General features: G+C 44.7%; 1 protein-coding gene across 1 annotated transcript; it reads left to right on the forward strand.

Moving 5' to 3' along the window:
• The first annotated feature begins 20396 nt into the window (after nucleotides 1–20396).
• On the forward strand, nucleotides 20397–51964 carry SLAMF1 (signaling lymphocytic activation molecule family member 1). The gene is given in 7 exon segments (NM_001003084.1): nucleotides 20397–20491; nucleotides 28046–28384; nucleotides 30404–30688; nucleotides 38363–38461; nucleotides 42858–42931; nucleotides 50200–50304; nucleotides 51882–51964. Coding segments are annotated over 7 exon segments (1029 nt in total). The 5' UTR covers nucleotides 20397–20415; the 3' UTR covers nucleotides 51933–51964.
• Nucleotides 51965–63995: the final 12031 nt, after the last annotated feature.

A 63995-nucleotide genomic window follows, 5' to 3' on the forward strand; every position in this document is an offset into this window, starting at 1 on the left:
CACAGGGCCAAGCTCCTCCAGTGCGGGCGGGCTACGTTCAAGTGGTTCAAGTGCACTTGTTAAAGTGGCGGCCCCTCCTCCCAGAGAGGCGGTTGTGTCCCTCCCCAGGGTTGTTGTGTCCCCACCCCTCAGAAGGCTGTCCCCTCTGAGGGGACAGATGCAGCCCGGAGCCACGTGCACCAGCTGCAAAGTGGAACCACAGGCCCTCACTCTCCTCCACCAGCTGCACTGCGTCTCCCCCTTCGCTCCAGCTGCGCCAGCTGTGGCCCAATCTCTTTCCTTGCGCAATCTCCTCCCCTGACCCAGCCTCTAGTCTCCCCTCCTCTCCTCCACCATCTTCTCTTTTTCCAAAATTTTGTCACCTCATTTTCGGTTCCCATCATCTTCCCATCTCTTATTCTTTCACTCCTCTGGGCCATCGCATCCTGTGGGGCGTTTCTTTCCTTACTTCTGCTCTTCACCCAGCCATTCCGGCCTCTGACCTCCCATCTGCCCCCGAGGGGCTGCACAGCCCCTGATAGGTGACGCCTTGGTCGGTTTCTTTCCTCCTTTTGTGAAATAGGAAGTGTGATCCCCTCAGCAAAGGAGGCCTTGGTCCTTCCAGCGCCGTGGCCTCCGGGCCTGGGGGTGCAGGCAGAGCTCCGTTGGTAGCACAGCAGACACACTGGCTCATTCTCTCAACAGATATTTTAATAGGAGTCCAATGGGACTTTTCCGAATGCCTCAAATTTTAGAGGCCTTTAGGACAAAAAGACTTCACTTTCCAGAGAGAGCTACAAATAAGTCTGGGATATTACCGCCTCCGGGTGACAACTGATTTTGCCACCCAGGCAATCACCCAGCACGTCTCATTGCCACTCCACCTAAATAGAAGGCTGGAAAAGGAACCATCAAGGTCAAAATTGCTGCAGTTGGGAGACACTTGTGGCTTTTCTACCCGCCCCCCATGAATGAGGTGCCCTTCCCATAATGCCCACTGACCAGGACCTCCACAAGCACCACTTGAGCCATCCAAAGTATGCAAAAGAAGTGGATGCTAATGTGTCACTTCCTGGTCAGGCAACGGATCTGTTGATCTTCCCGAGGGTAGAAGCACGACATTGAGCAGCCTGTGGTTTCCCCAGACCGTGCTGCAGACAGTCACCAGGCTTCACAAGGTAGGCAGATCCTCGTGGCAAAAGGTTGCTGCATCATCAGAGGGAGCTGAGGGGGAGGAGAGAGGGCCAGAAGAGGCCAAGTCAGAGAACCTCTCCCACATCAGCAGTCTTCAGTGGAGGGCTCCCCACCCCCATAAACCTTGCCTGGGCCCCTAAAGCACTTGCACTGTGCTTCACCAAAAAGTCAACGTTCAGGCATCTGTTAGAGACGCACCGCAGTGGGTCGGTATCAGCCAGAGAAACAGAGATGATCAACAGCAACCAGGTGAGGAAGAAACAGTTTAGCTCTCTCCTCCCAACCCTGAGCCACTTGAGAAGCTGGAACTAAATGAGGTAAAACTGGAGGGTGGGGACTTTAGACCATACCTTCCCCCCTATTACAGAGTTTCTGGACCATGAGATAAGCCGGTGCTGGAGTGACAGGAAGAGGTTAAAAGGGAGTTTTACATCGAACTGTACTATTAAATTACTAGAAGTGATAAAAATGAAACTGAGGGATTTCCCAAAACATCCTTAAGTGACAGAAGGCAGATTTGACATAGGCCCGATGTGAGGGAGGCAAAGATCATTCTTTGAGGTTAGCTCCCAACGGAGTTCAGAATATCAAAAAAAAAGTGATTATATGTATTCATGAAACAGCGGCTACCAATCAAACACCATCCTACGTTTAGCACTCAGACACAGACACCATTCTTGCCTTCGTGCTGATGATGTTCTAGTCCGGGAGACAGCCCTAAGGAAAATTAGTAATTTAATTTTGGTTATGACAGCGCTATAGGTATCAGACATGACAACTTCTAGACAGAAGAGCTGGTGAGAACTGAGATGAAAATGCAAAGCAGGATGGCCTCTAGTTTTGAGGGTCAGAGAGAAATTCCCTTTGGAATCAGAGACTGCAAAAATGAGCAGGAGTTCGGTTGGTCAGGGGAGTGGGTGTGGAGGAAGAGGCCTCGAGATGGGAGAAGGGAGCACGAGGCAGGGGTGCTCTGGAGGAAGAAAACAACCTGGATGCTGGAGAGATTTGAATAAAAAATCATCTAAGAAACACTACTGTCATATTTCTAGATGGCAAATAGAGAGCCATTGTGGGTGGTGGGCCTTGAAAAATAAACCTGTTCTCGGGATGCCTGGGTAGCTCAGTGGTTAAGCATCTGCCTTTCACTCAGGTCATGATCCCAGAATCCCAGGATCGAGTCCCACGTCGGGTTCCCTGCATGGAGCCTGCTTACCCCCCTGCCTCTCTCTCTCCATGTGTCTCTCATGAATAAATAAATAAGATCTTAAACAAAAAAAAAGAAAAATAAACCCATTCTCAAAGAATTGGATGTTCCTTTGAATAATAATTCTGGGGCTTTAACTTCACGAGTCAGGATCATATCAAAGAAACATTTCATTTTCCTGATAGGACTGAGTCTGTTTATTTCCTAAGAAGACTAGCGAGAAAATTAGCTGCATAATTTCACTGGTGTGGAGGCTTGAAATGGAGAGGATCTATTCTCTTCCTCATCCTTTAGACTACAGTTTACCTTTCCCCACTCCAAAACCAACTCTGATTGAGCAAAAAGGGGGATTTCAATCGCATCAGGCCAAAGCCAGAACATTTGTACTCACAAAAGACAACAAAGGGTTGCAAAGGCAGAAACTGCGCCTCCTTTATCAGCTGGTTGTATGCCAGATACTCAAACAAAAGAGGTGGGGGAGTTTTCCTGAAGGGTTTGGGGGTAAGTAAGAGAACCAAGGGAAAGCTAAACTCTGATGTTGAGGTAGCAAGATTGAATGGGCAAGTTTTTAGGGTTCCCCATCAAGATGAATCAGTCCTAATTATTTTCCAGACTTGTGACACTGCTTTGCGGGCAAATTCCTGTAAGTAACCACTGTTTCTTCTAAAGTTCCCTGGGCTTTTGAGATCCATTGGGCAATTCAATACAGAACTTTATTTTCATCCATGGTACGGTGGGGTGTTATTTTTCTGAGAAAAACAGGAAATATAGGAGTCACTCTGGAAAAGGCCAGTAATCCCTTTCCGTTTCTTGTGAGGGAACTTAGGGAGGTAAGTTTGGAGGAGAATCAGCTCCGCCCTCTTGTGACTCTCCAAGTAGTCAACAAAGATTGTTATTGGTAGCATCGGGCAGATCCACGAACCTACAGAGATGCCCTAATTCTCTCCTCCAGCCTCTCCTGCTTTGCGCCAGCACCAAAGATACAAAACTGAATTCAGGAAAGCCTAACTCAGGAAAAGGAGGAAAGCTTTGCCATTCCCGAGATACAGGCTGAGATCAGTGGGTCTGGGAAGGCCGGAGAAAGCAAGGCAGGAGATGAGACTGCTGGGGTACAGGGCCCATTTCCTTTTTCCTTTTTTTTTTTTTTTAGGGCCCATTTCCTATAGGGTCTTGGGAATTTTGTCCTAAGAACATTGGCCAATGATAGGCTTTCAGCAGGGAGGGTGCATGGCCAGATTTGTGTTTTGAAGATGGCTTTCACTGATGCAGGGAATCTTTCAAGAATGTTACAGATTCTATTGATTCTTTAACCAATTCTAAGTGATTCTATATGAACTTTCTGCAAGATGAGGAGGTAAATCAGCAAATTTGAAATATCTCATTGAAAAACTCCAGATATCACTTTGGTTTTATGTGCTTATGTATTTATTTATTTATTTATTTATTTATTTATTTTAGAGAGAGCACGCATGGGGTGGGGAGGGGCAGAGGAAGAGGGAGGGGGGAATCTGAAGCAGGCTCCATGCTGAGTGTGGACCCTCTTACATGATCAAACCATTCTCTGGGTGGCAGAGACTCCTAATTGCTCATTAAACAAATATTTATCTCCTCTTTTTTCTCAAATCAACAAACCTGATATCTAGTTGGACATGTTGCCATTCATCTAAAGATTCCATTTCTCAATTCTTTTACATGTAGATACATTTTAGCCATTACTCCATAAGCAAAAATTTTGTGGGATTTCTGGGAATGGATAGGTAGATATTTTCCATTTCTTCTTTCATCTTGCTATCCGGGACAAAAATGCACGGACCGAGTTTCAATAGCCATTTTGAACCATGAGGATAAAGCCATGATAGAACCACCTGGAGATCTCCCAGATATCTAGAAATATCCAAAAAATCATTATGCCAAACTAAACTGCCGACCTCTTTTTTTTAGTTGAGAGAATAATAAACGTGTACCTTGTTTAAAGCACTCTTTTTTTCAGTTTTCTTAAACTCATCTCATCTTAATCCTAACTGATTTTTAGTATATGTGCTGCCGAAGCGAGCACCTAACTGATTTTTGTGTGTAGCTTCGAATAGATTTATCTAGTCCCCAATAGGAAACAACTAAAAGTTATAGCTAACTCTTGCACTTAGAAGTCATGCCATAGATACAGTCTTCTCTGAGTTCAGTCAACTAAATAATGGCTATTTTTCCTTTAGTCCTCTTTATTACAGGCCGCTCTTACTTGTGAATAGAAATTCTAAATAAAATATTACCAAATTGAATTCATCAACATAATAAGATATGCTGTAGGACTTATCCCAGGAAAGCTAAGATGGTTTAACTTCCAAAAACCTATTTATGTAATTAGGCACCTTGACTAACTGAAGGGAGGAAAGCATAAATCACTTCAAAAAAATGAAGAAAAATGTAAAATATTTCTGACAATTAAAAAAATCAACATAGTAGCTGAAAATTATATTAATCTGATAGATTTTTCAGACATGCACACATACACACACATGCGCACAAAGTACACGTTAGCAAAAATGGCAGAGTAAGGGCCTCCAAAAACTCATCTATAAAAGCAATGAGAAAATGGGAGGAAAAATCAGAATCAACTTCTTCATAATTCTAGAAATGAACCAAAGGCAAGTGAGAGGGTGTTTATTCAAGAAGAATGGCTGAATCCCAGTAAGAGTAGTGAGTTTCGTGGTATTTTTAACTTGCCCTAAACGCATCCTCCTCTGTCTAGCTTCTCTCTTGCCTTTAAAACCAACAGTCCACAATCATGGTGAAAGCCAACAATCTGGCAGCCACGGGCAGGACAGAAAAGTATTGGAACTCCTTTGAAAAACTTCACTCTCAAGAGGATTCTCATTATTTGATCTACTGGTGGTTCCTTCCCACTTGCAAGGCTGTCTATATTGGACCTGACTGGGAAATCACAGTGTGAAAGCCTTTATCCTGGGGGTATTTGTCAAAAACAGTTAAAGCCAATTGATTAACTTAGCAGCTCTCTGGGGTGTTAGGTAACAGTTCTCTTATTCTTACTTTCCTGTTGAATCCAAAAGAAGAGAAGAAAACTTCCATGAATGACAGATAGGTAGGGGTCATAGATTGGTGGTAGTTCAGCAGGGCTCTGCTTCACAAATGTCTTTTCATTTCATTTCCCAGGCAATGAGAGCAGCTACTTTCTCTGTTGGGCTGCTCACCGGCAGAGAGTATGAATACAGAGTAGAGGGTTTTTTTTTAAAACACAAGTTTGTGATATTTCCACGCTTAAAATCTTCAAGGATATGTGCTTTAGAGGGCCCAAAGGTGACTACTAATCCCTACATGACTTGGCTTCTGTGTATTTCTTCTGTCTAATTTCTAGCCTGACCCCTCCCTTGCATCAATGCTGCAACCTTCCCGAACTACTTGTAGTTCCCCAAATTCACCCAGCCTTTGCTCAAGCTTTTGTATTTCCTGGAATCTCTCCTGCCCTCGCCTTGCTTGCTCAAACACCCCTACTCATTTTTTCAAGATTCAAACCAATTGTTACTTCTCCAAAGCCTCAAAAGGATGAGACTTCTTAAGGATGAGACTCTCTCCCTCCCTCATACATTACTTGTTTATATTCCCTGTAAGATGGAGATGACAATTACAAAGAAGACTCAGAAATACAAAATTTGTATTTCCCCATGTTTTCTTCAGTCTTGGAAGACCAAGAGAGAGAAGTGGCATGCCCAAGGCCATGTAACACTTTACCAGCAGAGTTGAAGCTGGAAGCCAAGGATGCTTTCTCTTTCCTTTGGGATTTGCTGATGCCCACTGGGAGCTCTTTGGAACTTGATCTATTTTCTCTCCTATGTTCATAAAGGTCTCCTGGATTCTTTCAAACCCCAGACTACTGAATTTTGCAAGGCTTGCTAAGATGGCAGCATTGGAAGACTTGCTGGTACTTCAAGAAAGCCCTGGAATGAGTTCCACTTCTAGGCTTATACCTAACATCTAGAACCCACAATGGAAGCCTCAGGAAGGCTCCACGGTGTAAGCGAAAGAGGATAAACTCTGGAGTCAGACATCTTAGGTTTGAATTCCAACACCCACCAATTAACAGTTTTAGAACCCCAGGAAAAGTAAACTTTCTAGTCTCACTCTCTTCATGTGAAAAATTGGATGTTCTTTTCATCATGGTTAAACGAGTTAACCTTAGTAGATCATTCAGCACAAGGTCTGGCTTACAGTAAGTACTCAGTAAGTATTAGTTGCCTTCTTTTGCCTCATACTGCTCTCTCCTCTTTCCCAGGTTCAGGACTTTAATTTTAATTTTTAATCAAGACAAGATCTCTTGGCCTAAATTTTTCCAAGTATAAAATAAGAAGGAATTGATTATGTTATCTCTGTAGTCAAAATTATACCTTCTTTCTACTTTTTTTTTTCTACTTTTATCAATCTTCCATTCAGGTCTGTGGACCCAGCATAAAGACTGCACATGGGTGTGACTTGCACAACAGAGGTTTTGCTCACAGAGGAAGTAGAGGGGAGTTGGGAGGTACCTGGGGAAATGCAAATTTGTGGCTAAGTAGGACTTCCCTGGGTCTGATGATTTCCAAGATGCTGCTGAGATATAATTCCAGTGATGACGTGGAGAGGAGAGGCCAGTCCTACCTCAAAGAATGGTTGTAATTAACATGTCTATTCCACAAACATTTTTAACACCTACTGTATGTCAGGTATTGTTAGATTGGGGGAAATATGAATATAAATAGAGTAAGATGAAACTCAATGAGGGGGTGGGTACATTGACCTAGACTGAAGAGATCTGGATTCTGGTCATTGCTTTATAAAAAAACTGGCCATAATGCCTCTGGCAATTCCCTCAGAAGTAAGTGTTAATCTCTAAATCTTAGCTTTCTGTTGGTGAGATGAGGGACATAGAGAAGTAGCTTCTAAGGTTTTGTGTGTGTGTGTGTGTGTGTGTGTGTGTGTGTGTGTTTTCCCCGGATTTTTCTTTCCTCTGATATTGAGCTCTGTATATTCAAGTACTCTCTAGAAATCTCTCTGGATGAGCTATAAACACTTGAACTGAACGTATCCCAAGCCAACAAATTAATTTTATACCCCTGCTCCCAATTTTGATCCAAAGTTGTCTTCACCTCCTATTTTTCATATATCAGAGACTGGCATGCTATATGCCTGAAGACTACACCATAAATCTAAAGGCCATTGTATACGGGTTCTTCTCTATCACACCCCACATCCAATTAGTCACCAAAATCTACCAAATTCACCTATGATATGAATTTCCGATGGACCTCCTTCTCTCCTACCTCATTGCCATTTCCTTAGTGGAGACCATTATTTCTTTTAATCATCTCCTGGTCTCTAAATCTCTCCCATATTGTGCCTAAAGTCATCTTTCTGAAGCAGAAATACGGTCACTCACCTGCTTAAAACTTTTGGTGGTTCCTATCAAGAGGATGAACAACTTTTCAAGAATGTGTTTAATTATTTATGTGTAAAAGAGTTTTGATCAGGTGAAATGAGGGACATTGCCTCTTGTTGGAAGGCTTCAGATCACTAGGTAGAGTATCCTTAGGAATAAATGAAAGAGGAAGGAGGGGTACCTGGGTGGCTCAATGGCTGAGCATCTGCCTTTGGCTCAGGGTGTGACCCCAGGGTCCTGGGATTGAGTCCTGTATCGGCTCCCCAGAGGGAGCCTGCTTCTCCTTCTGCCTATGTCTCTGCCTCTTTCTGTGTGTCTCTCATGAATAAATAAGTAAAAAAATCTTTAAAAAAAAGTAGCCATGAATGCACTGGAAACACAAAAAGTGAAAACACTAGAAAGTGTTGGCAAAAGAATAGAAGATATAAAGAACCAAAGGGAAGTTTAGAAATGAATAATGCAATAACTGAAATTTAAAACTCACTTGATGGGCTTAATAGCAAAACAGAGATGATAAAAGAATCAGTGTACTTGAAGATAGAAAATAAAGGCCTGTCCCTCCCACATCCTGATTTTCCATAGACTTAGCTTCTAACATCCTTATGTTCGATGCCTGACAGAAGTTGTGTGAGAGGCAAGTGAAAGTTGCAGACCCAGAAGTCTTATGTCTCCATGTTCAATACAGCGATTTTCTAGGAACATCCTCATTTGCCTTCATTCATTAGCTTCACTAGAATGAAGCTAGACACCAACTCGAACTAATGCCCGAACTATAATAGAGAGAAAATAGACTGAAAAAAAAAAAAAAAAAGAACAAAGGCTCAGAGCTCTATGGTGCAATAACAAAAAATCTAACACTCCCAGAAGGAGAGGAGAAAAAATAAGAATGTGGAGCTAAAAAATGGTATTTAGAGAAGTATTGAGATTTCCCCAAACTTGGCAAAAGGCATAAATCTACACATTCAAGAAACTGGCTGAGTTCCAAACAAGAGCAATTCAAAGAAATACACACCAAGACACATTGCAATCAATCAGCTGAAGACTAACCAAAAAATCTTGAAAACAGCTAGAGAAAAACAGAACACTACCTACAGGGGAAAACAATTGGAATTACTGCAGATTTCTCTTCAGAAACCATTGAGGACAGGAAGAGAGGTATAACATTTTTCAAGTGTTAGAGAAAAGAACTGCTAACCTAGAATTCAGCCAGGAAAGGAAGGTGAAATCAAGACATTCTCAGGTGAAGGAGAACTAACAGTATTTGTCACTGGCAGACCCATCCTAAAAGAATGATTAAAGAAGTATCTTGTAATAGAAAGAGATAATAAAAGATGGAAACTTGGAACATTAGGAATGAAGAAAGAAAATGTAAAGAGTAAAAATATGGATAAATATAATGGACTATCCTTCTCCTCTTGAGTTTTCTAAATTGTATTTGATAATTGAAGCATAAACTATAACATTACCTCACATGGGTCTCAATGTATATAGAAGATATATTTAAGATAAATTATTAAGAAAGGATAGTAAAGGAATCCAGTATAGGTAAGGTTTTATATTTCACTTGAACTGGTAAAATGTCAACACCAGTAGACCATAATTTATGTATACATAATATAATGCATAAAGCAACCACTTAAAAATCTGTTCAAAGAGGGGCACCTGGGTAGCTCAGTTGATTAAGCATCCAACTCTTGATTTCAGCTCAGGTCATGATCCCAGGGTTGTGGGATCAAGCCCCATGTTGGGCTCCATACTGAGAGTGGAGCCTGCTTGGTTGTGGTTGGGATTCTCTCTCCCTCTCTCTTTGCCCTACTCCTGCCTACTCTCCCTTTCTTTCTCAAACAAACAAACAAACAAACAAACAAAAAACAACAACACATCTGTTCAAACAGATAGACTCAAGATACACTATAGATAAATCAAAATGGAATCATAAAAAATATTCAAGCAACCCACAGAGTGGCCAGAAAAATAAAACAGAAGAACAACACAACAATAACAAAGAAGAAGAAACAAAGAAATAATGAAAGGGCAGACTTAAGCCCAAATATATGAGTAATTACATTATGTAAATGAATGGAACAGAATAGATAACTCCAGAATATACCCAGGCAAGTATAGCCAAATAATTTTTGGGGAAATTGCAAAATCAGTTAAATACAGGAAGGATAATCTTTTCAACAAATGGTGTTGGAGCAACTGGAAATCTGCAGGCAAAAAAATGAACCTCAACCTAAACTTCACACATCATACAAAAATTAACTCAATATAGATCAGATTTATTTATTTATTTATTTATTTATTTATTTATTTATTTATTTATTTATTTATTTATATCAGAGATTTAAACATAAAATATAAAACCATTAGGGGCACCTAATGGTTTAGGTGGCACCTAATGTGGCTCAGTGGTGCCTTTGGGTCCGGTCATGATCCCAGGTTCCTGGGATCGAGTCCCACATTGGGCACCCTGTAAGGAGCCTGCTTCTCCCTCTGCCTATGTCTCTGCCTCTGTCTTTGTCTCTCATGAATAAAGAAAAATCTTTAAAAAAAAAAAGGCAGAAAGAAGAAAAAATGTTCATCATTACCTTTTAGGAAAATGCAAATTAAAACCACAATAAGATATTACTACACATCTATTAAACCTGCTAAAATAAAATATAGTAATGGAGTACCTGCGTGGCTCAGTGCTTGAATATCTCCCTTTGGCTCAGGTCGTGATCCCAGGGTCCTGGGATCGAATCTCCTATCAGGGCTCCCCACAGAGAGCTTGCTTCTCCCTCTGCCTGTGTCTCTGCCTCTCTGTCTCTCATGAATAAATAAGTAAAATCTTTAAAAAAAAAAAAAAGAGGAAGACAATGAGGAAGAGAAGGGAACTAGCACACATCAAGCGTCCGTACTATATCAAATACCATATTTTATATACACTATGCTGTTTTGCCACTTGGAAAATATGTGAGACATTTAAGTCAAGATCCCCCCCAGGGTAAACTCTGAGATGGAGGTACGTGAGCAGCAAGTGCACCGAGGAATACGTGTGAAGTCAACACCTGTGGGAAATGAAGGACAAAGGACCGAGCAGAGGGAGAAGTTGAACTCTGGAAGCACTTAGAACAAAGGCCTCAGCTGACTATCCGAGGAGCCTGGGAGCTGGGATGCCCCTAAGGGCTGCTCCAAACTGAGGCAAGGAGACTAGACCTTTATTCCCTTTCAGTGACCAGCTGAGCAGTTGTTGGATGTGGGTGGTTCTCGGGGAAGCAACTGGCTGAAGGCGGCTCCCAAGGTGAGACTGGACTGCAAGCTGTCAGGCACTGACGCTTCTAGTAACTGGGGAATGGTTGCTTTGGTCCGCAGGCCCGAGCAGTACATCATAGCACCCATTTCATGAGGAAACTTGCAGTGTGCTATTTTATAGATGAGGAAGCTGAGTTTCCCCAACAGTGTGATTTATCCCGGGCCCCGCTAGTGGTGAATGAAATCCCTGTAGTTACAATTCGTACTTTTCTGACTCCATGCTCCTTTGACTACAAATACTTCTGCAATTAGAAAAACATCCATTGGCGTTAGGTCAAACCTGAACCCTCAGGGACTTTGGGTGGCCCCACAAGCTATCACACTCATTAATCATTAGAGGAAAAATTATACCTAATCCATAGTGGGGCCGAGTAGGTCTTAGAGATTTTTGAGAACAGATAGTTAAGTTTGGAGATCTGTGGGACCTCCAGGTGAAAGCCAGGACAAGCAAAGCAGGACCATGTTTATGGCAGGCCCAGCATAAGTCTTTGTAGAAGACTGGTAGCTGGACAAGCCAGCAAGGCGGCAATCACAGACCTGGGGGCCAGTGGCCAGAAGTGGCTGGCGAGCTAGAGAGCTCAGTGGCTGATGGGAGTGGGACTGAGGGAAGGGGGAACGAGAGGGCCTTAGGGGCAAATGGAGGCAGTTCCTAAGAAAAGGACAGGAAATACAAAGAAGTCAAGGGTCATGGGTACTTACTGATAAAGACATTAGGATATGGTGTGCAGAACCCAGGATATGGTGTGTAGAACCCAGAAAGAATGATCAAGGCTTGGCCAGACAGCATGTCTTCCAGGCCTGGGTGGCAGGAAGTGGTGGACCTCATGTTCAAGTGCTGTCCCTGTTACTGGTTTACCGTGTGACCTAAAAGTTATCAGCTCTGTAAGACTCTGTTTCCTCATCTGTGGATTGGGGGTGGTAGTAGGAAGGTCTAGACCCGATGCAGAGCCCGTGGGAAGCGGAGCTGTTTCTGCTGTGGGATTCTCTTATATGTTTCCGCGCCCTGCCCGTGCCCTAGCATGCCTGTGTGAGCACATTTAGAACCCAGGCGGGTCCTTGTACCTTGAGCAGTCCAGTAAGCGACATAGGAAGCACCACGATTGCCCCTTTTTCTCAGCCTTCCAGCTCAGCGGGGAATGGTGGACACTGTGACGCGGGAACACGTCTCCAGAAGGCCCCGTGGAAGGTGTCAGTTGGGGGGAAAGCTGAGGAGGACAGCAGGGTCTCAGGGTGGCTTCTGAGCACGCAGGGTTTACTAGCTCAGCCACTTGGGGTCCAGGTAAGACCAGAGTGTAGCGGTTTAATAGCCTTTACCTCGGTCTAGCCTGAGAACAGGATGCTGGGAGGCATCTTCCCCAAAGGCCGCACGGCCCAGAGAGGAGCCTGCCCTTCCTGACGCGGGGACCCCCAGAGAAATCCCCCAGGACGGAGCCGCCGCGCATTGTGCTAACCCTGTTATCTTGCTTAACGAAGCAAACAGTTAAAATAAGGAAGGAATCTTCTGAGTATACCTTGACCCCATGGAATATCTTCTGCAGCTTAGCATTTTAAATAATCCTGTGACCTTCTTTTGGTTTTATTGGTTTTATGGCAAGATAACTAATAATTAATACAACATTCTTTAAGAAATCCCGTTCATAGAGCTAAGCAGCAGCATATAATAATACATCTTTATACGTGACGTTAAATAAAAAAAAAAAACACAAAAGTGTGTGCAGAGCCATCATTTTAGTCACAAATGTGCTCATGGAAGGAGTAGCCCTACTGAGGCAAGAAGAAACTTCCGTGCTGGGCCCCAGTGTCTTGACTGCATTTGTCATTTAGAATTAGCCCAACTATCAAGTGTTTATTGATGATGACACCCAGAGACATTTTTTTTTCACTTGAAACGTCATAATAATACAGTAAAAGAATAAATTGAGGTGACCAGACTCATCTTACGGAGCGGGGACTCTACAAGTATTTTTACAGTCAGTTAAATTAATTAAAGAATAACTAATTACTATGCTGTGTGATCTCGATCTCAGCTTCAAATCCCTCCACAGGTGGATTTTGCGAAACTGAATCGAGTGAGGCTAAGGGCTCATTTCACATTTCATTCTGTTTCACATTTTCTGTTCTGATTTATATCTAATTGTATGGCTCTTCCTATGTTTTATACGCTGATGGTCTTTATGAAATGTGATTTTCTACCCTGAGATGTTCGATTACTTTATAACAGAGCTTTTAAATACTTGTTGCAGAAAATTCGCCTCGCTGTCTTAAATTGCTGAAAGTTCTGAATGGCCCATAACATGCTTCATCTCTAATTTATGCTGCAGAGTTCCTGTTGCCTGTCATGGGGAAACCCAGGAACGACATTCATTGCCAGAGCGCCGACAGCGTTCTAGGCCAGATCCCTGATGGTCGTCCCTGATCTTGACCACAAGGTAGTACTTTCTGAGCATCAACCACTGCATGTGGTTCATCATCTAATCACTCATGCCCACGTTCAGGAAACAGTGAAACCAAGAGATAGCAAGTGCAACATGGTTGCCACATGCCAGGCTCTTGCCCGAGCACCTTACGTGAATTGACATCGTTTAGTCCCCTACAACCCCGTGAGGTGTTTCCTTATCTCTGTGTTACTGATGAGGAAAGAAGGGTTCAGAGAGATGATGCAACTTGCCCGAAGCCACATGATTTATAACTAACAGACTGGGGACTTAAACCCAAGCCCCTCTGGGTCACAGAGCCAGAGCTCTGAGCCAGTCTACTCTAGTGCCAGATACTCTAGTGCCTCCTAAACAAAGAGCTGGAGATCTGCAAACCTGAGAGCAGTTGTGACAACGTTAGAAGACTATGGAAGATTTTATGGTGGTTCTTCTTCTTCTTCTTCTTCTTCTTCTTCTTCTTCTTCTTCTTCTTCTTCTTCTTCTTCTTCTTCTCCTCCTCCTCCTCCTCCTCCTCCTCCTCCTCCTCCACCTCCTCCTCCTTCTTCTTCTTCTTCCTCTTAAGATTTATTTATTTGTTTTAGATAAGTAGAGAGAGAGAGAGAGGAGGGGGCAGAGAGAGTGAGAGAGAGAGAGAGAATCTCCAGCAGACTCTTCATTGAGCACAGATCCCAACCTGGGGCTGCATCCCAGGACCCTGAGATTGTGACCTGAGCTGAAATCAAGAGTCAGACTCTTAGCTGGCTGAGCCACCCAGGTGTACCTCTTTCTTCACTTAAAATGTTCTTCAATACTGTATGACATTTGACATTTGAAAAAGAGGAGAACAGAACCCTAATATTTTAAAATCCCGTGTCCTACATATCCTGCTCTTAACTAGAAATGTTATTTGATAAAGTCATTCAAGTGGTTGATAATTAAATATGCAAGTCCTTGCATGATTATATCGTTAAGGGATGTTGAGAGTCATTATATTTAAATCTGATAGAATGTTTTCCTCATGGTGAGCGTGGGAGCAGGCAAGTGTGTGGAGAAGAGGAAGCTACTGGACCTCCCTGCTGTGCTCCATGTGAGGGTATCCCCACGCTTTGTCACTCTCTCCAGCGATCCCAGCTAGAGTTCTTCACTGAAGTCCCCTAGTCCATAGCTCCATTTTTTAAAAATTTTTATTTATTTATGATAGTCACAGAGAGAGAGAGAGAGAGAGGCACAGAGACATAGGCAGAGGGAGAAGCAGGCTCCATGCACCGGGAGCCTGATGTGGGATTTGATCCCGGGTCTCCAGGATCGCGCCCTGGGCCAAAGGCAGGCGCCAAACCGCTGCGCCACCCAGGGATCCCTCCATAGCTCCATTTTTAAGCTGCTCAGGTGTCCTAGATTTTCCTTCTTTCCTGGACTCATGTCAGGTCCGTCCACATCACTGGCATGTCAGTGCAGGAATCCCACCACATACGTGGCCTGTGAGCACTTCAGAAGGTCATTCAGTGGCCTCACGGAGCATGCAGTTCCCTCCTCCCCAGCTGTCTCTATCTCCCAGGAAAGTGATCACTGCTTAGGGACTGGGACTATTCAGAAAGGAATAAATCCTGCTTCTTGCCAAGCTTTGCAGGAAGAGTGCTTGGTGGACTTGCCAAAGAGCCTTCTAGAACTGCTGAAGAGGAGGCCTTAGTTTGAGCTTTGTATGTAGAGAAGAACAAGGCTGACCACGGTCATCCAGGGTTTGTAGCGTACTTTGCAAATATCGTTATGTTTATCACTCTATCTAAGAAGGTAGATCGGAGCTCTGGGAGCAGCTTTTGTGCACAGAAAAAGTCTGAGGTTGGTGACTCAACAGCAGTGTCATTGGTTCCTAAACTCGGTTCCTTCCTAGAAGGAGTGGAATGGCGTGGGCATTTCCCTCTTTCTAGCAGTTTATTCCAGTAGAAAGCAAGCCGGCAAACTACATGGCTGCCACGTAGGGTAATTTGGGGGATGCTAGGAAGCACCCTCAGCCCTACCAAGAATACTTCTCAAAGAGCTGTAGAGACCACAGGGTGAAGAGAAATTTAGAGTCAGTCCAAGGAAGGCTCAGAAGGGACAGATCCCCACATACTGGCTCTAGGGTCTGGAAAGAGGGCAGGAGCGTCAGTGTAAGGGACAAGAGTTTGGGGAGATAATGCTCGGATTACAGATGCCCATGGATATCTCTCCTCAACCTCAGGATTTTAGTGTTCTGACCCAGACCTGAGCCCTGGAGAAGGCGCTGATTGGGGAAACCTGCGGAAGACCTTGGTGTGAGCAATCTCAGCATCACAGGCCAGGTAAAGGCCAGAAATCACTGCCAGGGGCATCTTCACAGGCCACACTGGGCCACATCCTCAGCTCCCCTTTCTGAACCTGGGTCACTCAGCACATCTATTTGCTCAGGAGGTGGCTACCGGTGTGAACCCCGAAGCTAAAGATGGTGGGTAACACCTCGGCTTCGGTCTGGGCCTCGGTCTGGGACAGAGACACCTCATGGCCTGGTTTCTTCCCCCTTGCCCCGCAGCTCCTACAGCCCCAACCCACTGAAGGGCTGTCTGCTCGACTGGTCTGCTCAGTCTCTGTATCAGACACCTGTCCTGTGTGTGGGTTCCTCATCTCACCCAGCACGGCTGAGCCAGGGTGTTTTTTCCAGTGATTTCCCCGGGCTGATTTTAGACTCTGCAATGAGGTCTCCTAGGAGATGTTTCAGACTTTGGGGAAATTTTGTATTTTCATTCTGTTTTTGTGGGGTTTTTGTTGTTTTTTTTTTGTTTGTTTGTTTTGTTGTTGTTGTTGTTGTCTTGTTTTGTTATTTTACTTATTCCCATGGATGTGCTTATTGGGTTCCAAGCAGCCACGTCATCTGGTCTGTCCCTAAGTGATCCTTCCCTGTGGTGCTGGCTCATTTTATACAGACCTCTCTTGTTCGAGACCGTGATGAGCCACAGTCTTCAGCTGGGAAGCCAGGATGCTCAGGGCACCCAGCCGCAGGCACCTTCAGGCAGATCATTTTGCCACGGTAGCCATAAAGTGTCAGGAGAGAGAGTAGGGGGATGTTACAACCCCCTGTTTAGGAGTAGGAGACAACCTCATTGTGCAGCCCATCTGAGACTGTTTGGGGAGGCCTCCTTTCCATAGACATTCGGTCCTCCCCAATCTCAGAGTGGGTTCCATGCAGCCAAAGGGAAGGAAGTGCTGCTTTGTCACAAATGAGGGAAGTAAGGGGCAGGAAATGCTGCTCGCTCAGGATTCTCCTGTTGCCCATACCTTCACCTGTGCCGGAGGGAATGTCCCATGGATGACAGGCAATTGACCAATGATTGGTTAAGTTTCTCGCCCAGGGTAATGGAAGTGGTATGGTGAGTGGATAGAGCCCAGACCCGGGAGTTGGGTATTACAGGACTTGAATCCAATTCTTCCATTTTGGAGACTCCGAGCCATTAGACAAGTTATTTAGCAGCTCTGTACCCCAAGCTGTAAAATAGTGATAATTATACTTGCTTTCTCCTGTTAACAAAAAATTAATGAAATGATCCATGTGGAAGCCCCAGGTATCCAGGGAGTTCAATCAGCAGGATTTCCTTCATCCTTACCTTCTTGCGTGTTCATGGGGATAATGAGTACACTCCAGGGAAAGAGAAAGAGGTTTTGACTAGGAGTCAGGGTTTCCAAGTTTGGTCTAGTTCCTGTCTTCCATCACCACCAGCTCTGCCTCCTTCATAACGCATGTGTTTTGTTTTTTCTTTTTCTTTTTTTTTTTTTTTACAAGTGTATTGTTTAATTTCCACATGTTTTTGGGATTTTCTTGTTGTTGTTTTTTTTGTCTTTGTTGTTATGGATTTCTAGTTTAAGCCCTCTGTGGTCTGAGAGCAGACAACGTATGATTTCTATTCTTCTAAATTTGTTAAGGTGTGTGTTATGGCCCAGAAGGTGGGTTATCTTGGTGAACATTCCATGTGAGCTTGAGAAGAAAGTGTATTCCGCTGTTACTGGGTGATGTAGTCTGTAGGTGTCAGTTATATCTGATTATTTGGTGGTGGTGTTGAATTCAATGGTGTTCTTACTGATTTTTTGCCTAATGGGTCTATTTCTGATGAGGGGTTTTGAAGTCTCCAGTTATGATAGTGGATTCATCTATTTGTCCTGCTGTCCACCAGAAGCCAATCTGGTCTCACTTTTTTTGAGCCACTCTGACAATCTCTTTTAATGGGTTCATTGAGACCATTGACATTCAAAATGATTCTTGATATTGTTGGAATAATATTTGCCATATTTGTTACTGTTTTCTATTTGTTGCCCTTGTTCTTTGTTCCTATTATTGCCTTTCACTCATTTTCTGCCTTTTGTGGTTAATTGAGCATTTTATTTTCTTTCTTATTGTGTACATTATATATTTTTAGTGGTTGCTCTAGGTTTCGCAATATACATTTATAACTAATCCAAGCACATTTTCAAATAACACTATACTGCTTCGTGGGTAGTGTGAGTACCTCGTATAACAAAATAATCCTAAGTCCTCTCTCTTATCCCTTGTATCATTGTCTATTCATTTCACTTATATGTAAGCATTCAGCAACATGTATATACATATATACACATAAGCATCTATATATATATGAACTATACATAAGCACACATAATTGAATACGTTGTTGCTATTATTATTTTGAACAATGCGTTATTTGGTAAATCAATTAAGAATTTAAAAAAGTTAAGTTTTCATTTTATCTTTGCTTATTCCTTTTCTGATTCTTTTCCTTTCCTTACGTAGATCTGAGTTTCTGACCTATATTATTATTATTTTTTTACTAAAGACCTTTTTGAACATTTCTTGGAAGCCAGAACTACTGGCAACACATTCCCTCAACTTTTGTTTGTCCAAGAAAGTTTTTATATCCCTTTCACTTTTGAAAGATAATTTCTCAATTTCTCAGGATTCAGAATTCTAGGTTAGTGGAGTGTTTCCTTTTTCCTTTCTCTCAACTCCTTACATATTTCACTCTATTCTTATTTATAGCCAGTGTTTTTTTTTTTTTTTTAAGTTAAAGAAGTGTACAATGTCAAAGAATCATATTGCAACCTCATTTGCTCATCAGTGACAATGACTTTTCACTGAATACTGGAATACTACTTCCTCATATTTTGTATGCTATTCATATCAAGGTTACAGTCATGACTGTAACTGTACACTTTTAAGTTTAATCATTCCCTTTTCTTTATCACTTTGTTACATTCAGAAAATCCACAAAACATTAAGCCAAAGCTCTGATTCCATCACTTACCAATTTCCAAGGTATATATGTTCCCACCCTGGCTGAGTTCAAGCTACCAACGTGGTGTCATTGAATGCAGGGTTGGAAGAGCAGTGCCGCAGCCCATATGATATCTAGTATATCATTTCCACCACAGAGATACAATAGATGGAAATGTCCTCAAGAGCATAGATAATAGTAAAATGTTGTGAACTAATTAGGAAGTAATGAATTTCGAGTTTTTATTCCCTTAGTTTTAATATAATTTAATTGTAAGTTCTTATAATTTGAATTTTTAATAAAAGTAATGTTTATCAACCGTCAAGCTTGCAAGATTCCTGAAAACTTTTAACACTTGGTTCTCACAAGTTGGTACACGCTGGCTCCCCGCACACTTACCAGGTAGTATTGTGGGGAAGATGCTTGGGTGTCACATGAGAGAGGGAGAAAAACAGTGAGGATAAAGAGCAAATTCACACCAATCATGAGCTCTTGTTACGCTAATTTTCTCAGGGCGGCCCATTGGAGAATGCCTCTGATCTGTTAAAATGGCACTGAGGGGGGCACTCGACAAGGGATGAGCACTGGGTGTTATGCTATATGTTGGCAAATTGAACTCCAATAAAAAAATTAAATTAAAAAAATAAAATAAAATGGACTTTAAAAACAAGAGATGAGGGATGCCTGGGTGGCTCAGTGGCTGAGCGTCGCCTTCAGCTCAGGGCATGATCCTGGGTCCTGGGATCGAGTGTCGCATTGGGCTCCCTGATTAGGATCTTTGAAAAATCTTAAAAAATAAAAGTGAAAACAAGAGACTGGCCTTTCAAAGTCTCTTCCTGAACACAGGTAAGAGCATCTTTCCAGTGTTTTGTGTTTTGTTTAGTTTTTAAATTTTATTTGCCATGAGAGCACAGGGAGAGAGGCAGAGACACAGGCAGAGGGAGAAGCAGACTCCCTGCGGGGAGCCCAATGCGGGACTCGATCCGGGGACCGCGGGGTCACGCCCTGGGCCCAAGGCAGACGCTCCACCGCTGAGCCCCCCCTGGGCACCCCTCCAGTGTTTCATTTTGTCAGCTTAACTCATGGAAAAGTGCAGGTTTTTCTTCCCAGTTCTAGCCCCTTCCTCCCACAAATAGAGGCGCCCTCTTGGTGCACAGCTCAGAGCTCACGGAATCCTAGGGTGAGGGGCCCAGCTGGGAAACTGGGCTTCTGCCCCCCCCCCTCTTGTTTCTGTGGCTTGGGCATCAGGGCCCAACCGCATGTGGAGGTGTCTCCCGAGTTACGGGACAGATCAGACACGAGACAGAAGAAGTCTTTAGAGCTCGGTCATCCAAGTCGGCCCGAGTGGGGGGAGTGGGGGAAGCGGGGGGGGGGGGGCCCCAGCCTGCGAGGAGGCGCCTGCTGCTCACTCCTTTCCTGGCCTTAGCAGGCTGAACATTTGACTCGGACTTCTCGGGAACAGCCAAGCGATTTAAAGGCTGAGAGCCGATGAGCAATCCGTGAGACTCAGGCAGAAAAAGTCCCAGCGACACAGGAAGCCATCTGGTTCCTGCTGCACAGCAGGCGACAAGCGCCCTTGCGCGACCCGGGTCTCGCCCTCCGCCGGCCCCTTCCCTGTCTCCCTGGCCGATGGATTCCAGGGGCTTCCTCTCCCTGCGCTGCCTGCTGGTCCTCGCCCTGGCGTCCAAGCTGAGCTGTGGGACAGGTAGGTGCTCATCTGCTTGAGGAGGCGGGCGCTGCCGTCCGGCCAGGAGCCAGGGGCGCCCACGGGTGCAGACAAGCTGCAGGGCTGGGGTGCGCTGCCTCGCCTCGGGGCTTGGCGCTGCCTTCCTCCTGGCTCTTTCAGAGACGAGGGATCAGAGCCGGGTCCTGAGCTCCAGGGCTCAGCCCCACCAGCCCTGGTTTCCGAGGAACCCGGGCACCTCAAGTCACAGGGACCGTCACATCCCAGACCAGCCTCCAGGCAGGAGGTCCTGGCCAAGGCTCCGGGTGATCGGTGGGGTTTGCATCTGCAAAGACCCGGCTAAGGTGCTGGAGCCTGGGCCGGAGCCTGGGGAGAAGGTGATTCCCCCATCCCTGCCCTTGACGGGGATGCTCTCATGCGCGGACAAAGCAGAGCCACCGTCCAATGCAAGGAAGGACTGTAGTGGGAAGAGAGCGTAGAAGTGAAAACCTTAGGCATCAGCTGAGAACAGCCGGCGGCCACTATGTGGTCAACTGGTGGCTGCTTTCCTGGAAGAGAACCTCTCCAGGCAGCAAGAGGGGGAGGGCCGGGGTTTCGGGTGTCCAGGGCTGGTTACAGTAAGTGGGAAATGCAAATTGGGAACTGTCAGTGGTCAAGGCAGCTCCAGTGGGGCACCAGACACGCCACACAGCATTTGGGGCTGCGCTCGGCTCTTGTCCTTCTGGCTTGTGCTCCTCCAAAGATGAGCTGCAGTTCTCCGTGAATAGTATCAGGGCTGTGGGAAAAGGTGTTCAAGACAGAAAAAGCCGTGCAAGAGGTGAATGGCTTCTCCATCCACTCAAGTGGGCTCGCTGAGGAGTGTTGCAGTGCCCGGAGGCTGCGTAGACTAGGGGAGGCAGCCTGGGGTGGAAGCGGCCTTAGGGAAGGGGGGAAATCCTGAGGCTCTGGGTGTTTTGCACTTGGGGTTTTCAAGACCGCAGATCCATTAAAGACTTTTCCAGGAAAAGCCCAGAGACGCACTAGGGATGCTGGAGAGGCTGCACACAGGATCTATCTTCTGCTAGACTCCCAGATAAAGACGCCCTTCCTTGACTGGCGTTTCCCTCGGAACCAGGCAGACCCATAGCTCTTGTTTTCTGAGGTCTCCGGGAAGGGATGATTGAGCTCGGGGCTCAGAAAGCCGAATGGGGGCAGCCCTGGGGGCCCAGTGGTTTAGCGCCACCTGCAGCCCAGGACGTGACCCTGGAGACCCTGGATCGAGTCCCGCGTCAGGCTCCCTGCATGGAGCCTGCTTCTCCCTCTGCCTGTGTCTCTGCCTCTCTCTCTCTCTTTCTCTCTCTCTTTCTCTCTCTCTCTCTGTGTCTCTCATGAATATATAAAATCTTAAAAAAAAAAAAAAAAAAGAAAGCCAAATAGAACCTCTTGAAGCCACCCCAGAGAGAGCCAAGCCTTGCCAGGTGCACCCCACTTGTGACTTTACCATTCGGGCATAGTTCTTAGTGACTATCGGGAGTGATGGGGTTGGACAGTGGGCTGGACGTTTTAAATCTGTGTGCTTGCTTGTCCGCTGGGCAGCCTGGCCCAGGGTGTCTCCATGGCCCCGGTAGGGGCAACCGCTCCATGTAGGCTTGGGGTCCCCAATTAGTGAAAAGCAGCCCAGCCCCGTGGGCGTGTCTACCCAACCATCAGTGGCCGGCTTCCTTGCCTTCTGTTTTCTTTGAAACATGTGCAAAATTTTTAGTGTTTTTATTTTTAAATATACACCCATTTGTGAAATTCCGATTAAACACAGAGGGAAATGCTTTGCTAGGGGGACAGGTCAACCATGACAGTTACTCAGCCAAGAAGCTCTATTCATGTCAAATCAGGACCCACTCTCCTTCCCATCTGTATCAGCTTGCCTTCCAATTAATTCTGTCAGAATTTTAAGATCAAAAGTCCACATGTCCCTCTCCCCAATAAGGTGAATTTTCCATTCCCTCAATGGTATTTATTTTTAAAAATAATCTTTATTTTGGGGGCAATTTTGGGTTCACAACAAGAGTGAGCAGAAGGTACCAAGATTTCCCCCTACTCCCACACTTGCATAGCATCCTCCACGAGGGGGGACGCATCTGTTAAAACTGGTGATTTGCCCCAAGGGGATTTTGTTTTCCTTCTGCTGGTCCACCTCACCTCCTTGACACACAAGAAGGACAAGTGTGTGGGTTCCAGACTTGGCCCCTTTGTTCATTGGCCCATTCTACCTCAAGACATAGGTCTAAGCATTTCTATTGCTCAAAAGCTTTAAGACTGGGTTGTAATGCCATCACCATCACATCTCCAGTTCCAGACTGGAAATCAGAACATCAGGGCTGGTTGATTTTATCCATAGATTGACTTTGGACAACCCCACTGAGCAACTCTCTATTAAAGACACGTGATGTGACAGGCATTGTGCAAGGTGTGGGGGAAGCAAAATTAACAACCACAGCCCCTGCCCAGCACCTGGCACAGTATCTGGTACCTGAGAGCCCCTCCACAAATGATTATTGAGTGAATAAGAACAGTATGTACAGCCTGCTTGCTATGCAGCAGGAGCTGCTCTAAGTGCTGTGTGTATTATTCATTTAATTCTCACACCAACTCTATGAGCTACGTATTATTATTATTACCATGTGATGAGAGGAGGAATGAGAAGCACAGAGTAGTTTTTCTCTGTAGTCACACAGCCTGACTTCAGAGGCCCCAATAAATGAAACTGGATAAACTTATGTTTGGTGGGGGTGGAGGTATGTTAAAATTTGTATTCAGGTCCCATGGTAAAAATTAGACTATGCTATCTGTAATTGGAGCATGTAAGTTTATTTTAATCGAATTGAAATGAAGTATAGGGATATCCAAAAGGGGAAATAAGTTGATAAAATTATAGAAGGAAGCAGAGGGTATATGGAAGTATTCGATCTGGAATTTGGAAAGTGGGTAGGAAGTTTCATTCCATGAGTTTTCATTTAATTTTTTTGTTAACTATTTTTTTCAAAGAATATCATACATATGTCTATAAAACTCCAACAGTACAAAAGGGCATACGCAATGGAGACAAATCCCCTTACTGTGCCTCCTGCTGGAGGCAACTGCTACCATCAGTTCCTTGTGTGTCTTCCCAAATATATACATTAGATTTTTATAGGGCCTGAAGGGAGTATTCCAGATGAAGGCATCAACGCAGAGGTGAGCTGTTGCGAGTGTTCAGGGGGTTGGCAAGTGGCCTGCTGAAGCTTGAAGCCTAGGGTCCATAGCCAACCCTTTTCCATCTCCTCACCTGGCAAGCGGGGAGCAGGATCCCCATCATTTTCCCCCACACTGTACTTCTTAGGGAAGTTATAAAGATGAAACAGAGTACATTCTGATTTTGGAGAGAAGGGATCTTAGACTCTGTGCTGTCCATTGCTCACTCATTCTATTTTTCATTCTCTCAAGCAGCAAGGGTCTACTGAGTTTCTACTATGTCCCAGGTAGGTGTTAGGACTATACGTGGGCAAAAGAGAGCCACTACTCTCAGAAGCTTATTCTTGAGTGAGGATGACAGGCATAGAATCAGAGGTAAAAGCGTGATGAGTGATATGAAGGGGACATATAAAGGCGCTAGAGGCACTGGCAGGGAGGCCCAGACAAAGCTAGGGGTCAGAGGCAGAGATCCAACGGAGAGGAGTCAGGGAAACAGGGCGGTAACAGGCGTTCAGAACATGGAAATGCAAGTATTCTGAGTCAGAAAGACCCAACAGCATCAAGGAATGGGAGGAAAGAGGATGGTTCATGGGACTGCAGGTTAAAAAGCAAATTTTCTTCCTGGGCCTAGATATTCTGAAAGAAGTGTGAGGCCTATTGAGTCTTGTCCCCGCCCCACTCCCTGAAAGCAATGCTGTGACAAGATGCCACAAGCACAACAAGGGGGGGTGGAGGTTATTGTTATGTAGAATCCCATCTTGTGAAGGGTTGGCCAAATGCGGTCAAGTTCAGGAAAATATCCATGGGTCCATGTGAATCACTCTACTTTCTAAGTAGAATTACCCTTGAAGAAAGTGAGTTGGTGTGAATAGCTGCAAATGTTTCCTCCAGACTTTTGAGTAAACAGGGGGGACTGAATCACAGGCTCACTGGAAAACTCGCATCAGGCAGTAGGATGTTTCAGGAGTGGGGATTCCACTTGAAGTCTTCTGTGAACCACTTTAAAGTCCCCACTTGTTTTTCCATTTGCGCTTAGGTGGAGCTGGTTTCTAGTACCCCCGCCTCAGACCCAGCTACTCACACACACTCAGTTGTGAGATCACCATTCTTCACATGGGTTGCAGGGCGTGAGGGTCTCTTCCTGACCGAGTTTTGATTCCACTCCCTGTGTGGCCACTCCACTCAGCCTGCCCTCTCATCTGCTCCTTCTTTTTCTAGTTTCTTTCCCTTCCTATTTTCTTTCTTTGATTTCTTTGGTTTGGGGGTAGGGAGGGCTTCTCCCTATCCCATCTTATATACTTCCTTCCCCTCACTTTTCCTTTATCATTTTGAGTCTCCACCAATCTCACCCTAATTTCAGCCCAGGTGGACTGCCTATTGTTTTCTCCCAATCTCTGGATGTCTAGCCTGATACTACCTGGCCACTTTAAGGGACAGTGTTGGGATTTCAGGGCATTTTGTTACCAAGAACATCTGGACCAGTTTGTCCAATTCTCTATCAACCCGTCTGAGCCACAAGTCAATTGTGTCCTAATTAGATGGCTGCTTTACCTAAGCAGGCAGTTTTGTTTTACTTCTCTGGCTTCCTTATCAACTAAGCCAATCTATGCTCTCTGAGTCATGGGCTCCTTCTTTTATGAGAACTAGCTTAAGGTTAAGTTCAATTACATATTGGGCAAAGCTGAATAAAAGAGGTTTTAGTCAGGTGATGTAGCTTTCAGCACTCATATTTTGAACAGATATTTATTAAAAGCCTACCGTATACCAACTATTGTCATAGGACTTAGAGACAAAACAATGAACAAAATGAAATTCTTCCTCTTGAAGAGTTTGCATGCCAGCCAGGGACACATAAATAAAATAAAATAAAAGCATGTATCACAGACAGTGGGAAGTGTTCAATCAGAAGGGGCGCTATTCTATATAGGATGGTCAGGGTAGGTTTCTCAGAAGAGATGATTTTTTTTGAGCAGAAACCTAAAATAAAGTGAGGGAGTAAGCTATCCAGATATACAAAGAAAGATATATCCAGAGAACAGCAAAAGTAAAATCTCTGAGGTGGGAATGTTCTTGACGAGGTGTGTGAGCCAGTGCCACCACCATAGTGCAGTGAGTGGAGAGAGGGCAGGAGAGGGGTCAGAGTCTTTGAAGCCATAACAAAGCCTATGGATATTTTTTCTATGAGTGCTAGAAAGCCCTGGAAGTTTCAAAGCAGGAGACAGACAAAATCTGACATGGGTTTAAAACATGACTCTGTCTACTGTATGGGATGCTGGGAGATTAGTTGGAAGCCAATGGCCGTGCCAGGCTGTGACAATGGTGGCAGAAATGAGGGAGGTTGAAATGCTAGGATTGCAGACATATTATTCTGAAGGTAGAGCCAACAGGATTTGCTGATAGACTCCTTATGGAGGATGAGAGAAGGAAAGGAGTCAAGGATAATTCCAAATGTTTTGGTCTTAGAATCTGGGGGAGTTGTGATGCTTGTTGGTGGAAGGCATTATGGAACCAAGAGTTCATTTGCCAAGTTTGCAATGCCCCTCAGACCTCCAAATGCTGATCCATGTAGGCAGTTTGGGTGGGAGACGTATCTCTGCAAGCAGTCCAGAAGTATGGCAACCCATGCAACTGGATGAGCGTGGCTGGGAGAGAGATCTGAGCGCTGTGTCCTGGGATGCTCCAAAATTTAGAGGTCTTTAAGAACAGCAGGTTCCAGTCAAGGAGACTGAGAAGGAGCAGCCAAATAAATAGGAAGGAAACAAGGAGAGTGTGGTATTCCAGGGGTTGAATGAACGCAGCGTTTCAAAGAGGGACTGATAAACCATGCCAAGTGCTCCTGAGAAAGCAAGACGAGGATGGAGAATGGACTCGGCAACATGGCGTATACAGTGACCTTGATAAGAGTGGTTCCAGGGCATAGTAAGGAAGAGTGTCTGCTAAGAGTGAGTACAGGAAAACGAGTCATAAAATGTAAACAGGAAATATAAACACACATTAAAGGACTTTGCAATAAAGGAAAAGAGAGAAATGAGGCAGGGTCTAGGGGTGAAGGGGGTCAGGGAAGGGGTTTGTAAGATAAAGGAAGTCACAAGTTGGTACGTTGTATGTTGATGGAAATAACCCACAGCATTCTATACCAGTAATAAAGCTGCTGGTGCAAGGGATGGGGGCAACTGCAAGAGCGAAGGCTTGAGGTGGGTGAGTTTTCCGTGATGGAAGATGTTAACCTTAACGCAAGCAGAGATCATCCATCCAGGTAGATAGGTTTCTCGGAGGTAGTTTCAAATGGAAGTTCTCTTCTTGTTTCTTCTACTTTTTCAGTGTGATGAGAAGCAGAGTCACCAGCAGAGGTCACGGGTTTGAAAAAAGAGGAGGTGTTAAATAGTCAGCAGTAGGATCCTCTACAGTGATACAGTGATTTGAAAAGTTTGGTTTTGGGTTTCTTTCTTTCTTTCTTTCTTTCTTTCTTTCTTTTTTTTTTTTTTTTTTTTTTTTTTTGGTTGTTGTTGTTGGCTCAGCTCTTTTGAAAAAGAGACATAAAATAATTTCTCATCCTCAATACTAGGAACTATCTTATGGTATTTTTTTTAATATATTTTTTTGTTTATTTGACAGAGAGAGATCATGCACAAGCAGAGGGAGCAGCAGGCAGAGGGAGAGGGAGAAGCAGGCTCTGAGCAGGAAGCCTGATGTGGGGCTCAATCCCAGGACCCTGAGATCATGACCTGAGCTGAGGGCAGATGCTGAACCGATGGAGCCGCCCAGGGGCCCCCCTTATGGTCCTCTTGAGAGCAAGAATTCCACAGTTTGAGCACTGGGCTCCCGACCTCCCTAGCTCCACATCCCTCAGACTTTTCTCTTTCTTCATTATCTGAAATGATGCTCTCTGGCCTCGGTTTCCTGGGCTCACAAGCTCAGAGTCAGCTTCAGTTGCTCTCTGCCCCTCATACTGCGTACCCGGTGGTGGTGAGAAGTCTGGCAAAGGAATGAGCAGACCTGGCTTCTAGTCCAGTTACTAGTTACATGACTTTCGGGATGTCACGTAACTTCTCCATGTCTTAACTTCTCTGTGCCTTAACTATAAATCTGAGTTGATGCAATTCTCTCCCAGATCAAAGAAACTCGGTGTCCTAATTAGTCTGTACATCTCTGTTGTAAGCAATTTTAAGATTTCCATTGGGATTTTTAAAATTTTGAGAATATGGTGGGACAGTCATGACCGTTCTTATAGGCTGCTAAGGATCTGGCAACTCCAGGGATAGCCCAAGAGGAGGAGGGAGCACCTCAATCTGTCATTCCTGATCCACAGACAGGATGTGATTCTCAAAGGCCTCTACAGTAAGGGGCTTCTTCTGGTTCCTCCCACAGGTGAGAGCTTGATGAATTGCCCAGAAGTCCCTGGGAAGTTGGGAAGCAGTTTGCAGCTGTCCTTGGCATCCGAAGGGATAAGCAAGAGGATGAACAAGAGCATCCACATCCTTGTCACAAGGGCGGAATCACCGGGAAACAGTATCAAGAAGAAAATAGTGTCTCTGGATCTGCCAGAAGGGGGGTCTCCACGCTACCTGGAAAATGGCTATAAATTTCATCTGGAAAACCTGACCCTGAGGATCCTGGAAAGCAGGAGGGAAAATGAAGGCTGGTACTTCATGACCCTGGAGGAGAACTTTTCAGTTCAACACTTTTGTCTGCAGCTGAAGCTCTATGGTAATAATGGGGCTTCCCCAGTCTGCACTGGGGGGCTGAGATCGTCCCTTACCTAAGGATTTAGCTGAGTCTCAGAAGCAAGGGTATTTAGGATTGGGACTGGCTCGAAAGAGCATCTAGTCCAGGGTGTTTGTGCTTCGGGAAGAAGTTTTAGAGAGTCACAAATCTTTTGTGTCCAAATTGCTCTTCGACGGTAGCTGACTAACACTAGTTACCCTTACCCCCATTTCCCAAAGAGAAGGAGACCAGCTGCCTATGGACTACAGGGCCTGGCGCCCCAAGAGTCTCAATTTGCAAATAAGACTTGGTTTGAAAAAAGGGCTTTCCTCTCTCTATTTTTAAAATGTTTGAATACCATCGATGGAGCTCAACCTCTTTTCCATAGACCAGGATCCTGAAATCCAGGGCGTGGTTGGCTGTGCTTACACACATCCTCATGGGTGGTTCCCTGCACTCGGGGCCCAGGAGAAGGAGAGCAGAAGCTCGGCCCGTCCGCCACTTGCACGCCCTGTGCTCTGGCGTAGGACCTCATCTACCTGGTGGAAGAGCGCTTGTTTCTCATTGAAACAGAGGCTCTGGTTATGAAGTCGCTTAGCTGCAGAACCTAATCTAGGCCCTTGGTCCATCTGAATCCAAGGCCAGTGCTTTCTTGAGCGACTTGAGCCCCTCTTGAACGCACCCAGAGTTTGTGTCTCTTAGGCCTAAACGGTCCTTTGAATTTCCAGGAATCCTGACAACAGCTACGTGGGTTGTCCTGCTTTCTCATAGAGAGACTTCCTTATCTCTGAGATGGGACAGACAGCTCCACCTCCCCAGCATTTCTTTGAAATCCTCAGGTGTCTACAGGAAGATGGCAACACCTTCCCCGCCCTTCCCGTAGCTCCAGCATCCCCCCTTCTTCCACATAGTGTATGCAGGCTCCTCTCAGCCCTCTGCCGGGTACCCGAGAGCTCTGACTGCTCCAATAGTGGCCCTATGGCACATCATGCATTTTCTAGAGCAGTCCACTGCCTTTGTCACATCTTGTCACATAAACTCTTGAAAAATACAGTCTCTGCAACCATGATACTCTCTCAAGTCCAAGAAAGAGGCTAGATTTCAGAGTCAGACAGACTTAGATTCTGATCTCAACTTGAGTAATGTATGAGACACTCCACCCCCCTGGGTTTCAGTTTCCTCATCTGTAAAATGGGAATACTTATACTTAAGGTTATAATTGTTGGAAAAGTTGTTGAGAAGATTAAAGAATATGATAAATGTAAGATTCCAGAATTGTGCCCATCCTACAGTAGTCGCTAAATAAATACAACTTACCCCCTTTCCTTAGCTATTTCATAGCATTAGAGTGAGATTCCCCCCTCACAAACACACACAAATACAGACGTAGAGACACACTCTACCACTGTGTCCCACCACTATGTCATTCTTTCAGATCCAAAGATAATACTTTAGCCAATGACAATTAAACCATGTAGGATTAAGTTGGCAGAAAATGTCACAGGTAGAAAACAGAAGAGCAACTCAGATTGGGACCATTAGCAAGGGCAAGTGGATTCTTTTTTTTTTTTTTTTTTAAGATTTTATTTATTTATTCATAGGAGACAGAGAGAGAGAGAGAAAGACAGAGACACAGGCAGAGGGAGAAGCAGGTTCCCCAGAGGGAGCCTGATGCAGGACTCGATCCCAGGACCCCAGGATCACAGCCTGAGCCAAAGGCAGACACTTAAACCCCTGGGCCACCCAGGTGCCTAAGCAAGTGGATTCTTAACAGTAGTGGTAGGAGGAGACTAAAAGACAAACACTTTTCCCTTATTTTGTCCTGAAATCATACTGGAAAGGAATATATTGGAGAGAGAGGGATTTGGGGAACTAGTAGGTCCCCACCAGCAATAAAACACACTGCAGACCCACAGGGAGGGAAAAATACCATGAGGCTCCATTTTCTTTTAACAAAAACATCAAGTTAGAATACCAGGGGGTTCACTTGAGTGATGGCTTCCTTCCTCCCCCTCCTGACAGAGCAGGTCTCCACTCCAGAAATTAAGGTGTTGAACTGGACCCAGGAGAATGGGAACTGCAGCATGATGCTGGCCTGCGAAGTGGAAAAGGGGGACAATGTGGTTTACAGCTGGAGTGAGAAACTGGGGATTGACCCACTGATCCCAGCCAACAGTTCTCACCTCTTGCACCTCAGCCTCGGCCCTCAGCATGTCAACAACGTCTATGTCTGCACCGTGAGCAACCCCGTCAGCAACCGCTCATGGTCCTTCAACCCATGGTCCAAGTGCAGGCCAGAGTCTTCGGGTGAGTGCCCTGATGGGGGCTAGTGTGGTACATTGATGATATGGGCTCAGTCCCCACTGTACTAAATGCTCTGTTTCCATAGCCATGGCCTCCACCCTGGTCATAATACTTTTCATTTTCCCTATAGTTGAGAAAAGCCTCCTCGTGTGTGTTCAGTGAATGCCCTCTGCTCATAATCACCAGGTTGGCATATGCTCAGTTCACACTTGTCAATGATAAGAAATGATGGAGCCAGACTCAGAGTGCAGGCCTTCCAGTGGTGATTCTTCCTCTCCCCTCCTGTCTTGGCTCCAAGCTGCAAGGGTAGCTGGGTGAGAGAGTGCAGGTGGCAGGCCCTGACTCCCCAGTCCATACTCCACTAATGGTGGGACTGGTCTGTACCATCAATAAGTACTTGTTGACCACTTATGCACAGAAAATTGGGCATGAATACGATACACGATCTCTGCTCTCCAGCAACATGTTGTAAAGATAGAGACATGGAAGGTTTGCTCAATAATGAGATGCAGGATATAATGGAGGGCCATATTGTATGGAATGGACTGTAAATCTCATAGCAAGTCAGAAGGCCAGGGAAGTCAGCAATCTGACTGAGACCTAGAATGTGAGGTTTAGGAATAATAATAAATCATATAGTACTTTGTTATTGGAAGGGTACTTTCAATGATGTAATCTCTCTTGAGCCTCACAACAAACTTACCAGATCCGTGTTAGTATCATCCTCATTGTACAGATGAGGAACTTGAAGGTCATAGCATTTAAGTACCCTCCCGAAGTTTCTTCAAATTATAAACAGTAAAATTAGTACCTGAACCTAGACCTTCTGACTGCTCATTCTCCAGGAACAAAAGCATCATTATTCTGGTAAAAAAGGAAGGGAGGGCTGATTAAGTAACCATCTGAGGTTGGAATATTGTGCTTAGTTTGACGAAACCTTTTTTGAGGTTCTACTAGGTTCCAGAATTGTGGTGTCTGTTGAATATACAAAGATAAAATAAGACATGATCCTTGCTCTCAAGGAAGGAAGGAAGGAGAATGTTCTGTAAATAACTGATCCTACATTGTGTAGTGTGATGGGCAGAACAGAAATAACAGAGAGGGAACAATGATTAACAGTATCTGAGGGAATCAGAGAGAGCATCACAGAAGGTGTGACATAAACTGGATTTTGAAGAATAAACAAATTATCTAAGCAGATAAAAGAAAGACATTCCAGGCAGGGGGAAATGTAGAGGCATCTAGGTCTTGTCCTAGATCATCCTATAGGGGATGGGAAGTAATAAAGCACTTTGGGTAGAGGAGTAACATGATCAGTTTTGCATTTTGGGGAGAAAATTCAGTGGTATGGGGAATAGGTGGGAGCAGGGAAGAGGCAGCAGAAAGAGAAACCTGCTGTGGGGAAGAGCCCCTGTTGCAGTGATCCATCAAGAGATGACAGGCCTAGGCCAAAGCAGGGACCATTAGTTTAATGAAGACTTCGTACAAGGGACATTTCAGCCTTGGGATGAAGTGGTGGGGTCTGAGGGTTTATTAGGGATCTCTTCGTCATGCCATTTTTCTAATGACATTTGTCCAGGATCTGAGTCATATATTCATCCTTCTTCCGATGGCCACTTCATTATTTTCCAGTAAGAAACATCTAAATGTCTCTTGCTAAGAAGCATCTTTATCGCAAAGTCCAAGTCTTAGGGTGCTACAGAGTACTCTGGGGAGGTCATGCAGAGCATGTTGATGGGTCAGCAGTGTGTGACTTGCTGCTGTCCTTCGCGAACACCTTCTGAAATAGTTATATCTACGCTAGAATGAATATTAGAACATCTTAAGTAATTCAACTAAAAGGGAATGCCCCTGGAAGCTCATCTTGAAAAGAGGACCCTTTTCAGTAGATTAGCAGAAAGTTGGCTCAGCAAGTCTGGGTTTGCTCAGAGGAAGAGACAAGTGACACTACCAGTGAGCCCTGGGGGCTCCCCCTTTCTAACAAGGCCATTTCTTCAAACGGGAGCACCCATTGCTACAGAGTCATCTAGATGTTCCACGCACAGAGGCAGGTCCCTCTTTCACGTACTCCCAGTCCAGTCAGCCTGACAATAGCGGTGGGAGGATGGAACCTGGTACGTCCCACGGGCCTTGTCAAATGGCCACAAGGGCAGGGGAAGCCGAGGTGTGTAGTGCTTAGCTGGACAGCCATGTGACTGGGCAAGATGCGTGCTGCCACGGAAGAAGGTGGACAACCGTGGGCGCAACCAGTAGCCTCTGCCTCGCATTGCTGTGACCTCTGTAGAAATGTTTACTTGGACGGTCTTGGATCTTAAATTAGTGCTTGGTTTGTGAACATCCTTCCCCCACCCCCAATTCTGAGTGGAAGCCACCAAACACCGAGGTATTTTTTGAAGATGGCTGGCTGCTTCAAGTCGCTGTGTGCCTTGCAGACTGCCTTGCTGAGAGAACCACATGAAAGGCAGGAAAGAGGTCTGGCATTCTCAGACCGTTATGGCAGAAGCATCTCAGATCTCCTGGGGGCAAGCTATATTTGTGTCTCAGAGTCTTTTTCGTTTTCTTCTGTGTCTCCTTAAAGAATAAGTTTTGGGGACTTGAGGAGAGAGAGAAGCTTTGTGTTTCTGTGGCAGCAGACTTTCAGAGATAAGAAAAAGAAAAGGCCTCTAGCATTGTCCTTGGAGGCAGGGCTACTTGCCAAGAAGGTTTTATATTTAAACCACAGCCAATAGGGTAGAGGACCAAAGGGTGGGGACTCTTCATAAATGGTGTCGGAGTCCTCAGTCAGTCTCCTCGGCTGCTTCTCAGAGGCTCCAGGGGGGGAAGGGCCCCAACCTCCTCTTTAGGAATTTTCATATTGGATTTCCTCATGAATGAACAGTAGGGCCTATGGGCCCCAGAACAACATTGCTCTCCCTGACTGCTGAGTGCCATTCTGAGAGGCCTCACTACATGACCGAGGAAGAAGAGGGAGAGCTGGAGTTTTCTGTCACAGGAAACAGTGGTTTGAAAATGGGAACACAGGTGGTGCTGTGGGCGCAGAACACCCTCTCTGCCTGGTTCCATTTCATTTTATGAAGCATACACTAAGTAGGTCATCGCTCATTCCCTTCGAATCCTGCTTTGAGTCACTCAAAAGTGACCCTGCATTCCTTCTGAAACCTTCTTATATTCAGCACCCTGATCATTCTTAACCAAAGGATACATGACAGTCCTCCTCCCAGCTTTGTTCTATGGCTTCCGATTTAATTTATCTCCCTTCATCATGTACTTATTATTGCCCGTAACCCTACATTGTATCAGGTAGGGCGTGGTGCAAATAAAGCATAAGGAACAAGGTCTACCTTCAAGAATTTATGATCTAGGTGGGATTTCTATACCTTACTAGGTAGAAAAATATTATCATCTTAAGAAACCTCTACTAGAATTCTTCTTTGGAAAGGAACAGGATATACACTTAATTTAAATGTTAGAGAGCAGAAGGGGAGACCCTCCCCCAAGGAATCCAGCTGTGGTTTAGATGTTTCTGTATGAGAAAGAGGACAGATCTGGCTTGGATAGATATAGGGAGGGAAAAAGAGGGTCTGAGCCCATCAGATAGTGGAAAGCCACCAGGTTCACAATGGAATCTGTTCCCTGCAACGTTTCAACCGTTCAGTCGCAGATTTACACCCACAGAATTCTTGGTGTAGGTTTTTACCTTTTTGTGTGTGGAAAACCGATCAAGGCACTGCACCTTGCACCGAGGATAGCCCAGACTACAGCAAGCAGAGCCACACGAGCAAAGACTTGGAGGACCATGAGGAAGTCATTACCAGAAATTGCAGGAGTCATGGGCAGTCTGATCCCAACAAGCCATTAAAGTAGCATTTTGTCCATATTTACCCAAATTGTCAAGGGCACAGAGTTCCTGACATTTAGTTTCCATATAAACATCTATATCATTAGATAATAGTACCAAATAGATGAGCACCAAGTGCAAGACCTCTTGGACCTGCTAGTTAGGGAAACTGAGTCATAAGCAAACAAGATGGGGCTGGAGTGTTTCTGAACACCAGCGAAAGGTCTTCTCTGGATGTGAGATCAAATCTATCTTCTCTCCTTCCAGTCAATCAACAGGAATTTACCAAGGACTTATTGTATACCAAGTCCCAAGATAGCCACAGAAGAGGTAAAGAAGTGGCCTCTGGCCTCTGAGAGGCTAGCAGCTATGTGGGGCAGTTGAGGCTAGTGGAAAGAGATGGCATTTACGTACCACATTTATGCCCCAGGCATCTCTCTGGACACTTTCCATAATTATTTCCTTGACTCTTGAGAAAGACTCTGTGAACTGAATATTGTTGTGCTCAATTTTCAGTCAAGGAGACCAAGGACCCAGAAGTTAGGAGCAGTCTATCTGAGGTTGCAGATCTATCAAGTAGTAAGTCCAGAATCTGAATCCGCTTATCTGATTCCAAATGACCTCCCTGAAAATGGTCCTTACAGCAACAGTAATACCGCAGCTCAGGTTCTAAGATGCATGGCATAAACCAAGGTGCGGCAAAGTCCCAGGGAGAAGAAAAAAGAATGGGAGCTAGAATGGTCAGGGAAACTGATACAGAGGTAGTAAGATTGGTCAAAGGGTCAACACTGGGCGGGCCTGGTGGGTAGCTGAAGGTGAAGCAGGAGGAAAGGGGCGCACAGCAAGAATGGGCAGATGTGGGAGAGAGGGCACTGGGGGCACGGGCACCTCTCAGGGCTTTCCCTGTGGGAATCCCATCATCATAGGCCAAAACACAAAATGTGTCTATAGTTCCCATCCCGCCCAGCTCTGCCATCCACTTCTCTGTGACTCTGGGTACACCTCCAAATAAAATTAGCGGGTTGGATAAGACAGCGCCATAGCTCCTTTAGCAATTGAAAACCTCCCTCTATGGACCTATCACTTAAATCCTCCAAGAGATCCATATTGCTTTGTATCCAAAGAGTAGGAGAAAAATTAGGGATTTTGAAATATCTCTCAGGACAAAGGCCAGCTTGACTCTCAGGTCTGACCAGAGTAGCAGAAGCTGGACATTTATGTTATAGGACAAGGGTAGCAGATGGCTTTCATCCTCCTGACAACCTGGAAAAGAAGGAGACAGCTGGGGCATTGGTCTGAGCTCTGGCTCAGTCATCCTCAGTTCATGTGAGTAGTTGGGCAGCAGAGCTGTTGGCAGCAGGAGCCAGGAAATGGGACAAAGGCTCACTTTGGGGTTGATACCAGTCCAGTTTTGTCATCTCCTACTCTAGTTTAGAGGCATCCCCTTGTGTGTTGGTTTTTTACTTTATTTGTATCTCCAGTGACATTTGAGAGAACTATTACCTTTTAAAACGGTTTAAATGGTTGGAGTATTTGTCCTTAAATTAACTGTTGTTTTTGAAGATCCCAATGTAGGTTAGGGAAGAAGAAAGAGGAAATAATCTCAAAATAGTCAGAGCGACTATAACAATTTGCTGGGTCAGTTCCATGAGCTGATGGAATATGGTGGTGTTTGGCTACCGTCTCTGCTTCTTGTCTTCAGATTTGGGATTTTTCTCCATGGATCCCTGGCGTTGGCAGCATAAGCCCTGAGTGAGTCTCTAAACACAGATCTTACTCTTGTGCTGTCCCAGACACATGTGCACGCACACACACATGCCCCAGCTGCAAGGAGGATTCTCAGGGGCCGCGAGCTGCTCAGAGGAGGACGGCATGGAGGACAGCTCCAGAGCAGTGGTGTCTCCATGCTGGAAATCTTAGACTTGATATAAATTCAGGAGTCTTACTAAAACTCTCTGCTGGCCCCTTGGCTTTTTGATCGGGTCATATGGCATGACAGTCTGCCGACGTTGGTCTCTGGCAGGGTTAAAGCATGTTTATTTGGGGCAGGAAGTCTATAATCAAGATGTTCACAGGCTGGTTCACTGAGATTCCCTGGGATGACTTGATGTATTAAGAGGCCGAAAAAGAAAAAGGAAGAAGCTTTTCAAATCCCGGAGGCAAGCTCTGGTTAGCTATGAGGGCTGAAGGTCCACTTGGAATTTGGTGGGATGCCTTTGATCAATTCACTGACTTTAGTCTGTAGCTTTGTTCAACTATGTGAACATCTGAATTGTGTCTGCAAGGACTCTGTTCCTCTGTAGCCTGCCTATTCCTTTCAGTTTCTCCCAAAAAAATCCACCCCAGGTTCATCAACAAGCAGACTAATTCCACAATCATCCTAATAAACTATCCTGACACATTAATGTTAACACCTGCTGTTATACTACAGCTGACCCTTGAACACATGGGTTTGAACTGGGCAGGTCCATTTATATGTAGGTTTTTTCTTTTTTCTTTTCTTTCTTTCTTTTTACAAACACAGTACAGTAAAGGAAATGTATTTCCTCTTTCTGTGGCTTTCTTAACATTTTCTTTTCTCTAGCTTACTTTATTGTCAGAATACTGTACGTAAAACATATAACATGGAAATATGTGTTAATCACCTGTTTATGTTATCAGGAAGGTTTCGGCTAACAGTAGGTTATCAGAAGCTAAGTTCTGGGAGAATCAAAAATTATACATGGATTTTCAACTGTGTTGGGGGGGTCAGTACTCCCAACTCCCACGTTGTTCAAGGGTCAACTGTATTTAGAGCCTTAATGTTATGATTTTACTTAGAATCCTGGTGCTTCAGATTGATCCCACTGTTCATTACCTTGGGGTAACTCACCCCAAGCCCATAAGTCTCTCTGACTCTCCAAGAAGTCCGTCTTTAGCAATCAGCCACTTTTCTACCCCAAGACCAAGCTCTAGTATTTGAAGGTCTCCATGCCTGCTTCCTTATGCACAAAAATGGGATTAATGAGAATAACTACCTTGTAGGATTAATTCCATTCACACATACAATGCACTAAAAATGGCCCATCGACGATCCTCCTTAATTGTCTATTAGTATCTTAGTAAGCCAAATGTGTTGTTTGCTGGGTCATTAGGTCTCACTGACTGTTTTCCAAGGTACTACTCCCAGCTTAGAAGGATTTGGCGAAGTGGGTAAAGGAGAGAAAGAAAAAAAAAAAAGGTGGCTCCGCCACTTTGCTACTTCTCTAGCACTCGTATTAAGCATTGGAATCCCTGAGAGGAAAACATACATGCTTTTCTTTCAGTTCAGGTCCAGTGGGTTCCATATAGTTATTTGCATGGAGGACAATAATAGCACTATTATGTTTATTTTTAAACAACAAAAGTCGGCCATTCTTCCTCCCAGTGTCACATGAGACTGGTGTGGGAGTGTGGGGACAGCAGGTGGAACCAGAACGTTCTTTGTACCAAAATGGATACAGGACTCATCGGCGATTTAAAACTAGGGAAACGGGCAAGAGACATTGACTTGGGACAAATAAAGATGAGTCTGATTTTAGATATGTGATCATTGAGGTACAAATTAAGCATTTGGATAGAAAAATCTTTATGGAACTTGGGAAATTTCCATAGGAAATGAGGAAAGTCAAGTATGGTGAGAGAAATTAGGATAAGAGAACAGGTAGGAAATCTTCAGTTGTCTGAAGCTGCTGTCTGAAACCATCAGAATGGATGTGTCCCCTGAGAGAGAACACGAGACTTGGTCTCCCCACTTCCATGAAGGATGTTTTTAAACTCACAGTACTGTTGAGATCGCCCTTTAATTTTTTTTTTTTCAGTGCCAAGACAATGGAGACTGTATGCTGGGCTCTTCTTAGGGGGTATCGTTGGTGTCATCTTGATTTTCGAAGTGGTATTACTGCTGTTGAGAAGAAGAGGTAGGTGTCTGACAATAAAGAGATTCATATCAGACTTTGTGGTAAGTAGGGAACCTCTCCGCACAAGCAAAGACTTGCTTGCACAGCTTTGGCTTTCTGCATGAAGCACTTTTGCAATAACACTAAGTACACATACCCTGGGACCTTCCACAATTCAGTCTAATTCAATATGTCTTGATCCCTACTAGGCCATGGGGGTGGAAAGAGGGCTGAGCCATAGGTGTTGAATGTGGGAGACACTACACAGATCATTCACGCTCGATATAACTAGCCCTGTGGGAGGGGTGGGTGGGGGATGCTGCAGGGGGCCAGACAAGAGGCTTGACTATGCTCCTAGATGCCCAATCCAGGGGGCTCTTGGATCTCATTCAAGAAAAGTTACAATTACAGATGAATAAAAGGGCGTTATAATAAGATATTGTCATCCAAAGGTTGAAACCTTTCTACAATTTCTTTTTATTCTTGCGATATCCCTCTGAGAACAGTGAGTGAGTTGTTTCTTCGTGACTTAGCAGCGGGGTAATGGAGGCATAGAGAAGCCATGTGACTCGTGCAAGGTCACCCAGCCAGCTAATGAGAGAACCAGAACTGTAACTATGTCTCCCAACAACCAGGCCACGTGCCACTGGGAAGGCCCGCGTGTCGTTGGGAAGACCCACAGGGAATGCTCTTTACTAAGATTTTTGTACAAATTCTGACTCATCTTAGGAAACTGTGCAATTTATGAGGTTGCTTAAGGCCAAACTAAACAGTGTGGAAGATCACCCAGGGTACCTGGTAAGGCCCAGTTACCCCTTTGCAGTTTAAGTGCCTAGAGGATGTGTCTCCTGACCACCCCTCCAAGGGGTCCCCTGAGTCCACATCACAGGGCAGGGCGCCTGGCCACACTTTTGTCACCTACCCACACCAAAGTCAGAAGGTCCTGCCCCCAGACCAGGACAGGTCCCTGGGCTGGCCTTCCCACGGTGGGACAGGATTTGATCCTCACACACCAAGGTGATAGCTGATCTTATTCTCAAGTAGATCAGCATTCTCACGTGTAACCTTCTTGAAAAAGCCCTTACCACAGCACTCTGTGCTGGCTTTGCTGGTATCAGAAAGTCTAGATCACAGCACAGCCACCTACTTTTATCTCATTTCCTCCAACTGAGAGTTAGTTGGGGAGGGTGGGGGTAGGGTGATTCAGACAGAAACTGTGATGAGAGCCTAAGGGGATGGGTAAGGCACCCACATTTGGCTTAGATAATAGGGAAAGAGTGAGATACCAGGGTTAAGAAAATGGAGATTAACGCAGCCATGCTAACCTAGCCAGAGGGGGTGCCAGGATCCTAACTCACATGCTTTCCTCAACTACATTTTGCTCATCGCGTGGTTGTGCTCTGAAGGGAATAATGCCCCTCATCTCCCTCTGAAGGGAACAAGTCCCTGTCACCCCCCCAGCCGATATCCATCCTCATCTCCAGCCACCCTGTATTACTTGTAAGCCAAGAACTTGAAAGCCTTGCCTCAAATCTGTGGGAAAACCTATATTAATTGTTACACCCTCTGCAAGACTTTGCTCAAGAGATTCTTTTGGCACCTTGTGATGCTGTCACCTCCAAGAAGCTGCCTGGCTCTGAAGGTTTTCAAATGGTTTCTCTGGCAATTTCATATTCAGAAAACACTGGTTAAAAATATGGGATTTGGCCTCAGACACACTTACATTCAAATGCAGACTTTGCCACTGACAAGCTCTGTGACTAAGTGAGCTAGCTCTCCTCTGCAAGACCGGATGATATTATGTACTGCACGGTATTGTTGTGGGGATCCGTGAGTCATACACAGCGACTACCAAGTCCAGTGGCGTCCATGGATAGACGATGGATCATGGACCGATGCATGATGGATGGATGGATGGATGGATGGATGGATGGATACATATGTACACACATAGACAAACCTTTTTTTAAATTTTTTTTTATTTATTCATGAGAGACAGAGAGAGGCAGAGACACAGGCAGAGGGAGGAGGCTCCATGCAGGGATCCCGATGTGGGACTCAATCTCGAGACCCTAGGCCGAAGGCAGGTGCTAAACCACTGAGCCACCCAGGGATTCCCATAGACAAATCTTTTAATGGAGTAAATTAAAACCTCAATGTTTAAGTCCTATGGCCAACAGGGGAAGGCACTAGAAGCATCTGGGAATAGTCCTCAGAGCAGATTTAAGTACATGAAGTCCTGATAACAAAGGACAACTTTGTGCTTCAGGAAACAGTTGGAAAGGATGTTACACAGTCCACAACTTCATTTTACAGCTACGGTAAAAGAGGCCCATTTGGATGACAGGTTTTGTCCAACACCACTGAGGGCAGGATACAGACCCCCTACTGCGAAGGCCACGACCTTTCTCATTCAGCCCTAGGTCCTCACGACTTTGAGCCTATTTGAGCTAACTCCTGAAACCTGCTCTGGCACCGGGAAGGAAAATACATGACTGGACAACCTTGATCCAGTGGTTTTCTAGGCAGCAATATTCAGCCTCACTCCTCCTGTCTGAGCATTTACGACTGTCCAGCCTGAGCTGACCTGAAAGTCGCAGTCCCTGAGGACTGCTCTGTTCTCCACTCATTTCCTTACGGCCTGAGGACAGTGCAGGGCGGGCATGCCTAACTTTGCAAACACCCTTGGATTTGAACTGAGAGGCTATATTTCACAGACCTAAGCTGCACCCTCCCTGTTATTTCCCCCGTCACCCTGACCTCTATCCTCTGTTCTACACGTGCACGTATACGCACACACGCACACATGCACACTTTGTAGCCAGTGTCAATCCTGGCCAAAAAAAAAAAAAAAAAAAAAGTAAATCCTGGGCCCACCAGGCCCTCCATGCCCACCCCCACACAGGAACATCATACATGGACATTCTTTAATTCTTTGAGTTTCCCCAATGGCTGCCTATCATTTCCCCCTCCAAGGATCATACCCTCATGCAGAACATCCTAGCATCTTCACCACACATATACATAGTTGGTCTTTCTCTTCCAAATAAAAACATATTTCTCCTAGGTGCTTTTCCCTCAGAAACATGCTCCTAGTTTTTTTTAAGAGGATAAATTTATTGGTGTTAAAATAAGTCCACCCTGAAGACTTATGTGTGGTTTCCTCTGGGCCAAGCATCCACTGCCTCTACCTGGACTTTGCAGTAGTCCCCAAATTAGCTCCATGTTTTAGTCAGGCACTCTCACTCCATCCTTCTCACTGTTGCGTGATGCGTGTAAAGAATAGCAGGAAACATTAGAAAGAGTGAGATAGGTCTACTGCACCAGCGTGGAATATGTGCTCAACACACATAAGTGAAAAGATGAAGTTACGCAGAAGGGTGTATAGAATGGCCCTATTGCATTAAAAAAAAAAAATCTGTATAGCAAATGTCCCGAACTGCACTGTCTCATGTGATAGTCACTCATCATGTGTGGCTGCTTCAGCTTAAATTAGTTGGAATTAAATACAATTTAAAATTCAGTTCCTCAGTTGCATTAGCCATAGTTCAAGTAAGTGCTCAAGAGCCCCCCGCGGCTTGTGGCTAACACATCAGACTGCAGAGAGAACTGCACAGAGCTGGTCTGGATGGATATTCATCAAACTTAAAAGTGATTGCTTCTGGGAATGAAATTGCGTTGGCTAATGGGGGAGGAGGGACACACTTTTTTTTTTTTTTACCTTATATAATTTTAATTTTTGTAACGAGAATGGATTAGTTCTATAATTCAAAAAGAAAAAGATTAAAAACTGGTTACACATTAAAAAGTTCTGCAACATGTTAAATTCCAGAGACCCTGGGCTCTGAGCAAAGTTTCCGGATGGTGGGTGTCAGAATGACACTGTTACTTTATTTTCCAATCAGTCCCCGGGGGCCTTCCATCTTACATCTCTTCCCCTATGCACACGTAAAGTGCCCCAGAAACACAGTGAAGCACCGTGCAACAAGCGGGAGAGTACAAAAGGGTAATGAGCTCTGTCCTCGGAGAACTTACAATCCTATTAGGAGACCAGATATGCACATTAAACAATAGAGATTAAAATAATTGAACGGCATTCCAGTTACATGTAACACATCCTGGGAATTTAGGCTGCCAGGCATTGTTCTAAACATTTTACAAATAGTATCTCATATGATCATCACAACGGCCCTGTGAGGCAGATACTTCAGTCCCATTTCACAGAGAAATAGAGAGATCAAGTAACCAACCTAAGGCCATGTGACACATGTGTGGGGTGGGGGTTGGGACTTGGTGTTTGTTCCTTTGGGACCCCTGGGGAAGATGGCTATGCAGTGGGGGGTAAAGACCCGACAAATCCTAGCAGAGTTTGTGCATGGGCCGGAGAGAGATAACCACTGTGATTTCTTTTCCCCAGGTAAAACAAATCATTACAAGCCAACAAAGGAAGAAAAAAGCCTTACCATCTATGCCCAAGTCCAGAAATCAGGTGTAAGTTCTATACTTTCTTTGTCTAGGGTGGACCTGTCATGTTTCCTGAGGGATTCCTGGCCAGTCCACCTTGTGTGTCTGACACTCATGGTTCTACATGGGTTCTGGAGCAGAGGAAATTAGGGAGGCGGAAGTCAAGAACAACTTCAGTGTCAGATGGGACTATTTATTATTTGAAATAATGGAAAACATGGGAAGCCTGGGTGGCTCAGCGGTTGAGCATCTGCCTTCGGCTCAGGTCATGATCCCTGGGTCCTGGGATCGAGTCCCACATTGGGCTCCCTGCATGGAGCCTGCTTCTCCCTCTGTCTGTGTTTTTGCCTTCTTTCTGTGTCTCTCATGAATAGATGAATGAAATCTTTTAAAAATCTTAAAAAAAAAAAAAAGAAAAGAAAGAATGGAAAACACTGGATGATCTTCTGGTCATCTGTGTCTTCATAAGGGAAAAATGAGGAAGTGAGAAACACAAGACCCATGACTCCTCCAGCCCTGGCATTCCAGGTGTCTATGGTTCCATTACCAAACTCTCCCCTCTCTGGGGACAAGGGCACAGGCTTGCAGACAGAGGGAGGGTTCAGAAGGGCTGTTGTATGGCGTGTTGAGCTGATCCAAGTGTAGGAGTGTGCAAAGTGCCGTGGAGACAGGGAAGGGGGATCTTGAGGATTTTGGTTGGAGAGATGGGAGGTGATATGGAGGCTGGAGATGAAAGAAAGTGAAACTTGATGGAGGGAGGGTGGTTGGACTGAGCCAGAAGAGAGGAATGAAGAACTAGTCATGACGAAGTCGAGGAGCAGATATGTTAGGAGTAAGAGGGAGGCTAAAGGAATACGGTTAGATGGGAAGATAGTCTAGTTCTGCGGACTTGAAGGCAGCTCTAGGTGATGCACAGGCCAGAATCTGGCTGGCCAGAGGAAGCAAACTCTAGAGTAAAGAACATGAGGGTAAAGGTAGCTTTGATTAGCACCTTGGAAAATTGCATCAGATGACAATAAAGGCCTTTCTGGTCACCAGAGATGAACCCTAGGACAAAGCTCATCTTTCTGCTGCCGCCTACTGGCCTGGGGCCTTTAATACACAGATCATCACCACGGCTGAGGACCACCCTTCATTTATTTAAATGTAGGAGAGTCCCAAGACTAACGTCCACCCCTGCATTTACACATTTAGTAACCAGTTTCAACTTTAGCAGAGTGCCTTCCCTATCTGGTGCTGCTAGCATCCCTCTTTTTACTGTAAAGTATGACATATATACCAGAAGGGCACAGAGTATAAATGTCAGCTCAGTGAGTTACCCCATCGTGTTATCTAGTAAAGCAAATCTTCCCGCCTTGTTTTTCTCCAACGGGTTTCCCTATTCTTGTCCCTCTGTACTTTTGTATACATTTCAGAATCAGTTTCTCAAGTACCAGAAAAGGGGAAAAGTCCTATTAGGATTGCATTGAATCTACAGACCTGTTTGAGGAGAAATTACATCTTTCAGTATCGAATGCTCTAATACAGCATAACCACCACCCAGATCAAGGAACAGAATATTGCCAGCAACCCCCACAAGCCAGCCTTGTGCCCGCCCCTTCATCTCTATTCTCTCTCTCCTCACCAAAGATATCACCACCCTAACATCTAAAAATATACTTTAGCTCTCTCTTTCTTTATCTTTATAAAAATGGAATTTTACAGTATTTTCCCCCTTGGGTCTGTTTTTTTCCTCAATATTACTTTCATGAGATTCATATGTCTTTGATGATATGATATGATATGCTTGATATAATGCATTCACTTTCATTGCTTTATAGAATATCAGTGTATGAATGTACTAGAGTTTTTTAAAAGATTTTATTTATTTATTCATGAGAGATATATAGAGAGAGGCAGAGGCATAGGCAGAGAGAGAAGCAGGCCCCATGCCGAGAGCCTGATGCAGGACTTGATCCCAGGACCCCGGGATCACGCCCTGGGCTGAAGGCAGATGCTCAACTGCTGAGCCACCCAGGCGTCCCTGAATATACTGGAGTTTATCTGGTTGACTATTGAGGGACATTTGGGTTATTTCCAGTTTGAGACTCTTATAAAAATTCCAACTGTGAACATTCACATGTGTGTCTCTTGGTAGATACATGCACACATTTTTGTTGGGTATGTACCTAGAAGTAGAATTGCTGAATCATACGGTATGCATATCCTCAAATTGGCTAGATGAAGCAAACTGCTTTTCGAAGTAAGCGCACCAATTAACTTTTAGGCCAGCTACAAATTCTAATCCACACTAGGTGTTAACAGCCTTTTTAATTTTAGTTATTCTATTGGATGTTTCTTTTTATAGTTTTATTTTGTATTCCCTTAATTATTAAGGAGGTTGGACAATGCTAATATTTATTGGTGATAGTAATACCCTTTCTTAAAGTGCCTGTTCCATCTCTTGCCCATTTTCCTTTGAATTTCAGGATTTTTAAAATGATTAGTACAAGTTCTTTAAATATTTTGAGCTTTTTTTACAGTTACATTTTATTTTATTGTTTAATTAAAACTTTTTAAAATTATTATTTGGCAGTTACATTTTAGCAAATACGCTCACCCATTCTGTGGTTTGTCTTCGCAATTTCTCGGTGACACCTTCTGCTAAAGAAAGGTCCTTAACTGCAGTGTAGAGCAATTCAACAATCTCTTCCTTTATAGATAATGCTTTTTGTGTCCTGTTTGAGAAATCTTTCTTTACTCCTGGGCAATGATGATATTCTATCATTTTCTAAAAGCTGTGTGGTTCATCTTTCACATTTATATCTGTTATGTATCTGAAAATGATTTTTGGAGCATGGTATGAGACGGAACAGGTTTTGTTTTTCTCCAGAGTGGGTTCTATCGACCACATACTGGAAAGATGGCCCTTGTCCCTGGTAGTTCCACCTTCACAAGCCAAGGGTCCATGTGCGTCAGGACCCATTTTTTGGTTCTCTATTCTGCTCCCTTTGCCTGTTTGTTTATGCTTGTGCCAGCACCATAGTCTTTACGAATTCATTATAGATTACAGATTCATAATAAATTTGATATCTGGTAAAATGTCTTCTCACTTGTTCTCATTCTTCAAGAGGTCTTGGCCATTTTTAGTCATTTGCATTTTCACATATATTTTGGATTTAGTTTGTCAAGTTCTACCTAAAAATCCTGCTGGGATTTTAATCAGAACTGCACAGACCACTTTGAGAAGACCATACGTACTAATAGTATTGGGTCTTTCCATTCACAAAATAATACATCCTTTCCTTCATGTGGGTCTTCTTTGGTTTTTCTAAATGATGTTTTACAGTTTTTCGCATAAAAGGACTTGCCCGTCATAATTTATGACTTGGCATTTGAGCATTTGAGGTTTTGGAATACTATCATCAACATTATCTTTTAAAAAATTTTTTTGGTTTCTAATATACTATTGATACATAGAAATATAATTATAATATAATTACTTTTGTATTTGCAACATTGCTAAACTCAGTTGTAAATTTTAGTCATTTATCTATATATGACTTGGAATTTCTCTGCCCATAATTGTATTATCTGTAAAAAATTGCAGTATATTTCTTCATTTTCAAATCACATCATTTCTCTTCCCTGTTTTACTGGCTGAGACACTCTTTCCAGTGTTGAATGGAAGTGTTAGAAGAGGCATCCTTGGATGGTTCCAAACTCAAAAGGGAAACTGTCAACATCTGACCATTAAATATGATTTTTGTTGAAGGTTTTTGGAGCTGCCTTTTCATCTGATTGAGAACATTCTCTTCTATTCCTGATTTGCTAAGGAATTGACATTGAATTTTATCAACACTCTCTCTGCATCTATTGATATGATCTTATGGATTTTTTATATTATTTTTTAAATTCTTATTTATCTGCTGAACCACACTGATCTGCAAAAACTACATTGCATTTGCATTCCTGGAATAGAAGCAATGAAGTCTGGCCCTTTTTAAATATTGCCTGGTTTTATTTTATTAATATTTTATTGAGAGGACGCTGTTCTGTTTAGGTTTTCGAGTGGAATTAGCCTACAATTTTCCTTTCTTGTAATGTTTGGGTGAGGTTTTGATACCAAGATTATGCTAACCTCACAAAATCAGTAGGAGTGCAAATTTGTTTCCTGGGGCCACCATAACAAATGTCTGCCGACCTGGAGATTTAAAACTTCAAAGTTATTCTCTAGCAGTTGTGGAGGCCAGAAGTCCAAGATGAAGGTATAGGTAGGGCCATGATCCCTTTGAAAATATTGCTTTACCTCTTCCAGCTTCTGGTGGCTCTGGACACTCTTTGGCATTAATTGGCTTGTAGCTACAGAAGTCCAATTTCTGCCTCCACCTCCACATACATTTCTTCTCTCTGCGTCTCTGGGCCTCCTTTCCCATCTCTTAAAAGGACACTCATCACTGGATTTAATCCAGCTTGACCCGAGTTTGAAATCCTTACCTTAATTATATCTGCAAAGACCCTCTTCCAAAGAAGGTCACGTTTAGAGATTCTGGATGGATCTATCTTTTGGGGATCACAGTTCAATCCACTATAGGGTATATTTCCTTTGGGCAGTATTAATGTTATTTCTCCCTTAAATATTTGGTAGGATTCATGGGTGAAGCTACCTGAGTCAGGGGTTCCTCTGAGGAAGGAGTGTTTTAAATTATATATTTATTATCCCATTCTCCTCCCTTTTCATAATTAAGCAACCTTTACCCCCTTTTTTTAGTTGCTAACCTCGAAATTATAAAATGCCTCCTTGACTCACCAAAGTCTAATATTTATTCTCTTCCTACACAACACTTCATCTTCCCTTTAACTTCACCTTCTGATTTACGTGTCTTTTTTGGCCTTTATTGTAATTTCATGTATGTTTAAACATAGGAGACATAATTATTTTTGTTTTACACATCAATACACATTTGCACTTACATTTTTATAATTTTCTTTGTTCATATTTGCAATGTTATATGAGATCATATAAAGGCTAACAATGTGGACAATGATTAAATGTTAACATTTCCTTTATTCTTATTTGTAACAGTCATATGATAGTGTTATAAAGATTAGAGTAACAGGGAAAATTATGCAACACACACTTGCTATCTGCGAGGGAATCCTTGTAGGTCTTATCAGGAGTGCTCCCTTGTATAACTCTGGGGAACACCACTCCCAAAGAATATGTGAGAATAATACCCCTGGAGTTTCTTGTAAATCATGTTCCCTGGACTCATGCCCTAACTGAAGACACCAAGATACAATAATGCACTAAGTTATTACAACTATATTTAAAAGAATTATCTAAATCCAGGTTAAAGTCCTGATGGGAAATCTAACAACACGCTAACTATGTTATGCTGAAGTGGTAAGACTACAGGTGGTTTCCTTTATCTCTTCTTCTCCTTTCCAAAACTTAACTAAACATTAAAAGCATGAGTTACTGACTTCTCTCCTGTACTTCTAAGTCAGGGCCTATCAAAGTCCTCTCAGATGGGAAGACAGGCAGGGGTGGATAAAGGTCTCTTAATTAAATTATTTCACAATCTCTTCATCTATCTCATTACTGCAAGTAATCCTTCCTTAAAGTCATTTTTTCTCCAACATATAGTATCTATGAGTTGTATGGGATCTTGAAAGTCATCTCTTTGAATCACCCAATTACTGCTTGAGTCATCCTCCCAGTATTACTTCCATAATGTTGGCTGGCTCCTTTTTACTAAAATATAGTCTGTGAACAAGCAACATTAGCATCACCCGGGATCTTATTAGAAATGCAGAACCTCAGGTCCTACCCCGGATTTTCTGAAACAGAACTGGCCTTCTAACAAGATGCCCAGGTAATGCGTATGCACATTCAAGTATGAGAAGCCCAGATCTAACGCAGCCACTTCTGGAAATGAGGAATCCCTTGTCTCCTAAGGCAATCCACTCCACATTTGAGCATCTCTTAGTGTCAGAAAGATCTTCACTATATTTAACCAAAATGTTTTCCCCAAATTCCAATCTTGGTTTATACCTGAAGGACTCTACAGAACAAGTTTAATTCCTTTTCTACATGACAATCCATCAAGTATATAAAGAGAAAGATCATGTTCCACCTGGAGTCTTCTTTCCTCCTGTAAGCCTTTTCAACTCCTTACCTTCTCCATCAGAGGACAGGATTCAGAGTTTCCTCACATGAAAACATGTTTCAAGTCTTGCTCTACATCCAGGAGAAATGGAGAGTAGCAATATCCTACCCCAGTGCCCCCAAAGTGTGTTGAAAGGATGATTTCCCTGGCATAAGTCTTGTTACCTCCATTTCACAGGGATGTGGTCTCAATTCACCCCTACACTGACTTTGTCCTAGTCTTATAGATTGTAGGCCATTTATTTAAAGTAACATCAGCTGAATTAAAAAAAAATGCCCAGGGCTATATTTGTGGGGAATGCGAAGAAATATAGGAAAAATTAGTCTGTTTGAAAAAAACAACATGTAAATATATCAGAGGGTTTTAAATATCATACAGTTAAGTGCAATCACGTATGAATTAGACTAATCTGGGGAATTTAAGTAGAGGAGAGGTCATTATAAGTTGGGGTAAGCAAAGAAAAAAAGCATGATGGGAAGAGCATGCACTTTAAGCCAAGAGGCCTCCGTGGGACTCCTGGCTTTGACGCTTCTTGGGTGTACATAGGAATATTAAGTCTTTCTGAGCCTTAGCTTCTCCATCTGTGAAACGTAACAATGGGATTTAGTGTACAGTCGATGTGAGACAAATGTGGCACCTGTGGAAGCATTGTAAACTGGCACACCTAATATGCTTATTAGTAAGTTCAGCACTCCGGCAGGGAAGAGAAGTCACGGGAAACCATGTCCTAGTAGGAAATAGCAGGAACAGCTGTGTGGGGTGGGGTGAACTCAGTGTGTTGGAGGTGACCGGACTGAGACAAATATTATGAAGATCCAGTTCCCTTCAGCTGCCCTGGTGACAGCCACACCAGTCCTGATGCACCACGAGGAAGACTCAAAACATCTGGAAATGCTCACGGTGAAGTGGGCGGCCTCACGAGGCTGTGAACTCCGTGATGCCACTTGGGGACTCCAAGCAGAGTCGTGAAAATTGAACTCGGGGGAATTTGCAGGAGCATTTCCACCTGGGAAGGAGGCTGGACCAGCTGACTCTGAGGGGTTTTCTAGCTCAAAGCCTCTGGATCTTGTGGTTCTCCGTGGGGGGAATTGGATGGAAACAACTCTGCTCGGCTGATTTCCGCTTTCTTTGCTTGCCTTGTAGTCTACTCAGAAGAAACCTGATCCCTTGCCAGCTGAGGACCCCTGCACCACCATTTATGTTGCTGCCACAGAACCTGTCCCAGAACCTGCCCCAGAACCTGTGCAGGTGAGGCATCTCTCTGAGCCTCCTCCCTGAAGGGAGGGTAGAGGTGGAAGAGGGGAACGGTGAGACATGACTAGAGCCAAAATAAAGCAGTCCTGAAGTGGGGGAGGCAGGCCTTAGCAAGTGGGTCACCAGGATCCTCCATGGCCTTGGCTGTGGGACTTCTGGGAGACCCTTCCTGGCTGCTCACATGGGGACACAGCTCTTTCTCTCTCACTAGTGTTTCTCTGAGAGCTGTCCAAAAACCACATCAGAATCAGCTGGCATATTTGCTAAAAATAAAGATTCCTGGAGCTTTCTACTAGGATTCTGTTCAATCAGAACGTCCATGGTGAGCAACCAGGCATCTATACGTTAAAAAACAACCTCCCCAAGGGATCCTAGACCAAGTGTATATTTGGGATTTGCATCTTGAGTCCAAGGTGTATAACAGAATCACAGGGAAGCTTTGTGAGAAGGCTCATGCCTGTGCTCCATCCACCCCGATTTCATCAGACTGTCTAGGCGGGGAGTGTGCCTGGCATGAGCGGGGAAGGGACTATGGTGTGCAGCCCAGATGGAGCCTCGCCAGCTACCCCCACTGCAAGATCAGCATGGATTAAGTTTACTCGACAGGAATTATTCCTTTTCCTAAATGGGCAGAAATAAATTCTGGGCTGAAATCTTGGGTCCAGTGGGGTTCTATTACATGAGATAGTTGAGGATCAAAAGGTCCCAGAAATGCCTGCATTTATCCCTCTGCCGCAAAGTTCCTACCAGACAGACAGACACCTGGAGGACGCCCTGTCTGCACCTGGAGCTCTAGTCTCAGAACAGTGTCCCAGCCAATGGGGGAATTAAACACACGAATCTGGCTTTAAAAAGCTTTAAGCAATAATGCAGATTTTTAGGGATGTTTTCTTCATCAAAAATAGTCTATTTCACATTTCAGCCAAACTTCCTGAATTCCTCCATTCCTGTCTTTCTCTGCCTCTTGAATCCCTCTACCTCGAAGATGTCTTTGCCCACAGCCCCATCGTACCCCCACCCCACCCCCGCAATCCATCCTTCTCTCTTTGGGTCTCACCATCCCTTTCTTTTTTTTTTTTTTTTTTTTTTTTAAAGATTTATTTATTTATTCATTCAGAGAGCGAAGAGAGAGACAGAGACACAGACAGAGGGAGAAGCAGGCTCCCTGCAGGAAGCCCGATGTGGGACTCGATCCCGGGTCTCCAGGATCACACCCCAGGCTGCAGGCGGCGCTAAACCGCTGCGCCACTGGGGCTGCCCTCACCATCCCTTTCTAAAGCTCATACGTTAGCATTCTCTTGGCTTCCCCTCTCCATGCTCAGCACCAAAGCAAACAGCAAGGGGAGGCTGGGAGCCAGGAGACACAGCTCCCGGTCTCCCCGATGGTGGGGCTTGCGTGAGCTGGGGCCTTGGAGGCCCGGGGGTGGGGGGTTGCTGGCAGTGTGGGGACCTGAGGGCGGGCCCTGCCCAGGCCACCGCGCCACCTGGAGACTCCTCTTCCTAAGCAGCGCGGTGTCCATTTGTAGCCTGTGCTGGTGCCTCTCCTCAGACGTCCTGTCTCTTGCCCCCAGGAACCACATTCTATCACGGTCTATGCCAGCGTGACGTTCCCAGAGAGCTGACACCACAGGCTCAGTGAAGGGACTTTCTGAAGAACTATGGAGGGGGCACCGTGGACCCCGAACTTAGCTCCAGGTCCCAAGCCCCCCGTGACACTCTGCACATCTGTACTCCTCTCGGATCAACTCCCTGGTGATGCTCCCTGCACAGCCACCTGTGGGACAAAGACTGGGGACTTCGAGCCACGCGGCCTGCTCCTGGGGCCCAGCCCGGGGACAGGACCATTGGTGTAGCTTTCCAGCTCTGTGGTGTAGCTGGAAATGAGTGATGTGGGTCCCGGGAGCCCAGGCCTCCAGGTGGTGCTCCTTGCTGGGCCTGGACCGTGAGAGCCGAAGGACAAAGCTGGGACACCTAGTGCCTCGCTCCCACGCTGGCCGCCAGCCCCAGGATCTGGGACCTCTTACCTCGTGCCTTCCGTGAGCTGCCTCGGCCCTGCGAGCTGACCCCGCACCACGCGGACCTGATCCGCACAGACCAATCAAGGCTGTGCGCCTCACTTTCTCTCTCTGGATGGACACTGAAGGGTGATGAACTCCTTACTCTATGTAGAACACTCTGAGATTATTCTATGAAAGAAGCTAATAGAGTCAGTATATTATTTGCGAAACCCAGAAGCAGAAAGGTCAATAAACTGACAAGACTGTGAGGTCTCTGAGCTTTGAATCGTGGAAAGAAAATCACCTAGGATGCTTAAAAAACTTACAGAATAGTTAAGTTTAGTATTATATAACATACATGTACTTATATGTATAATATTTAAGTATTTAAGGATACTTAAAACTATTCGGTGCAGATGGCATTAGGTTTAAAGGAAGGTGACAAGTGTTCGATGACGCTGTTACAGAGGAACTCGGATAATCAGAACTTTTTCCAGGCTGATTGTTCACTTCTCAAAACGGTCTTTGTTTTTTATTTATTTTGTTTTAAGATTTTATGTATTTATTCCTGAGAGACACACAGAGAGAGGCAGAGACACAGGCGGAGGGAGAAGCAGGCTCCCTGCAGGGATCCCGATGTGGAACTCGATCCCGGGACCCCGGGGTCATGACCTGAGCCGAAGGCGATGCTCCACCGCCGAGCCCCCCCAGCGTGCCTCAAAATGATCTTTAAATCCCTACTTCTCTGGTTCCTCTGTTGAACAGCACCGGGGAGTCTCAGCTGAGACCCTGTCACCGTGTTCTGAGCCCGTTTACACCAAGGCCTCAAGTCCTCTGGGTCTTTACCCGGCACCAGGCACTCCCCTTCTCGCACTAAATTTATCCTCGAGTAGAAAATGAACCTACTGTACCCAACTGCTCCAAATAATTGAATTTAATTACTTAAATTGCAGACTGCAGACAGAATGACTTTTTTTTTTTTTTTTTTTTTTTTTATAAGTAAAGCCCTATATTCTTATTTTCTGCTCTCAGGCCCACTCGATTCTGTTTAAGCACTTTGATTGGTTGAATGGGGTCCGGTGCGATTTTAGTGCCGCGGCTTCAGAAGCCACTGGCAGGCTCCCAGCCTTGCGACCAGGGCACCCATCTCGCGCCCCAGGATGTGGGCGCCAGCGGCCCTCCTGGGCCCGCCGGACCTCCCCGCCTCCGCGGGCTTCGGGGCCTCGAGGCTGCTGCTGCACCGCCGGCATCCGAGTGACCTCTCCAGCGATCCCTCTGCCTGCCTTTGTGGTTTCCAATTCAGAGTCTGGGGCTGAGGGGCCGGGTGCGGGTCAAGTGACCCCGTTCTGCTCCGGAGGGGGCTGGGCTGGGAGCTGGGAGCTGACCCGTCCCACTCGTCCCACTCACACGGTTCCCCTAGGACCTGGGGAACTCCGCGAACAAAAGCAGGTGGGATTTGAGGCTCGATGCTGAGCAGATTAAAGTTTTAAAAAAGGTTGACCCTGCCACCCCCGTAGGACCGCAGGCTCATTAGCAATCTGTTCTCAAAATCTGAGGCAGCTGCCACGAAGGATTTGTGAGCCTGTAGTTAGGAGCACTCGTCCCCTACGTCCCCGAGGCCACCCGGATTGTTCCAGCAGGTCGGTTCCGGCCCCCGGGGTTCTCCTGCGGCCCAGTTCTCCCCAGCGAAGCGATGGAGACAACAAGGGAAAGAAGATGCCCCCGCTCAGCGCTCCCTGGCCTGGGCTCCAGACTCCACCGAGGAGGGTGGCTGCGACTGGAGGACTCTCGGGCACCCCTCGAGTGACACCTGACGTCGTGTTCACCCCGGCAGGTTGGGGGCCCTGGGCTCCCTCCCTTCCCCGAGGGCGCGGCCCGTGGCCTGCAGCCTTCCCCTCCTCGGGCCTAGAAAGGGAAATCTAGACTTTAGAGCCCCGTTTCCCCGTGTTTCTTTTCTAATATTTTCTTCTGACTGACATGTGTGAATTCAGGAGAGCCCAAGAGGAACAGGCCATTCTTGGATTTAAGGGGCTGGTGCTCGGGGAGCACAGCGCGGTGTCGTCCCAAGCCTCTTTAGGACGCTTGGCGGTGGCCGGACAGACGGGCTGAGGAACCGCTCATCTCAGTAAGTTCCGTCTCTTCCTGAGTTTTTGCTTCTACCTCCTGGAAATGAATAAACTTTGGAGAATCCATCCAGGAATCTGGCCTTTGGCTTGTGTTACCTGGAGGGTTCCTAACATAGCAGCCGGCAGGACACGTTGGGCAGCCTCGGGGCTCCGCAGCCGTCGAACACTGAGTGGCCGACTGGGCTGGGTGAGCTGTGGCGCGGTCCCTTTCCTAGGGTGTGAGCCAGGTTCGCTCTGCGGCCTCCAGTCACCAAAGTGGGGAGCCAGCCTCCCCCAGGGAAGAGAGCAGCGCCGGCCCGCACCTGCCAATATTCCCAAGGTGACATAAATATTAGAGTTGCCTGGGGAGCCCTGAAAACCGTACCGATGCAGGGTCCCTGGGGGCTCAGTAGTCGAGCGGCTGCCTTCGGCTCAAGGCGTGACCCCGGGGTCCCAGGATCGAGTCCCACATCAGGCTCCCTGCATGGAGCCTGCTTCTCCCTCTGCCTGTGTCTCTGTCTCTCTCTCTGTGTCTCTCATGAATAAATAAATAAAACATTTTTTAAAAAATTAAAAAGTTCTGATGTCCAAAGCCTACCTCTGACCCAAACAAAATCTGGGTTGACACGTTCAGAACCACCAACCTACAGCGTGTGTAACTAGAAAGGCTTTGGGGACGCGTTCCAAGCAGCAGCCACAAGAGGGAGATGTAGCCATACGGTCCACCCCACACCAGCATCACCAGCACCTCTCCTTGGTCCAACGGAGGACTTAGTCACAGGCTGACGGAAGCTGCGGGGGTTGACAGGTTGACAACCCTGACGGGCTGGCGGAGAGTTGGCCCCTGCCCTGGAGACAAGGAAGCCCGTTGAGGGTTGATGGCCGGTTCTAGTCCAGGTTCCCTGCAGGAAGGAAGACTCCTGATCTTACTCTACACTTCATCCACTCAACGAAGTCATGAACTTCCTGCTGAGTGTCAGAGCTCGTCCTCCAGTGGGAGGTACGACTAGCACAGGCGGTTGCAGCACGACCCCACGTAGACAGCGTGTGATCCAGGGGCCCAGGTGGAAAGCGGGCGATGCCATCAGTGATTCCGGAGGGCCGGGGCTGGGCAAGCCCGCACGGGCAGTCACCTCAACGGGCAGAAGGGGGTGCGCGGTGAGCACAGAGGAGGTGCACCAAACTCAGACTTCAGGGGTGGGGAGGGTAAGCCTATTTTACCTACGGAAGTTGAAGTAATAATGGGAATGAAGTAGAACGTTTCCAGCCCAAGACAAGACACTGCAGCTTAGGATTAGAAAGAGAGAAAGACAAGAACCCAGAGAGGGCCCAGGATGGCAGCGGGGTAGGAGCCGGAGCTCTGCGCGCTCCCAGGGGCTCGGTAGGTAACCTCGAAATCATTCCAGACACCTGCCAGCTCAACTGGAGATCCAAGGGAAGAATGGCTACAACTCTGCACACAGAAAACCACCACTTTCTGCAAGGTAGGAGGCGTGTGAAGTGAACCCCAGAAAGGCCATGGGAGGGAGCCCCGGCTGCGGCCCAGGGCTTGGGGAGCCCCGGAGCGCCACGTCCCAGCTTTCAGAAGCGCTCAGGTGAGGGACCTCTCTGCCTGAAAGGGGCTCAGGTGGCCAAGCGGGGGCAGAGTCCTGGGGGGACAGGTGGTGTCAGGGTCCCTGGGGTCACAGGAGACGGGTGCCCGAGTGCGGCAGGGTTCCCGGCCTCGGAGCGGGGAAGCTGGCGCCGTGAGCGGGCCCAGGCCTGGGCTCTGGATCGGGGTCTCCAAGAACCACCAACGGGCACAGTCGGCGTCACTGTGGGCCCAGCAAGCCGCAGGACCTCAGGCCTCCCCCCCGTGCCCCCCCAGGGGGAGCAACCCAGGGGCGGGTACCACAGGAGTCTGCAGGGCTTGGGGACCTAAGGCAGGGTGGTGAGCCTGAGATAGAAATGCTGGGTCACAGGCTGGGGGGACCAGGGAGACGGGAGAGATGGACTGCTTTCCCCTGAGGGCGTCTGAGGAGGGGGATCCGAGCTTCGGGACAAAAGCCACATGGAGCAGTGGGAGCAGACAGGTTAGCCTGGCCCCTGGGGGGGCAGCGATGCCAGCCGGGCAAAGACACCTGAGAATCCGGGCAGCTGGGCCCTCCCCGGCTTAGCAGGGCCACGCAGCCAAAACCACGTTGGCCTATCATGGAAACTGCAAAACTCCAGCGCTAGGGGGATACAGCATGTGGAATTCGTGGGGTTTTTCACCACAATTCTTTAATCTTTCATTTTTAATTTTTGTCTCTTTCCTATTTCAACCAATTTATTTTATCAACTTTTAAAAAAATCTTTGTAAATTTTCATTTTTACAATTACATTTACCTTTTCATCGTATTTAATTTTATCTTGTATAAGTTTTTCTCTCTTGGTAACTCTGGGAAGCAGTTTCTTCTAAGGGACCAAAACATACCCAGGATCTAATGTATGGCTCTATTCTCTTCACCTGTCTGATCATATTTGCTTCTTTGTTTGTTTGTTTCTTCTCTCTTTTTTTTTTTTGTTTTGTTAAAATCTTTTTAAATTTTTGTCTTTACAATTACATTCTATCTTTCCAATGTATTTAATTTTATCCTCATAAATATATGTTTTTCTTTCCTTACAATTTTGAGATGTAGTTTCTTCTAATAAACTGACCCAACTACACTCAGGATATAATGTATTGCTCTGTTCTGGTTACCTGTCTGTTTATGTTCCTTCTCTCTGTCTCTTTGTTTTGTCTTTTAATTTTCATTTTTAAGGTTACATTCTATCCTTTCATTGTACGTAATTTTTGTTTGTACATATAATTTTTTCTTTTGTTACAATTTTGGGATCTAGTTTTCAAACAAATGGACCAAAATACACATAGGATCTAGTGTATTGTCTATTCTGTTCACTGTCTGATTATAGTCTGTCTGTCTGTCTCTCTTTCAGTTTCAGGTTTCTTCTGATTTGTTTAGTGTATATTTCTCTTTGGTTGTTATTGCCATTTTAGCGCTTTGTTCTCTCGTTCATCTATTCTTCTCTGTGTAGAATGACAAGATGGAAAAACTCATCTCAAAAAAGAGAACAAGAGGCAGTACTGACTGCCAGGGACCTAATCAGTATGGACATAAGTTAGATGTTGGAACTAGAGCTCAGAATAGCAATTATAAAGCTACTAGTTGACCATGAAAAAAAGTATAGAAGACACTAGACAATCCCTTTCTGGAGAAATAAAAGAACTAAAATCTAATTAAGTTGAAATAAAAAAGGCTATCAATAAGATGCGATAAAAGATGGAAGCTTTAGGGGATCCCTGGGTGGTGCAGCGGTTTGGCGCCTGCCTTTGGAGACCGGGGATCGAGTCCCACGTCGGGCTCCCGGTGCATGGAGCCTGCTTCTCCCTCTGCCTGTGTCTCTGCCTCTCTCTCTCTCTCTCTCTGTGTGTGACTATCATAAATAAATAAAAATTTAAAAAGATGGAAGCTTTAGCTGCTAGCACAAATGAGAAGAGAGAATTAGTGATCTAGGAGACAAGATGATGGAGAATAAAGAAGCTGAGAAAAAGGGATAAATAACTACTGGATCACCAGGGGAGAAGTAGAGAGATAAGTGACACCATAAAGCAAAATAATATCGGAATAATTGGGATCCCAGAAGAAGAGGAAAGAGAGAGGGGCAGAAGGCATATTGAAGCAAATTACAGCAGAGAACTTCCCTAATCTGGGTAAGGAAACAGGCATCCATGTCCAAGAGGTAGAGAACCCCCTCAAAATCAACAAAAATAGGTCAACCTTCCAACATACAATAGTGAAAGTTACACATCTCAGAGACAAAGAGAAAAACCTGAAAGCAGCCCAGGATAAGAGGTCTGTGACCTACAGGGTAGAAACATTAGAGTGGCAGTAAACTGCCATGATATATTCTGGGTGCTAAGTGAGAAAAACATGCAGCCAAGAATATTCCATCCAGCTAGGATCTTGTTCAAAACAGAAGGAGACAGGACACTGGCAAGCTGGCGGAGAAGTAGGGTCCTCAACTCATCTGGTCCCACCAACTTACCTAGATAACTTTCAAAACATCCTGAACACCTACGAATTCGACCTGAGATGTAAAGAGAGAACAGCTGGGACGCTACAGAGAGAAAAGTTTTCGCTTCTAACAAGGTGGGAAGGTGAAAAAAATTAAAAAGAAAGAACGCGGGAGAGAGGAACCAAGACTAGCAGGGTAAAGCAGAGCGGTGAAAGCCCATCCCTGGACAAAAGCGAACTTTAAAAATCTGTGTCCAAATTTTCCCAGATGGAAAAGTGTTTAGCAGGGAAATTGGGCAGAATCACAGGAGGAGCAGGGAAGCCTCAGGATTCCCTCACAGGGCCCTGGGGGTGGCTCAGTCCTCGAGCATCTGCCTTCCGCTCCAGGCGTGACGCTGGGGTCATGATCCCTGGGTCCTGGGATCGAGTCCCGCATCAGGCTCCCTGCATGGAGCCTGCTTCTCCCTCTGCCTGTGTCTCTGCCTCTCTCTGTGTGTCTCTAATGAATAAATAAATAAAATCTTAAAAAAAAAAAAAAGATTCTTGGAGTCACTATAAGAGGAGGGGCGCCTGGGAGCAAGCTCACTGCAACCACTGTCCTATCTCGGTAAAGGCTGGAGCGCCGCAGCCCTCCGGGCATTTGGGAGAAGCGGGTGGCTTAGGCCTAGAGCCTGGCAACAGCTGGAAGGGGAGTGCAAGGGGGAGGCTGTCCTCTTCCCTTTGGGGAGGCGTCCCGGGAGCACGGGGCCAGAGGCGCAGGGCCCCAGGTCTAGGGCGCCAAAGTGGACAGAGCCAGCGATCCTGAGCTCCCCCAGAGAAAGGCAGAAACAGGAGGGCACAGGACAGCAAGGACTCTCCTGCGGGGCGGGGGTGGCCAGCTTCGCGGATCAGCACCCCGCGCCCTCCGGGAGTCTAGGCCCGTGCTGCCGGGAGACTGCGGTTGGTTACTCTTGGGGAGCTCGACTCCAGGGCTGGAGGCCTGGCCGCCGCCAAGTTTTTTCTCTTCATTTCACCTTGCACCTGGGAGAGGTAGGGCCTCTGGGGAACAAAGGCCTCACGGGGTGAACAGCCCACACTGAACCCAGCACCTGGCAGGGGGGGTGGGGGTGGGGGAATCTCCGCCCAGGCACACACACCTGACAGTCCACACAGCAGGCTCCTCCCCCAGAAGAACTGCTGAAAGAACAAGGGAAAAACAAGTTTACTGAACAAGCAGCACCGGAAAGGTCCAGGACTGAGGGAAAAGTAGTACATAGAACTAGAAGGTCTCTTCCCCCCACTCCACCCCCCTTATGACTCATTTTGATATCAGGCTACAGATTTCCAATATTTTTTCTTTTTCACACCTCAACTACAATATTTTACCAACTCTTCGTTTTTAAGTTTTTTCCTTTTTATTTATTTATTCATAGACAGAGACAGAGAGAGAGGCAGAGGGAGAAGCAAGCTCCACGCAGGGAGCCTGACGTGGGACTCGATCCTGGGTCCCCAGGATCACACCCTGGGCTGCAGGTGGTGCCAAACCGTTGCACCACCGGGGCTGCCCAAGTTTTTTCCTTTTTGACCTTCTACAATTAGATGTCTTAAGATTTTTCACTTCTGGATTCCCTTCAATGTATTCAATTTAATTTTGGTAGATATATGAGATAAGGGTATTTGTTTTTTCTTTCTCATTTGTTTTACAATAGTGGAAGTTAGTACCTTCTAACACATGACAGAAATACATGCAGAACCAAGTGGAACACCGTGGTGGTTCATTCTGTGAGATTATATTCTCTCTTCCTTCCCATTCTGCCCCCTTCTTTTATCTAGTTTATGTTTTTGTGGTCAGTTTTGGTCTTTTATATAAGTATTGCTGGTTTATATAAATTTGGGACTGAGCATCTTCTAACATACAGAACAAAATACACACAGAACCAAGAGGATCACCTTCCAGGTCCCCTCAGGGAGACTACATTCTCTCTCCACTACCACTTCCTCACCACCACCATCACCCCTCTCCTTCTTTTCTTTTCTCTCTTTCTTTTTCTTACTCTTCTTCTTTGTTTTTTTATCTTTACTACTTTGTTTTAAAATTTGTTTTTCACATTAGTGATCCCTTTGTTTTATTTTGTTCTATTCTTCTTTTGCTTTTATTTTCTGGTCTCTGACCTCTTTGGAATCATCTAGGTGCATTCTACTTAGGTCATGGTTGATATTTTTGACTCAGCTCACTCATATAGCCACTCTGCACTAGACAAAATACTAAAAGGAAGAATTCACCACAAAAAAAAAGAACCAGAAGCAATATTCTCTGCCACAGAGTTACAGAATGTGGATTTAAATATGATATCAGAAATTCAATTCAGAAGCACAATTATAAAATTATTGGTGGCTCTGGAAAAAAAAGCATAAAGGACTCCAGAGACTTTGTTACTGCAGAATTGAAATCTAATCAAACTGAAATTAAAAATAGGTTAACTGAGATGCAATTCAAATTGGACTGAACCACTGGGACTTCATCAAGATAAAAACCTTTGCACACCAAAGGAAACAGTCACAAAACCAAGAGGCAACCTACAGAATGGGAGAAGATATTTCTAAATGACACATCAGATAAAGGGCTAGTATCCAAAATCTATAAAGGACTTATAAAACTCGAAACCCAAAGAGCAAATAATCCAAATGAGAAATGGTCAGAAGACATGAACAGACATTTCTCCAAAGAAGACATACAAATGGCCAACAGACACATGAAAAAATGCTCAAAATCACTCAGTATCAGGGAAGTACAAATCAAAACCATGAGATACCATCTCACACCAGTCAGAGTGGCTAAAATTAACAAATCAGGAAATGACAGATGTTGATGAGGATGCAGAGAAAGGGGAGCCCTCTTACACTGTTGGTAGGAATGCAAAAGCTGGTGCAGCCACTCTGGGAAACAGTTTGGAGACTCCTCAAAAAGTAAAAATAGAGCTGCCCTACAACCCAGCAATTGTATTACTGGGTATTTACCCCCTAGACATAAATGTAATGATCCGAAGAGGCACCTGCACCCCAGTGTTTATGCAGCAATGACCACAACAACCAACCTGTGGAAAGAGCCCAGATGTCCACTGACAGATGAATGGATAAAGAGGTTGTGGTGTATATACAATGAACTACTACTTAGCCATCCAAAAACAATGAAATCTTCCCAATTGCAATGATGTGGATGGGACTAGAGGGTATTATGCTAATCAAAATAAGTCAATCGGAGAAAAACAATTATCATATGATCTCACTCATATGTGGGATTTAAGAAACAAAACAGAGTATCATAGGGGAAGAGAGGAAAAAATAAAACAAGATGAAATCTGAGAAAGAGACAAACCATAAGAGACTCTTTTTTTTTTTTTTTTTGAGACTCTTAATCATAGGAAAGAAACTGAGGGTTGCTGGAGGGGATGGGGGTGGGAGGATGGGGTAACTAGGTGATGGACATTAAAGAAGACACATGATGGAATGAGCACTGGGTGTTATATAAGACTGATGCATCACTGACATCTACCTCTGAAACCAATAATACATTATATGTGAATTAATTGAATTTAAATACAAATTAAAAAAAATTTTGTCAAATACCTATTTTAAAATGATGCAAGTGTAAAACATTTTGCTACATAAATATCAGGTGGCAAAACATACAATGATATATTTCTAAGAAGTTCTGAGTTCTGTTTTGAATAGTCCTCTGGTTAGAATTTATGCTGTTAATCTGTTGTTATTTTTTTTTATTTGTTTATTTATGTCATAGGATATTTAAAAAGTAATTCTTGTGCTCCAACAAACTTTAAGATAAATTTAGGAAAGGTAATAAATGTTTATTAAGAGATTCCACAAAGCTTGACAAGGAAAATTAAGGGGAAAACACCAAACATATATACTACTTGTCAAAACAAGTTTTGAATACAATTTATTGGTTGTTAAGGAAAAACAAATCTTTCAAATCAAAACAAAATCAGTCAAATTTGTTATTTTTTTGTCTACTTAAAAAGCAAAGTGGGGAAACAAGCAAGCCAAAAAATTGTCTCAATGTGTGTACACAAAAAATGTCAAAATTAAATTTCAGGTCTGCACCTCTAAAAAAAATAATAAATAAAAGACAACATGAAGAAAACAATCCTACATTGTGTCTGTGTGCTGAGATGACATCACATGCCATGCAGGGCATGCATGTTGTGTATAATGTAATGTCATATGCACTGTTTTGTTATCTGCTTTTTTCACTCAAAAATACCATGTAGAGTTTTTCCTATCATGAAATACTCATTACAAATAAATTTTAAATGGCTAAAAATTAAAATAACATAAATAAAAAGAAATACAAAGTAAGCTTCCAGGTTGTTCAAACAATAGCATAACAATATATCTTGAATTCCAAAAGAAAAAAAAGGAACCAAGATATCAGATTTACTTTTACTGTAGTCACACTTTGGACCTGAGAATAGGAAGGGGAGGAGGCATAATTTATGCAAGCATCTATGCAAATATTTATGCAAATATTCAACTGTAGATGTAATTAGTTGTTATGCAAAATTTATACTCTCTGCTGACAGTACATTAGAGCTCTTCCTTTCCCCATTCCTCAGTAGCACTTGATATTAGCTGATTTTCTTGGCCAATCAAGTATGTGATATAGCACAGTTGTTTCAATTTTCATTAAAATTGTCTCTAATTTTTTGAAAATATTTTTATGAAACTATTTTTCCATTTCACCATTATAATAAAAATCAATCCATCCTCCAACATATTAATATTTCAAAAAATCAAATAGTATTAATTAGCTAAGTGCATTTTTAAATCTCAAACATCCTTTGGTTTAGATGATAAATTATGGTATTATTCTAGAGAGAGGACAACAAGGAATTGACCAATAGAGTTCACAATGTGGAGATCATTCCACATTCCTTACTGAGAGAAATAAATGCTAATATTTCACTTTGTTAGGAGGTAGGTATATCAATAGTAATTAATTCTTATTACTGATAGAAAAATATAGATTTGTATGTTTCTTAAATGTAATGTGTAATCATTAATAGAACTGATTGGTTTCCACATGTAGGCAAGTTGGAGGCTTGATGACATCAGGTGTATTGACTACTTGATAAAAGTTCAAGGACTTGGGGGACGCCTGGGTGGCTCAGTGGTTGAACCTCTGCCTTTGGCTCAGGGTGTGATCCCGGGGTCCTGGGATCGAGTCCCACAATCGGGTTCCCCGGAGGGAGCCTGCTTTTCCTTCTGCCTATGTCTCTGTCTCTCTCTCTGTGTCTCTCATGAATAAATAAATAAAATCTTAAAAAAAAAGAAAATGTCTAACACTAATATTAAGAGTATGACATTTGGGGATATTTATTCAATCAGCATACTTGCAACAAAAATTGAACACAATGCAAATTAAGTTTTAGATTCCCAAAGTGCTTGCTACTCAAGAAAATAGGTGTAAGAGACTCCAAAATATGCTTAAATAGTTTAAATATGTGTGTATACATATATATATTTACATATATATACACCACAAAACA

The sequence above is a fragment of the Canis lupus genome, chromosome 38 (assembly GCF_011100685.1).
Source record: "Canis lupus familiaris isolate Mischka breed German Shepherd chromosome 38, alternate assembly UU_Cfam_GSD_1.0, whole genome shotgun sequence".
Classification (NCBI taxonomy): domain Eukaryota; kingdom Metazoa; phylum Chordata; class Mammalia; order Carnivora; family Canidae; genus Canis; species Canis lupus.